This window comes from Polistes canadensis, unplaced genomic scaffold (genome assembly GCF_001313835.1).
Source record: "Polistes canadensis isolate GaletaPanama2010 unplaced genomic scaffold, ASM131383v1 scaffold_18, whole genome shotgun sequence".
Lineage (NCBI taxonomy): Eukaryota > Metazoa > Arthropoda > Insecta > Hymenoptera > Vespidae > Polistes > Polistes canadensis.
Window position 1 is genome coordinate 211,306 of NW_014569565.1, and position 72,089 is coordinate 283,394.

General features: G+C 36.5%; 1 protein-coding gene across 1 annotated transcript; it reads right to left on the reverse strand.

The window, feature by feature from the left end:
• Window positions 1-4,390: 4,390 nt before the first annotated feature.
• LOC106793742 lies at window positions 4,391-33,410 on the reverse strand. Its single transcript, XM_014760918.1, has 4 exons — window positions 31,628-33,410; window positions 31,022-31,561; window positions 30,173-30,919; window positions 4,391-4,650 (listed from the first exon to the last, which is right to left on the reverse strand). The coding sequence occupies exons 1-4, from the start codon at window positions 33,408-33,410 to the stop codon at window positions 4,391-4,393; spliced, it is 3,330 nt and encodes a 1,109-aa protein (XP_014616404.1).
• Between the last annotated feature and the right edge of the window lie 38,679 nt (window positions 33,411-72,089).

A 72,089-nucleotide genomic window follows, 5' to 3' on the forward strand; every position in this document is an offset into this window, starting at 1 on the left:
ATATATTGTAATTATCGATTGATAATTGAGTTTCGTTCAAGATGAAATAATTTGAGATGCAAAGTCTTTTTGATAAGAGAAAAAAAAGGAAGGAAAAAAAAAATGGCAGAGAGCAAACAATGACCGACAAGAATGGAAGTTTCAAAGGGTTGAACGACGTCAAAAGGAAAGAAAGGAAAGGAAGAGACAAGTGATCGTGACGATTAGAAAGCGATAAGCGTTACCCCATAAAAATTACTGCTCGCGTTATAAATGCGCAAGCTCGAAGAGACACGCAACAAAGCTGCAATCTCCAGTCTAGGCAAAGCCTATGTGTCTCGTGCAATCGAGGCCTTCGAGTTTCTTGCACGCCATCCGAGCGTTTTATAATCGCTTTTCCTTCTCCCTTTCAACCCTCTCTTTCTACTTCTTAACTTTTCTTTACCCTTTTTTTTTCTTCCTTTCTGTCTACCCTTTGCCCTTCAAAAAAATGTTTTCCTATTAATTCTTCAACTTCCTACCCGCTGTGAACACCCTTTGACAAAGCGTATTCACTTTCTAAAATAGCCTGCATAAATTAGATATTTGTTTTATACCGCTTCTTTTTCTTTTACTCGTAGCAAAAAAGGAAATGAAAATAATGCAGGTAATCCTGTAGAAAAAAAAAAAAAAAAAAGAAAAATAAATCTCAGCTATAAATTTTGTTTATGCATCAATTTATAATGTATCGAAGTGATGTTGGGAAAAAAGAGAAAAAAAAAGAAAAGAATGAAAAACGTAGCTTGAAATTTGGAACAACGACAAACGATGATGATAGTCGCATTTTACATCGGCTACGTTTTTGACACATCTTTGTGAAAACGAAAACGATCGGGGATCGCTTTTCCAATTTGATACAGAAAAGATTCCATTAATAATTTCTTTGGGAAGACGGGATAGATACATTTCATCGTTTCAAGAACGAAGGGGGAATAGGAAGTAGTAAAGCGAGCTATTTGAAAAAATGTACGAAACGGATGGTGTGAAAAGAGAGGATAGGGATAAAGGAAAAATAAAAAGAGAAAGTAGGAGAAGAAGAAGAAGAAGAAGAAGAAGAAGAAGTAGAAAAATAAGAAGAAGAAGAAGAAGTGGTGAAAAAAGAAGAAAAGAGGTTGAAGAGAAGCAGAAGGAAAAGGAACATACGGGATACGAGTAAGCGAAGCTACCAGCCGGCAGCTGACTCGTACCGATAAGAAGGCTCGATTTGTTCGTTTCTTCTCCTCTCTCTTCCCCTTTCTCTCTCTCTCTCCTCTCACTCTTTCTTTCACTCTCGTTTTCCTTTTTACAACAAGAATACGACATTAACCGGCGGACGTAGACGACGTCGAAGACGTAGACGGGGAAGAGGCGACAAACTCAGGCGAAGCATTGAGCGCCAAACGAAATAGGGAATTTAAGTGTCGCTGCTCTGATGAGATCTTCTCTCTCTCTTTCTCTTTCTCTTATATTTTCTCTCCTCACTTTCACCAACGACTACTACTCCCTTTTCTATCTTATTCTCACCCGTACTCGACTTTCTCATTTCATCTTCTCGTCTCTTTCTCTCACTTGAATCCTCCTGCTTTGCGCACGATACACCTCGATCCCTTAGGGGATTCGAAGTCTTCCTTTAAACCCTTCTGCTCCTTCCTTCATCCTTCTCGTTTCTTTTCTCACCCTCACTCTCTCTCTCTCTCTCTATCTCTCTATCTTTTATTTTTCTTCGTAGATATTCTTCTCTTACTGTCCCCTTCTTTCGTTTCGCTCGTGTCACCGATCGATTCGATAAGAGTGGATCTCTCAAGCTCTCGGTGTTATTCCAAGTTATCTTAGCGTAGCCAACATTGTTTCCAACAGACGTTCTCAAAACTCGTTACTCGTCGCGAGTTCGCGGCACGTATTGTAGAAAAATCCACGAGTAACGATAAGAAAGAAGGAAAATCGTACCAACCCATTTCGCACATCGTCCTCGAGCAACCTTCCCCCACGTCGTTCCACACCACGGTCTTCCGGTTTCCGCATTACGGAACGATGCCCGCTAGTGAAACTTTTATTTCTTCGTAATCCCTTTCCGCTCGCTTGCCTTTATTTTGCGAAAGGACGAGTTCGCTATTACGAAAACACCGAGGGTATCCGTGCTTCGGTTAACTTTTTCATAAATAACGGAGAAAGCCGGACCCGTAAGTAATATCGTTACTCTGATTTTATGTCCGATCCTTCTTCCTTCCTTCCAACTACGAGTAGGACCTAATCCTCGGCTATACGTTGTTTTTATTCGGAATAAAACAACTGCCGATCGCGACATCAGATTTATTCATTAATTTATCGACAAACTTACGTTTTTATAAATTTATCGCAACTAAATATATGTTATATTTATTATAAAACATATTACACGATGATATAAATTGATATCGTATGGAAATAAACTCGGGTAGAATTTTTGGGAGAAATATTTTCATGAATTTTCTACAAAATGTGTTTTTGGCATTAAGAAAATATTAAATAAAAGATCTAGGTGGGGTTACTCGATCGATATGTTTATCCCCTAGAATCCTTTCAATCTTTCGTATCGATATATGTAGGAGCGACACTGAATTTTTGACAGCGATCTTACGAAAATCTCGACCGAAAAGAGGACGAGTAAACGTGGTGTAACCGTTTGAAGTATCTCGTCGTGAACTCGGGTAGATTGCAGGTCACGGGCGCTTCGGTTGAGTACTATTTGGCCCACAAATGTAATGCACCGAGCTGCCACTTCACATGTGCGTGGTACACCAATTCAAACGTTATGAGACGTGGCCATGGGCTTTACGTCCCTCACAACAATACCTACGACCGTGTACATAACGCGTGCATTCACTCCCTCTTTCTCTCTCTCTTTAACTCACCGACTCACTCACTCACTCATTCTTACTATGGTCATCGTGCAACATAGATACGTACATGCATACAAACGTACAACGTTGGACGGGCTTTTAATCGGTTGAACGAGCATGTTTTCTCTCTCGTTCCCATTCTTGTATACGTGTGTACTTTACATTTACAAACGATAATGCGTGAGTATCGTTTCTAATATACGAAACTACCTAATAAATGAAAAGTTTTCAAGTAAAATGAATGGAAGTGTTCGAGATTAGTTATTTCCTCTTTTTTACTCAAGCTTTGTTCAGTTATGATTTTGTTGAAAATAATTAACTTGTGATTTTTGAAAAAGAAATTTATCATTGAAAGTACGATTAATTAAGTTGAATTTTTGTGTGTTTCGTAAAATGTTACCTGCATATGTCTATATACATACGTATAATATATACCTATACACACTTACATTTACTTATATAAATATACGTTGGGTAAAACTCAGTTAGATCGCGTGTAAAACGCACTGGTACGATACACTGTGTTGGTTCAACAATACAAACGGGCCATCGTTAAACTGTTGCCGTTAAATTGCCGCAGCGAAGTACTCCAGCAACGGAAGGAACTGGCCAGTAACAGTGGCAGCAGTAGCAGTAGCAGTACCAACTGCGACGACGTCAGCAACGAAAGGCTCTTCTCTCGGTGCAAGATATACCCCTTAACGTTCCAACAGCAGGAGCCCTACCCCTTGCGCCTTCAAGCAAGAGAGATGCTACGAAAGGGATGCTGCGAGAGATAGCTCTCCCTATTGCGGCACCGTAAAGACGAATTAACGTACACATATACCAGAGATGCACTCACCGTACGAACTAAAGGAGATACATTGCGAACGGAGCTTGCTCTGGAAGCTGCTACTCGGAGCACTTCGTCTCTCCTCACCTTTCCTTCTCGTTTATTGGACAGTCTTTTGAAGAGACTTCGTTTGAAAGCTAAGATCCTCGAATCTCCCAACTACGATCCTCACGAAAGGAATGCAATCTTACGAGAAATACAGAGAGAGAAAGAGAGACCGTCAAGGAAAGTCATGAAACTAGCAGGTAGAGTCGGTAAGAGCTCACTAAACGAAAAATACGTTCTAACAGCGACTCATTCATTTCCTTGTAACGACAAATTTACTCGATTCTATTAGATCTATGGTGAGATGAAATTACGTACAAAATATATGTATTGATGAATATAGGAGACGATTATATTCTTTTACTTTTCTTTTTGTATGCCTACTGATCTTTTTTTTAAAGGAAAAGTCTTGAATAAAAGGTTTTTTAAAGGAAAAGGTTGAATAAAAGACAAATGTAATATAATTCTTATCAATAACACAATTTTGTCTACTTTTTTTTTCTTTTTTATCAAGAGTTACAGTTATATAAATAAACAAAATGCGTTATCCGTCGAAAGAAGTATTGAAAATTGCGTAAGAACGACATATACTTAAATCGATCGCATTAATCGTATACGTGAGATCAATGCTAATTTTTTAAAAGGAAGGTGGAGGAAGAGGCTTGCATTTTGCTTTTCTTGGATAATCACAGGTCTTCAATTTATCATGAAAGTGTAAACCAGGTGGACACTTCATTAAAATCGGTTCGCCTTCAACGCAAACATAATATGAATCGCAGTGATATGGATCCTTAATCAGAGTGGCATTTGGACCGTCATCTTCTGGGCACTCGGGTTCGATCACTGGCTCGGTAAAAACGACAGCGATGTAAACCAAAAGTGTAATAGCGAAAATAACTAAAAATATTAAATACACGATTAGAACACACAAATGTATACATTTATTATCTCGAAACTCATAAACTTAAAAACTGTCTACTTTTGAATTATTCATGATTCACAACCCCGCATTGTATATTAAAGTAACGTGCTCACCTTTCATCTTTGATAAATAGAGACACTTTCAGAACAACACTAGTTAATTACAATTGTCTTCTCGGAACTTAGACAAACGTATCTGCCTCTACCTTATATACCTGACTGATAAATTCACTTTTATCAATAACATCAAAACTCAACAGTCCCTAATATACCCTCCCATCCTGCTTGTTCCATATTCCTTATCATATATATATATATATATCAGAAAAATGAGATATCGTCGCGATAATATTCGAACACAATTACACATAACCAATAAGAAAACTTCGAATTCTTCTGACGTTGTTAGACGAAAGATTCCTCGAATGGCTGGCTGCTCCTATTGTCTGAATGAAAAGAAAAAGAATATAGTAATTCGAGGAAAAAGTGGACTTGTGAGAGAGAGAGGGTTAAACGAGAGGCGGAAGAAAGAGGTGTCGACGTCGATGGGCGGGGGTGGAGAAGAGGGCAGCGTGGGAGAGGCTGCCTGACACTCGGACAATACTGGCGTGCTGCTGTCGCGTTTGGTTCCTGGTTATGGCGGGTGCACAATGCCTATTGTCGGGCAACCCACCGTACAAACGTGTGTGTCGACGCTTCCACAGAACGGGCCGCCGCTCTATTTCTCTCTCTCTCTCTCTCTCTCTCTCTCTCTCGTTCTCTATCTCTATCTATCTATCTATATCTATCTCTCTTCCTCTTACTCAGTCACTCTCTTTCCTTCCACGTCACTCTTTACTACTCTGTCTTTCGGTATTTTTCTTTTTCTCTCTCTCTCTCTCTCTCTCTTTCTTTCTCTCTCATTTCCGTTCTTCACCCTTTTTACTTCATCCGTTATCCCCTCGTTTCCTTCCATATCGTAGTTTTTCCAACGCACGCTTGGCCGTAGCTCGGCTCCTTAAGACATCGACCTGTTTTTGGCAAAGTACATACACATACCGTTGGCACGACGACGGGAACACGATATCGACTTTTCTTTTTGCCTTTTTACGAAGAAAAGAAAAGAAAAGAAAAGAAAAGAAAAGAAAAAAAAAAGAAAAAAAAAAAGAAAAGAAATTCGGGAGATACGAGACGATAGAAAAATGCACAACGAAAGATCGAAAGTTCACGATCGGATTTATATGATCAAATCAATCGCGAACAATATTTACGCCTCATTAACTGCGCATTTCGTTCTATGCGTGCATAAAGATCAAATTTAAATTCGACCAAATCGTGCGTTAATTCTCGCTCTCTCTCTCTCTCTATCTCTATCTCTCTATCTCTCTTTCTATCGCTAAGCGAAATTTGTTATCGATAGATTATTCATTTCGTTGACAATGGTCTCGCATTTGGATGCTCAAGTAATGCAGATCGATAGATTTCGTTTATCATCCTCTATATAACAAAATTAATTTGTCTATAGAGTAGAGAATATAATAATTTTTAAGATTATTTCGTTGTTAAAATTTCTGATAACGATATTCGTTATCAAGCCTTATGGCACGAGCGCTCTCGCGTTTCTGATAAATTAAAAAATATATTTATATCTAGGAAAAAAAAACTGTTGAAAGATCTTACGCGATAAGAAAGAGTAATTCATTTCTACTGTTTATTTTAATAAAAAAGAAAAAAAAAGAAGCACAATATTTCTTAACGATTTCCTCGAATTTTATTTCAAGACATTATCGGACGATTATCTGCTAATTCATATATCATTATCGAAAACGTAGATATCTATTAATAAAGAAAATATTACTCATTTATATATCAATAAATAACACTGCGTTAAAGAGAAATCGAGTGGAAATAAACGAAAAGGGGTGAGCTTGAAACGTTTACGCGCTATCCTAAAAGTTCTTGATAATATTTGAAATTCGAATTTAATCACGCTTCATTGTTCGAAAGCACGCAAGGAATTTCTGATCACAGGAGAATTTTATTGCATCCTGAACACGTCGAGGTAACGAGGTATCCGAAGTAACGAGGAAAAGAATTCGCTTCGTTACGTTGTGAGGGGATACAATGTACAAAGTAAGAAGGAGTGTGAGAGAAAAAAGAAAGAAAAAGAAGAAGAAGAAGCAGAAGAAAAAGAAAGACAAGAAACAGAAGAAGAAATAAAGGAAGATCGTAGAAAAATGGTGGAAAAAGAATGGCGAGGAAAAAGGCAGAGGGGAAGAACTGTCGACTTTTCTTCAAGTATAACACAATGTTCATAATTTGAATCGAATCGTTTGCAAATCTCGATCTCGTTTTCGTTAGATCTTATTCTCAAACGTTCGCGAGTCAGACACGGAAATTGGTTTCGATTCAGGAAATGAGACATTTCGATCGACGCAAAGCATCGAACGAGAATGATCGTCGAAAATCGTTCGACGGTTACGAGTGGAAATTCAACGCTTCACGGCTGCCCTCCCTGTCAGTGTGCTGTTAAACAAACGCCGAAACGGAAGACCGCTTTCGAGAGTTTCGACGATATCGATTTTACTGGATTCACTTTGAAAGAATCCTACGCTTTACCTACCAACAGATTTTAACATCTTCTTTTTTAATCCTTTTTCTTCGTGTCTTTTTTTTTTAGAATCCGTATGATAAGCTTTCTTTTTTTATATTTCTTTTTTTTTTATAGAGAAAGAAGAATACCAATGGGGAATAAATTATAATTATTAATCAAACGTCAAAATCATCGACGATAATTGCTTACAAAGTTTTAAGGGAAGATGGGATTAAACTTGAAATACATTTCCATCGGGGTAAGGTTTCTTCGAAACTCGCGAGCTTACACGGATTAGTTTATCTCGTCTGGAGTTTTCCGTTGAATCGACGTGCATCCTGAAAATCCGTGAAATGGATCAGTCTGGTCTTTTCTCTTCTCGTTCGTAGATAAGTTTAAGCGTTAAGTGAATGACGAAAAAAGAAATATACATAGTCTGACCCCTCCCATCCTCCTCCCACCCCCATCCCCCTCCTACCCATGCATGCATATGTATATATATAAAGAGAGAGAAATAGAGAAAAAGATAGACATACATATAAAACATTGGAGATTTCGCACTACTCGCCATATTGGCGTACACGCCGCCTGCATTTTACTGCCGTATTCAGCGATTTTGCATATCGAGCGGTGCACGAGTATGTGCAGGAAAAAGGTAGAGATAGGTAGGTAGAGATGGGTAGCATGCTTGCTATGGTAGGTGAAAGAGGGAAGAAAAGGGGTCGTTTTCGTTTTTCTCTCACCTCAGTGGAAGCACTGCAAACCCATTCACATATACGGCAATCGTAGAAGCGGTCTCCTTGAAAGCTCAATTTATCTCGAAACGGCCTCTGCGATGGTACAAAGAGCGCGTATCTATCTACCTATAGCATCGACTCGTTAAAATGAGAGAGAGAAAACGAGAAAGAGAGAGAGAGAGAGAGAGAGAGAGAGAGAAAGAGGGTAAAAGAGAACCGCAAAACAAATTGTCATAAGCAAATAAGCAAAGAGATAAGCGAGAGTACCCGTTTTCGACCGTCGAAGGGTACTTCGTAACTTCCCGGACTGGAGGCTCATACGAGTCGATCCACTTAATCCTCGAGTGTACCTCAAGTCCACTCGATACCGGATCCAAAGTTCCCTCGTGCATCCAAACTTTCCACCCACTTTCCTCGAGTCGCGTATACTTATCAAAATTTCACGTAACTCATCGAATCGTTCCTCGAAATTATCGCTTTCGCTTAGAAATTTTGCTAGATTTCGCACGGTGGTGGGGATGGGGGTGGAAGGGAAAGAAAAAATGCGAGAGAAGAAAAAAAAAGAATTAATCAAGTTGCACTCCGTGTCGTGATTTTTAATAGATACGTAGAGTTAAGGGTTTTAGTTGGTTGGGTATTAAGTAATAAACGAGTTGTTGTATCGATTCGTTTTTCGAAACTTTCTTCTTTCGAATTTATCTCAGCGAGAGATTCAAGACACGAATCGTTCACTCTTACGGGAGAAAAAAAAAGGTAAGCTCGTAAAGGATAGAAGAAGAAGAAGTAGAAAACGATGCGGAATAAACGAGTCCACTTGATTGCAAAGTTACGGATATCGGGATGAGGTGGCGGGTTAGGAGGGTTAGGGGGTTGCCTTTAACGGTCTTTTATTTGACCAGCCGCATTTTTTCTTTTTATTCCTTTTTGCACTGACGTTATCGACGGTCTCGTGGTAATTCGGCGAGTTTCGAGAAAGGAAAGGATAAGAGACCGGGAAATCGGAGAGGAAGGTTAATCGAACGACAAGCTGATCGCTAATTTTCCTCTTGAGACACGGCAGAACGCGTTTTGCGTGCCTGTTACTCTCTCTCGGAACACCCTTTGTGAGATAGATCGAAGTATATTCTTCTTTCTCTCTCTATATCTCCCTCTCTCTCCCTCTCCCTCTCATTTTTTTTCTTCTTTTTCTGTCGGGGAAAAATTTATCGTTCGTTAACTCGCTAATCCCTACTTTCATTTCTTCGTCACGCGAGATCCACGATGATCTTTTATCGTTTGATAGCATGGTAAATTAGATATTCTCATTGAGAAAGAAAGAACGTAAGGAAAGAAAAAAGAAAAAAAGCTAGAAAAATAAAAAATGATGCTATGCGATATCACCGATAGACCGTACTCATTTCGTTAGATAAAAATATGAAACGGATAAAGTAGGTACTCGAATTAAAGTGGTTAAATAGAGATACCGTATCAGGTATCCACCGTCGTCGATTCGATGAAATTGTGTTGCTTTCGCCAATAGAAAAGTACATTCGGGAATATTTGAAAACTTCGTGAGTTTTATAGAATAAGTTGAAGTTTGCAAATAGGAAGAACTTTTTTAAGAAAAATTTGTTTTCATAGGAAGAATGGAAAAATCGTAACACCGTAAAATTATTTATAATCGATTGAAAAATTGAAATAACAGAATATATATGTAAGATAGATAAATAATAAGAGTATTCTAACGCAGGATTTACACCTTTTGTATTAGCATTAGATGATCAATTAGAAACTTGTTGCGTTGACGTACATTCGGTACAAAGACAAATTGGAAACTAGTCAGAGATTTGTCATAGATTCGTGTCGGCAACATGTCGAGCTAGATACGATTACTCTCTGCTAGAAATAGAGGATGAGTAATACGAATATACAACGTGACATACGACATCAGCATGAAATTCAAGTCTCGAATATGCCTACTTATCGCGTATTCAAAGCTCGCATTTGATATCTACAATAATTCGATTTCAACTAACAAAAGATTAACACTCCCGAACATTATTATGTTCGTTCTAGTAGTTTTATAAAATCTAAAAAACATTTTTCTTCTAATAAAATTTATATCATCCATAGCTTTTCTGTCGGTTTTTCCATTTTCTATGTTCTCTTGTGTAGCTTGAATGTTTCACAAGAAATTTCTTTGGCTGATCTGATAAGAGCGGCTACCACTAAAATTTGAATCGAATCCCCTTGCACATCCCAAATAATTCTTGGTTTCATCTTGAATAAAAGCAACGGGACGACGAGGAACGAGGAATAAAAATATCTGACCACGGTACCGTAGAGTCTCTCGGTGGTCATTCGATATTTACGAAGACTCGTGAGTCACGAGGACTGCACATCCGGGAAGCAGCAGGGTGTGTATTCTACGAGCAGACCGTGAGTAAAGTCAGGAACCAGAGTTAAGTTAAAGTAGGAGAAAGAGGAAAGAGGATCGTCTTCGTTTTCCCGAATTCCCGCAAGAAATCGTCGATCTTCTCTTTCTTCTAACTTTTTCATCGATCTTCTCTTCTCTCTTTTTCTCTCTCTTTTTTCTTTTTCTCTCTCCTTTATCGATCCTAATAAATATCAGAATTTTCTTCAGAATTTCCCTTTTACCTTTATTTTATTTATATTTTATATATATATATATATTCTGCACGATACACATTTCACAAATAGTTGAGAAGTTTGTTGATACACTATCGACTATCCTTTCATTGTGATGTGAAGCAAACAAAAAAAGAAAAAGACAAAATGTCTATATTAGCTTTCCGTTCCTGATTCGATCGTAGAAAAATAAACATTTCTATAGACACTACTACTGTACGTACATATTTACCACCTATCATGCGACACTTTGCCGATGTACCAAACATAGAGAGACGAAATAATAAACGGATGGGTACTTTAAGCTATCTATGGCAACGATCAAGTTTTTATTGAATAATTAAAAACGTCAGTGGCAGAGCTCGGGCGTGGGCTCTCTTACGATGTTGAGTGCGAGAGGTTCCTCTTGAAATTTGCATAGCTACTTCAACGGTGGGAGCTAGTTTGAAATATGGGCTTTTATTATTTTCGAGGTGCTTCACCCCGTTAAACGTGGAAGAGTTGAACGAATAGAGTAAGTAATAATAAAAAGAAAAAAGGGACGATACAAATAAGATGATTTATTTCGATCTTTTATTATTTTCTATCTAACGTGAAGAATAAACGGAATCGTGATGAAGTCATCTTGAACGAATTTTTCTCACCGCAACAAGGGAAATGGAGTAGTTTCCCTAACTTGTTTCGCAAAGATGAAAGGAGAACGAGAAGTAGGAGGAAAGGGGAGAGAGCAATATGCAAGATATTGGCTGACCAATGCAGAGAGGATACTATTCCTGTTAGTATTGCCGATGCAGCCGGTATAAAGTAGGGTCTCCGATAAAGCGGCAGTCGGATGGCGGATGGCGTGACATTTATCGCACGTGTTCCACGTGTCGACATTACGATTTCGAAAAAGTCTTGTCTTGTCCATACTTTTCCTTGGACGCGTAAAATGTTACGGGGGTAAAGTTTGGCCGGTTTCCAACCGAAAGATCAAGCGATCTTTTACAAGTACGATATGCGAGCACGTTTGAAGTATCAGCTTAAAGTAAGCATCCCTTTTCTTTTCTTTTTTTTTTTTTTGTATATATTTTTATAAGAATTTTATAATGCTTGTATGGTCTCCTCTCTTTAAATTTTATCCTGAAATGATTCTTTAAAACAAATTTCAATCTTTCAAATTATAACACTACCATGGATCGGAGTTCGCTCGAAGCCATGCAAAGAATAACAGTAATCTGGATAAGTAGGTAAAGCAAGAGACCAAAAGGAAAAAGAGCTCGACAAAGAGACCAGAATTTCTCGTTTAACGGCACGGAGAAAGAAAGACGAAAATAGTCAGAGAGAAAGATAAAGAGAGATGAGAAACGAGAGTTTCGTCGTAGCGACTTTGTTCATCATCAGCCAAACGAATACAAATCTGTTGCAAGCTCATTGGGCACAAGGAAATATAAACGAATGAGGATCATAAGACCCGAGACGAGCAAACTAGATTCCAGTCTTTCTGTAGCTACCACCAAGTCGACTCAAATCAGTCTGACGTTGCTGCTTTCGTTAGAAAGAGCTTCGCGTTATGCTATGCAAATTACCATTTTACGACCTACCGGATTACAACAAAAAATAACGTACAACGCATGGCCCTGCACTTTTTCTTCCTTGAGATATAACCAATGTTCTTTATTCTTTGTTTTATCTCTCGTTTACTTTTCACCTTCCCATTATTATTCTTGATTTCGTTCTCTCTCTTTCTCTTCCTCTCTTTCTTTCAATAACCGAACGTTTCCAACGTCGTAGTCGTCGCATTTAAACATCTCACGCCGTTCTGTAAATACTAACTTTGTGTCGTCCAAGAGGTTTACCGAACTTTCAAGGTCAATTTACGAATTACTTACACAGCCTCGCCCTTCTCGGTCACTTGGTAAATTCCCCTGGCCCCGCTAATCATCGCCATGCTCTCCTGAGAAAGTTTCAAAGAGAAATGAACTATTCATTGCGGTCGACCCTTACAGTATTCGCCATCCTCTTCTCCGTATCTTCTTTCCTCGTTTACCTTTCCACCTGCCTCCTCCTGCTTGATGATCTCTCTCCATACCTTAGCCCCTTATATCTGCTCTTTCCTTTTCTTCATCTATATAGGAGGGAATTAGAAGAAGATGGAAGACTAAAAACCGAGCGAGTGAACGAGAAAGACCGAAATGATAGGGGAAGAGAAAAAGGTAACAGCCAGCCAGAATGTTGGTATCATGGCTGTCGGCACGGCCACCGCGTCCTTTCATAACACTAAATAATTCCATTTAATTACTCGCCCTTTACTTCCTACGTTGGTCGCCAAATGAGCCAGGGATATTATTTATTACGCTCTCTAAGTCGCTTTAAACAGTCTGCTGCGCCATCCATTGCAACGTCTACCGTTTTAACTACTTGACTTGGGCCTTTCAACAGACAGCCCTTTTAGTCTATCATATAACCGGAGAATATTAAAAAAAAACGTCACATTCGGTTAGAAAATTTTTTCACGCGAGGTTGGTTCTACTTGTCGTTTGTTTAAATGAATTATCGTATCTTTGGAAATGTAATCGCGTACCGTGCAATATCACAGATCGCGTTAGAGATCTCGTGTTCTTAGAGATCCTTAACGATGAGAATTAAACGTGTACATCTATCGAATTGCTTCGTGTCTAGGAATCCTCGTTGTTGTAGATAGTGCCTTGCCTACGTGTCTTGCGAGAACGTCTGGGTATGCGATGCACGATCGTTCGTAATGGCTGAACGTTACAGTGTAGAACCATTGAGAAAGCAAGAAAGAGAAAGAGAGAGATAGATAGACAGAGACAGGAGTCTGTTCTTGTTAGATGTAGAAAGATGAAGAAGGAACATGAGATAAAGAAAGGGAGAGAGAGAGAAAGAGAGAGAGACACCAAGGCTAGAAGTAGAGTTAAGTTAGTTCATCGAGTTACCACAAACGCATTTCGTCGAGCTTAGCGATATGCCGAGGTACCTATTTACATTAATTCCTAATAATCGCACAACAGCATCCGTCCGTAACTGAACATGGTCCTTATGAAACGAGTTCTTGAAATCGTTTAACCACCTTTACAAAATACACACAAGCAGCCTCTGTTCTCTTTTGCAAACTACGTAGCGAGGGGTTCATGGTACCTGGTAGTACCTACCACAGCACCGATTGTGGCCTCGTACACCTGAGGGAAGTTCATCGAGTTTCTGCATTTGCATCGTGGATGACCTATTTCCATAAAATTGTATTAATACGGGACTAAAGTATAGCAAGGGTCGTATTTAGCCACCTTGTTTTGCGACATTTGTTCCCTTTGGTGTTTCAAAACTGTTAGCTAACATAACTAAACATAAAGGTAAGAATTTTATCGACAAGCTAGTGAAAAAAAAAAAAAACCAAAAAGAAAATTTAATTTCTAACGAATACGTGAATGAAGGAGTAACTCTAACGAGTAGCTTGTAGTCGAGCTGCACACGCGATAGAGCGGACTGATGATGATCGACGTTTCACGTTTTCCCCTTGACTCGTCCTCGTGGACTCGTTTAATTTAACATCTTTCTCCTTTCGATTTGTGCTTGGCAACATTGGTGCAGTCAGCATCGGCCCTCCTTTAACGCATTTTCGTTCTCTTTTTCCTTTTCTCTCTCTACCTCTATCTCTCTTTCTCTCTTTCTCTCTCACTCTCGTAGCTATGGTCGGCGTATTTTCCAGCGGTGCCCGCGGAGGAACAATGAAATGAGCAAATAACTAGATTCTCACGCGCAACGGAACAATAATGGCACCGGGAGAAATTTTTCACGGGCCCATGGGCAAAATAATTTGGCAACAGATGCGTCGCGTCGCGTTTTCCGAGCCATCCGACCAAGGATAACCGGACAGAGGAGAGAAGGGATAGAGAAAGGGAGAGAGAGAGAGAAAGAGACAACGATAGAAGGTGAGGGTGGCGGCTATGGTGATGATGGTAGTGGTGCTGCTGATGGAGAAGAGGATGGGTTGGACTGTTCTTCGGTGCCGGTAGGGTCGTCACGAGACGCGGCTGTTGAGGATGGGGTGGTACTCGCAAAGACGTCTCATTCTCTTTCTCTCTCTTTTTCACTTGGGTTACTATCGGCTGGATGAAGAAGAACAAGAAGAAGAAGAAGAAGAAGAAGAAGAAGAAGAAGAAGAAGAAGAAGAAGAAGAAGATAAAGACAAAGAGAAAGCTCGCGTTCCGTAGAGAAGCGCGGACTTTAATTTCCTTGAAATACTACGAAGGGCTTTAATTTGAAGTTCTTTGTAGCATATCCGCCATTCCGCCTAGCCATATAGCGAATCCCTCATTTATTTATTTATTTATTTTTTTTTTCTCTCCCATTTTCTTAGGATAATTTAAGATCAACGCGTCTTTGTCTAATCGCAACTCTTCGGAAGCTGTTATCTCTAATCTCTGTCAAGCGGATTAGTCGATACAAGAGGTTCATTAAGCACTCGGTGAGAATTTGCGTTAGAGTTATCACTCTTTCATAGAGCGCATGAAACAAAGATTAACCACTTCGTCGGTCTTACATTATTGAACGATAGAAGGGAAAAGCTCTGGGGCGGTGGCTTTCCACGACGCTTGACTTCATGAAATTTTTAATCTTCGTTCGTGACCGCGTGTCGCGCGTTTCTCCGTCTTACCTTTTCTCTTTATTTCCTCTCTTTCTCTCTCTATTTCTTTATTTTTCTCTCATTCTCGTCTTTATAGTTCTCTCGTAGTCGTAGTCGTAGTCGTAGTCGTCGTTGCTCACCGCCAGTAAATTTTCCGTGCTCGAAGCGATAAGCAATTTAAAACTCGCTTTTCCGACGACGTAAGTCACGCCACATCCGACGAGGCTGTTTGACTTCTACAATGCGCCAATGTTCTCCCCGTCCCCATTTCTTTCCGTAGACACGCTTCCAATTGGTGGAACGAGTGAGAAGGTGAGGAGAGAGGAAGCCGGAGGTTAAATCGGAGGGTGAAAAGAAAGACGGGAAAATTGTTTCTAACATCGAGCTGCGCGAAAAAGGGGTGAACTCTTACCCCTCGAACGCGACTCGAACGCGACTACGAGGATAAGAATCGAGAAAGAGAAAGAGAGAGAGAGAAAGAAAGAGAAAAAGAAAAGGCAGTTCACCCTCTTTCGATATTTCTGACTCTGTTTCTCTCTTTTTTCTTTTTGCCATTTATCGAATGTAAATTTTAATCGTGTTTTACACGCACCACCTGTAATTCCCTTTCATTTGTTACCCTTAATTTTCTATTCTACATACATAATAGGTTACGTTTGATTGGATTTCTTTATTTAAAAAGAAGAAAAATAAATGACGGATATATCAAGAAAAAAGGAGAGCTCTCTTTCTTACTCTTTCTCTTTCTCTCTTAAAGTGCGAGGGAGTTTGAAAACAAAAGGAAGGCAAGCTTTAGGGATACTCGTGGATCTCGCTTAAGCACTCAAGTCGAAACGAATATCCGACATTCATTGCCTCTGGCCAGCGGTCTGTGTTCTTATACGGTGAGAAGAAAGTATTCGACCCTCGAAAGATCGAAGGGTCGTGCGAAACCAAAGGATGGGGATGTTGAGAGGGAACATAGAAACGAACAAGCTATAGGGAAAGGGAAGGGTATAGAGAAAGAAAGAAGAAGAAGAAGAAGAAGGGTGCAACTTAGAAATAACAAGGTCGAATGACAAGAAAACAGTGAAGAAGGGAAGACGGTTAGCTCGTTTCGGTATAAGAGGGAAAATGATGTTCAGGGAAAAGGCAACGTGTTCGTTGGTGAAAGAAAAGGATGAGTAGGAGGAGGAGGAGGAGGAGTAGAGTGGAGGAGGAGGAGAACAAGAGAGGGGGTAGTTTGAGTCAAGACGTAAAGATAAGAGCACTACGTGAGCGACTCATTAAGGGATGCAAATTAACCAGCGGCAACGGCACCGTCTAGCTTCTTCGAAAGTTCGGCTCAGTGAACACCCTAGACCAACCATCACTGCTATCTGCTACCTGCTAGTCGTAGTTTGGCAGAAGTACAACGTTCTTCGAAGTACCGTTCGAGTCTCTTCTATATATATGTCATGTACCTATCATCTAAGCTACATAAGGTAGTTCGCAACCTTTGCCAGTTTGAATGAGGTACGGCTTCCTAGGTAATTCAACAGTCTACTTTCTGAGATTAATTACTATAAATCGAGTCGCTAATAATCTTTCTTTCTCTTTATGTTATTTCAGTATTATTATCAATACGATAGATATAAAATATTAAAGTATATATATTAAGAATTTATAAAAACACACATACATTTTATTTTATTTATTAAAGTTACATGAATATAATCTCAACGTGAATATATCAGTCTTTCTCATGATGATTTATCGTTACGGAGAAGATTCTTTTGTCTTGCCGTATCTCTTCTTCCCTTGTCTAAATCGCGAAACATATTTTTTGCTATAAAGCCCAACGCGCGCGCGCGAATCAGAAATTTCACAAGAATCCTTTACGACCATTCAGTTAGCTTTTGATTTATAATAGCTTTTAGCTAACACTCTAGCAAAAAGTAATAGTTCCTATATACTCGCGTATGTAGGAAGCAAAGATCTTCGCGAAATATTTCGTTATAACTATTACGTATATCGATCATTCTTCTTCCTTTTTTCGTAAATGAAGAATAGTTAATAAATCAAGTGATAAATCGAACAGGATTACCAGCCAGGCTTCGATCTCGCTCGAAATGCAGAGGAGGATTTCATTTTTTGAAAAAAAAAGAAAAAGAAAAGAAAAAAAAATATACACTTTAACATCGTTCATTCGCATAAATAATTCGATTGGATAATTTCGACGTACGTCATTTTATTAAGAGTACTATATCGAAAAATCACGTATGCGACACATACGATGTCGTGCGGGTTAATTTTCCTTTCAGCGTAATTAGAACGCGATCGTTATCGAGGTTCATCGCTATTTCGAGTTCTCAAAATCTTATCTCGCAAGACCGTAACGAAGTCGTAGCTTAGTGAAGGGATTGAAAGAGAGGTGGAGGGTTAGGTGGTCGGGTTGATGAGGAGTGGGGGGGGCCGGGGGAGGGAAGGCATAGAATCTCTCTGCCGATTCGCAAGATAACCAGCGACTATTGGATGTCCTTGGGTCAAGTTCAATTGATACTGCTTCGTCGGAGCTGCAAATGCGAGCAAATCGACTCTTGGAAGGGAGCCCAATCAAGGAGGAATGCGTTCAGTGTTAGTGCTTCCTACGAATCGATGGGAAACGCCAACCGTTCTACAGCGTTCCATAGCTTCCACTGGCCGTTCTTAGAGAGTATTAGCGACCACTTCGGAGATCACCCGTGGGCTTATTATACAAATTTCCATGGATCGAACTAGTTCGGCTCGTTCACCCAATTTCCACATTTCGTATCGTTAATTCTCTCTCTCTCTCTCTCTCTCTCCCTCTTTCTCTATCCAATTCTCTTCGTTTGTGATTTGACAATTAAAATCATCACCATTCATCTAGCGTATATTCTACATACGTTAATTACGGTAATGCTAATTGATCAAACTCTACGATGCATTTTAACAAGGCTCATCCACAGTTCCCGAAACTTTCTAGTTAATCAGACAGAAGTCAGCTTTATTCGCGTTTAGTTTCACGGAGACTGGTTGTTGAAAAAGAAAAAAGGGTAAAGGAGACGCGGCAAGTGGCGAGCGGGTAGTCTGGTAAGAAAAGTTGATGGAAAATGGCATTATCTTTTGACATAAGTCGGCCGAAGTACTAGAGGAGACGATTCGTAATTGCTTTAGTTAAGGAATGCACGTTGTTCTTCGAGCTTGAACGCGAAAGAAAAGGAGAGTAATAGAAAGGAGACCTCAGGTTCGAGATGAGGTGAACTGGAAGAAAGAGAAAGAGAAAGAGTGAAAGACAGAGAGAGAGAGAGACAGAGAGAGTGGGAGAGAGAGAGAGAGAGAGAAGGATAGAGGAGGAGATGGAGAGAAAGAAGGACAGAGAAGGGGAGTAAAAAGGTGGTAGCAGTACTCGTACCATAGCAGGAGTAAGTTCAGCACCGTGGGGTGGCTATGAATTTAAATTTCTCTAATTAGGACTCGTGGGCGATGCGGTGACGCTGTTGGTAGCTCCGACCAACCGCTCCCTGTCCTTCTTCTCTCTTCTCTCATCAACTCTGGCGTTTTCTCTCTCTCTCTTTCTCCCTTTCTCTTCCTCTTTCTCTCTTTCCTCTCAAACCCATTTCTACCCTCTCTCTTCTCGGTAACAACCCTCCTCTCTATCCCCTTCATTCTCGCTATTTCCCTCTCTCGCGGCAAGCTCGCCGTCTCTGTACGCGTCGTCCCTCGCCATAATACCGTGCCAGCTACGAAAGCCTGAAACTGAAGTAACTCAAGTAAGAGGTGGCTCGCATTCGCCGTAGTTGACACCACCTGACTCAGATTTGTTGCTTCTCACGTTCTAACCGAAATTTATTTGATGCCGGTCTGCGTGGGTTAATTAACGCTTCCGCGAAGTAAGTGAGAAAGAGAGAGAGAGAGAAAGAGAGGGAGAGAGAGTGAGAGAGAAAATGAGAGAGATAGCACGTTCACGAGAGCAAAGTCGCCACCTTGCGAAAGGATGTCCAAAAGCAAAACAATGAAAATGTTCGCGCAGTCTGTCGTATGATTAACGTGCCGAATAAGTAGAATTTCTATGTGTGCGAGTGGACATCGACGAGTAAGTACAGACCATCTACGGAAAGATAGGTTGGGAAGGAACGAGCGTACGACGTTTTTCACCGACCCTGTGCAATTCTAATAATTCCTTCTCTTCCTCTTTCCCCTTCTCCTCCTCCTACTCCTTTGAGCATATCCGTTCTTTCGTAGCACGCTCAAAATTAATTCCGACGTGTTCGCTCGGCCGTGTGAATTGTTATTAATTCTCGCGACGTTCCTCGTCGCTTCGCCATCTTCCGATATCCGCTCGTTCATTCGTTCGTTCGTTCGTTCGGCCGATTATTTTCCTACTGCAAAATTGTGCTCCGGGCAAAGTTTCACGTCTCTTTTTCCCTACGTCGGCATAAAGCACGAGTATAAATTCGAAGAAGTAAGAAAAATAAAAGGGGGAAGACGCGGAGAGTAGTCGAGTAAGAGTGCAAAATATTCCGATAGATTAGGACGCTCCTCGTTTTCCGTTATCCGTCTGGATGAGAGTGACCCAGCCCCCTTTTCTGCCGGTTAAGGAAAGAATTTTCCAAGAGTTTCAGCAACCATTAGCGAAGAGAGGACTAAGCCGGCGATTTAAAAAAAAGTTTCCCAGTGCATACATTAGCGAACGAGCGGGAATACGCGTCGAGATTTCTCTTATTCTCTTTCCCTTCCTCTCGCCCTTCGGTGTTCTACGAATCTTAATTCTTTCTTTGTTATCTCTTTCCACTAATTCACGATGCCAGTTAAAAAAGGGAGACGGAGAATGCGCAAAGACAAAGAAGGTTGTAGAAGCGTGAGGGAAATAAAAAAAAAAAGAAATGATAAAGAGAGAAAGAGAAAGAGAAAGAGAGTACTGAGAAGGAGGAGAGTAAAAAAGAAGAAAGAAAGAAAGAAAGAAAGAAAGAAAAAGAGAGGGTAGGAAGGAAGTTAAAGCCGCAGCCACGGCCAACATTTTTCGTCGCCTTTGTCTCGAGAGATTAAAGGCTTAAAATGTTCACACCCATTCTGCGTATTTCACCCTCGGACCCACAGAGTTGTACATACTCCTACCCTTCCTTCTTCTTTCTTTCTTTCTTCCTTTCTTTCTCCTTCCCTCCCCCTTTCTTTACCTCCACCTCCATTCGCAAGCCAGATTCTACGAGTATTGCATGAAAACTTACAGAAAATGGTGCCAACCGAGTCATACACCGATTCCGCCGTTCCAGACTCATATCGATCTTACTAGACAAATGTTTTCGCAAGTTGTAGATAGGTATTCAGGTATTCGCGGGATGTCACGAATCGCATTACACTCTTATATTTCGTGCAAGTTAAACGAAGAGGAAAATCGGATTCGTTGTGTTTCTCCTCATGGAACATCGTGTGAACGACCGCTCGTAAACAATCGAAACATAAATACGATGATACTTTATAACATGGAATATAATTAAAGCCGCGATTATGCAATCGGCAAAGAATCAATAGATCGAATGTTTATTCGTACCGAATACGAGTACCGAGGCTGCATGGTTTACGAGCAGTAAATTAATAGTAGTGTACTAATTAGGATTGCCTAAATTGCTTCGAATGCCCAGCGAGGGCGAGGCGCATGGTCATCATCGATTTAATATCCAATTAAAACTAAACTACGGTCGAATTCATAAAAATGCGATAATTAAAAGTATTGATTATCGGCAGATGACCGGCCTGTTCGAAGGGGCCGCAGAGCTTACGGGGTGTTCGCGCGTACATCTGTTCATTAGGTAATGAACTTATTAAATCAGAGAGGTGTGGCAGGATGTTCCACAAGCTCCTTCATCCTCCTCTCCCCCCCCCAATTTCCTCCCCATCCTGCCATTCGTTTAATTACCTGTAGCAAAAAGTTGATTGTAATTGGAAATAATAACAGAATAATTGTCATTATTTTAAGTAGCTGCGATTGCACGAGTATCGCCGAATCGTCACGGTTATTTAAAACTTATATACGTCTATCTCTATATTTAATAATGTAAAAATAAATCATATAATAGAATATCTCGTGCATTCTTACATTATACGTTTAATCGCGCTGCTGAATAAATCCTATTTCTCTTGATTTTCTTCATTCATTTTTCTTGCTTAAGTATAGAAATTTCAAAAGGGAATTTACATTAGGCGAAAAAAAAAGAAAAAAGAAAAAAACAAGGAAATAAACTTGGTACCAAGAACGTAATCACTTCTCACCGAGTACCTTTGAATTTTTCTCTCTCGCGATGCTTGAAACCGAAATATTCCAGTCTAGATTATGTAAACGCGATTTTGTGTAAAGAAATGTTTATGTGGATGATATCTGTTTCTTTTTTCTTTTCAACGAATGTATCCGATCAGTTGAAATAGCACACTTTTAAAATAATCACGACAGTACGATATCAAACGTGTTACGAGAACGATCGAGAATGCGCCCACAAATCGTAACATCACATAAGTTGAGTATATAAGTGAGTTAACGTTGAAAAAGCTTGGCACAACAATTAAAACCTACGTTCCATGAGAATGAGGGTAGTGTTAGTGAGAGTAGTGTTGGTAATGGTAGTGGTATCGGTGTCTAAAGAGGAGGTAAGAGTAAGAGGGTCGCCGTCAAATTTAAGAAGCAGCAGCATTAAAATCACTGCTCCCGTTCAATGTTTCTTCGTCTCTCTTGCAGCATGCCGCGATTATTTCTTTCCTTCTCTAACTCGCTTACACGTTACATTCTCTCGAGTTTGCACGAAGGGTGAAAACGTGGAAGGGGTGTAGAGTGGGAGTGTATAAAGGGTTCACAAAGTGACTCGAATTGCCGCACAGTCAACTTTACGAGACGGGGTATTGCTAATATCAGAGCATAAGGGCTACACTTCCCTTCTTCGATCCACGACCTCTGTCGTCCTTTCCACCTCGCTCCTCTCTCTTTCTCACTCTCATTCTCTCTATATTTCCCTCCCACCCTTCTATACGACTTTGCAACGCTCACAAGCGAACAGTTTCCCTTGCTATTACTAAGACTCCTTAACCGTTCGACCCTCCGCGACATTTTTAGTGGCCATCAAAAACCAACGTCGGCTTAATTATGAGAACAGAAGTAGGAGGAACCATCTCTCTCTCTCTCTCTCTTTCTCTCTCTTTCTCCAGCGTCTTGCCAACGCTACCTCAGAAATTTCAACCATTACCGTCTCAGTGCCTTTAGATTCTCGACGCTTTTCTCTGAGAAACTACGACTAACCGCGAGAAACGAAAGGCGGTACGCGATGAAGACGGTTTCACGTCTAAATCACCAAATTTCAGGAATTTCTTCCCATTCTCTAGCACCTAATTCTCAATACGACTACCATGCAAATCTTTGAAATCAAGCAGGATTTCTACTAAAGTATGAATGGTTATGTAATAAGTTGGGCAGATTTTACATTTGCTACGCATACACCTACTATGAAAGATTTACAGGAGCAACAAAAAGGGAGTGAAAGAGAGAGAGAGAGAAATTCAACTTGATTAGTACATAACGAGTACGACTTCGCAATTACGCTAATCATTGAACATGCTTTTATCTCCAGGAAGCAATGCGAGCGAGCAGATGAATTTTAGCGAAATAATTCTCTTTAATTGTGCATTGCCGAGATCAGCCATTAGCGCGTGACGAGGACTAGAAACGAACTTGTCTGTCTCTTGGTTGATTCCCGTCGACGAATCGAGAGATCCACGTTCTATCGTGCCCTCGAACCGACGTATAAAAGGGAAAGGATGAAAATGTGCGAATATATTTATCTCCCTTTCTCTTATTCTCTATCTTTATCTCTTTCTATCCTTTAGAAAAGAAACTACGACGAGATGAGGAAACTCGAAGGCCGACATTTCGACGAACCACGGAGGACAAACGAGCTGAGTCCGTTAAGTGTTTCCCAGATGAACGATCGTCTTCCGGTTGTCCGAGCCAGCTAACGGCTTCTACGTTTCCAAGCCACATCCAAACCACCAATCTCCTCTTTCTCTTCAACTCATACCTCTGTACATTCGTATACTTCTCCGTATTGCTCGTGCTCGAGGAGTACCGCCTCAACGCCTCGTTTCACGAACTACGACGATTTTATCGAGCATTTCTAAACCGTGCGTAGGCGTGCACGTGCTCGTGAAAAAAAAAAGAGAAAAGAGAAAAAAGAAAAGAAAGAAAAAAAATAAGGAGCAGAAGGATAAGGTAGCAGGTACCCTTGGTTCTCTTCTCTCCAACCCTCCGAACGATCACTGCTTGACTGGAAACGCCTGGAAAACGCGAGTGGAACAGCCGAGCGCGTGCATATTGCGGAGAAAATAGCTTAGTTTCGTCCTGGGACTGAAATTAGATTTCGTTCGAAGAGACGTTTCGAATGTTCGCTCTCCGACCTTCTTTCCTTTATCTTTTTTCACTCTCTCTCACACTCGCTCTCTTTCATCCTCCGGCACCTTCTCCCGTCATACGCCGGCATTTTACTCTCCCTCCAATTTCTTCACCAGAATTCTTTCCACTCCCCACCTACAACGCACACTTATCTCCTTTATCTTCCCCTCTTTCTTTCTCTCTGTCTTTCTCGCCTTGATTTCCAGCGACTTTTCTTTTCCTCTTTTTTCGTTTTCTTTTTCCTTTCCTTTTCTTTCACAAAGATTCTCGTTTCCCTTGAGACATCGAACGCGGTGCGACGTTTCCTCGCTCACTACGCCACTATGCATATTTCACCGATTTTTATGGAATTCCTCCTGGACTACTTCTTCCTTCTTATTCTTCTTATTCTTATTCTTATTCTTATTCTTATATTTCACCTATCTTGTCATTCTCTTTCCCTATTTCTTTTTCACTTTCTTGCTTGGTCTTTCTTCTCCTCGCGGCATGACGTCTTACCATCTTACCTACCCCTTACTTCATCCCGCGAGACGAGATTTCGTACGAGGATTTTCCGATTAACCTCGCGGAGAAGCGTCAATCGATCAAGCGGAACAATGCACGCAGTGACGTCTATGAATTCGAAAAGATGCCGAGAGGGTCTTCCCACCTACACGAGGTATCAACGATGGATCGAGAGTAGTATAACGCGCTACGAAAGTTTGCATAGAAAGTGAAATAAAGCGCGCGTTGTCGTAATACCTTCGGTCAAATAGCAAGGACACTCTTATTCTTATTTTTATTCGACGTGCTAGAGATTATCCTATCGAGTTCATCGAACATATTCTATTCAAGGTTTATTTTTTGATTCAGACTTTATTTAATCTATCTAGGACTCGAGCTCTAACATTAATCATTCGAGATAAAATTAATGAAAATCGCTAACAACACGACGTATTGTAAATAAAAGCTTCTTTCGAATTAACGAATAATATTAACGTTGTTTCAATGGAAACGTTGCGTAGTTAACTGAACGTTCGATTGGAAAAGTAACGCAACGTAATATTATTCAAATCGAATATAGTCAAAAATATAAACGTATTAACATCGGATTGACGTGACAAAGTTTGGCGCTAAATTATCATCGAAAATGGAATATAACGAGATCACGGATATCTATGCAGTTAGGAGGTACCCATGTATTTACCTATGTAGGTATTTCTCTTACGAATAAACCCATTCAAATTTAATATCGGTCAATATCTCGTTTCGGTTTAAGCTTCAGCGAAAGCGCAATGATGCGCATTTCCTCTTCCCTTCCCTCTCATGTCGCACGAAAAGACTGATACGCCGATAAATTAATTAAACGAGCGAAACTGCGCGTCACTAATCTGGCTAACCCAATTAGATGACACACACATATATAATCGGACTCCGGTAAGGTACATCATTTGTCATATTCATCGACTCGTAATATTTCACAATTAACGGCAATTACTGTTCGACGCGGCAAGTGACATTTATTGCACGCTTGATAGTATTTCTCGTTCTAAGGCGAGAGCTTCGAGCTCTCGTCCGTTCGTTGAAGTAAATTCTACAACGTTATTCTCGACTCGTGAATCAGTATCGCGAAAACTAAGGTTAGAGAATGTTTCTTTTTTTCTATTATTTCTTCGTCCAACGATCTCGTTCCCACGAATAAATTTTATTGTTAGAAATAATATGGTACGTTTATATTTGCAAATTTAACGCATTTAAAAAGAAAAAAAGGAAATAAAATCTCGATTCCGATGAAATTTCACACTAAAAGGTCGTACCTCATACCGCGAGGTCATCGAAATCATCTTATTAAATATTTTCCTTTCACCTTTCTCCGTTCACCGCAAAATTGACGCTCTCTCGTCTCGGCGAGTGCGCTCGATAAGCTGCTCGGCGCTCTGGAAAGGAAACAAGATGCATATCTTCACCCTTGAAATTATTACAGGAAAGCGAATCTCAAGCGGATTGACCTTGATCTTTTTCTTTTAAGATCGTGAAAAATCTAATGGATGACAGGACATTTGTTCTGAAGCATAACGAAAGCTTTAGAAATGCGATCGAGAATTGATCGCAACTGATGCGAATCGATCTTTCGCGAGGAAAATTGCGACTCGTTATAATAATCATATCGAATCAAATCAACGCGCAAATGGAGAAATTGAAGCATTGTCATTGTTTATAATTTATTGCAAAAAATCATCGTTTTGTTCATAAACTAACATTTCATCTATTACTATTAATCTGAACAACATTTTATTTAATCGTAAAATCAATTACGATATAAAACGATAATTTCCGTTCATCGTTTCCTATATAACTATCTCCTTTCTAATTAATGTTGATGACAAGAGAAAAGTCGTCGTTAGTTGTTATAAAAAATATTTCATTACAATTATGTTCACACAAGACTGATTGCGAGAGAGGAGAAAAGGAGAAATAAAACACGAAGTTTCCTGCACTAACTCTTAATAACGGCGATTATTCTCGAGCAAGACAATAGACGAGGAATATCTTATCCGAGTACAACGCCAACTAACCTTAGCTTCTGTTTTCGTTTTCGATATCATTCGCTGCATCATATTTCCTCGTTAATGATCTTGACACGTTTCTCGCGTTTTGTGCTTAAAAGAGAACTCGTGTTTTCGAATTTTATCAAAGAAATTTCTAAATCGTATAGACGAGAAAGTATAGGAAGAAAGGAAGGTAGGAAGGAAGGAAGGAAGAAAAACCTTCAGGAGAATATTATTCCTAGAACGTTTTTCAAGAAACCTAAAGGGGAACGTTGTCTTGGCGGATACTTTACTGGTAACAACTATTCGCCGTTCGCAAAGAAGACAATCTTGCCTTTGGCGAAAGAGCCGAAATCGAGCCGACCTGCAACGATACGTCCGAGACTATCTCTTTCTTTCTCTTCCTCTCTCTTTCTCTCTCTCTCTCTCTCTCTCTCTTCTCCTCTTTTCCTTCCATCCGGTTCATACTACGTATATACCACCTTAGAGGCAACAACGTGCCTCTCGAGATCAGCACCGTACGTCTCTCAGTATATGTATGTATGTATGTGGACATATGTGTGTGCACCTACACGAAAGCAATATGGAAATAAAGCACTTCCAAGCTTCTCAAGAAATGCATACGTTCCTCTTGGCGTTTCGAAGCCATCCCAGCAAGAGGTACGCTTTCCTCTCGTCACCAAAAGCCTTTCATTCTCGGTCACCAGCCACATGAGGAAGACGAATACTTGTGGAAGTATTGCTTTTATTCCCCTTCCCTCTCTCTCACCCTCTTTCTCTTTCATTCTCGATTAAAGACTTCGTAAGAAAAGACGAAAGTTCTTCACTAAAACGAAGTTCGGGTTCGTCGCCAACAGCAACACCAAATCGGCCTTTGTCTTTCTTCATGTTCGACTTTAATCGTCGATCTTCAATGTAATCCCTTTTGCCATGGGGAAGCCCTCTGAAAGAGAAGGGCTTGTCGATGGAGACCTCTAGTGGCATACCCCAGCTACACAAGTCAGTAGAAAAACTACTAACCACCGTCTTCGTTTTATTTGACGATATTTCTATTCTTTTTTTTTACAAACCGCGTTATATTCGTCTTTCTATCCTCTCCTATACGACCAGGAACCCTTTTCAAAAGAAACTACCTGGCCCTCGTGACTCCTCCTCTTCCTTTTTCTCTTCTTTTTCTTATCTTATTTTTCTTTTTCTTCTTCTACTTTCTCTGACTCGGCGATATCGTAACGAGACAACGGGAAACAAAGTGAAGAAGTCAGCTTCCATTCGAGTGGCACACGTAACGTTTTACGTTTTCACCAGTAACAATCACGGTTTGTACGATTTTTCAGTAGAGAAATCGATTTTACCTTTCCAATGTAATAACGTCACCTCGTATTTTTGTGAAGAAAAAAGAAAAACATTCTTTCGGTATATACCATTGATCGTATTGGCCAATACGATCTCTTCGTAGCGATAGGATTATTCGATGGTTCACCGTGTTAAGAAATAAAAATAAATTTTCTTAAAAAAGAGAGAGAGAGAAAAGTATAACCTTGAAAGCGTTAACCATAGTCAGCGTTTGCTTACATGCTGTCGTAGCTACGCGCATAATCCAAAATGCAAATATTTTATAACTTTTTTTTTGTACTTCCTTTCAATATTCTCGACATCTTTTTTGTCGGAATAAAAATAAAACACTCCAACTCTAACATGTTTACTTATCTTGGTCAAGGAAATCCAGTAAGAAATATTTTGTTTTTTTGGCAAAAAATGAAAAGAAGACAAATTATATAAAGTATTTTTCAAAGTGAAAATTCATGACTATTTCAACTCTCGAATTGTTTGAAAACATTTCGAACGTGATGAGAAGTTAAAAGGAAGAAAATACCTATGTTTATAAAGCTTGTAGAAAGCCAGAGAGCAATTATTTTTGAACTGACAGTGCTAATTACTCAAACAGACCGAATGAAGTGATAGTCTCTATCATTTACATAACCATAATCCTACTTAGTGGTCGATGCCTAATTCCCTCATACGTATTCGTTTCTCTGTTGTACCAGAATTTCTGGTATTTAGGTATAGACATTACGTTCGATTGTTCAACGGAAGTACTTTTCTCTCAATGTGCTCAATTATGGCAGTTTCCTCGTATCAGAGAAACGATTTAAAGACCCCTATTATTTTCAACTTAATAATTTTATATAATCTCTCTTATATTTTTCAAAAAATACATGAAATGTTGAAATGATTTTATTAACAACAACAACAAAAATATGTGTGTGTGTTTAAATTTATAGGATATTTGGACGTGTATAGGATAATCAATAAAACAAGAGGAAGCTGTCTATTTACAAAGTATTCGTGTATTTACACGCGTGTTCGGTCGGTGTAGAAAAAAAAACATACACATGTACATCGGATTGAGTGATTTTTAAGGATCGCTCGTTGTGAACAAACATCAGGCTCCATTGTACTGGAGCTCTCTTCTCTCTTTATACAGAAAAAAAAAAAAATAATAAATTAATCGTTAAAAAATATGGTGCACGCGAGATAGGAGCAAAATGGACGTGCTTTATGGCTTGGCAGTAGCGTCACTGCATAGGTATTATACTTCGTAACAATGGGCGTCTTTCTTGAAAAGTACACGCTCTAATTATTTTACGCGTCTAAGATATATTACTGAATTATGTATTACCATTCGCTGAGCAGCACCGTTAAAATGTATCGAAGGATGTAGTAACAAATTATCCTACGATTATGATTATTTATAATGAACGTAATAAAATGTTCCATATAAAATTGTTAAACGCAAAAATAAGCAAAATATATATATATATATATACATCATTTGAAAAAGAATAAATTTGCAGAACGAAGAAACATGTTAAACGAGAGATACAATTTTCGCAGTCACCGGGGGACTGTTAACCGAGATTATGAACTTTCACCTTGAACGGAGGAGGTTCGAACGTGTACCGGCATGTACTCGGCGAACATTAGAGAACGACGGTAACACACATTTCACGACGGTGAGTCGACAAGGCCCGTAGCCCAATGACCTACATTCGTTGATCGAAAGTGCGACGTCGAGTTGATTTTCCTTAAGATCACGAGTTAGTTCGTCTCGTTTCTTTCGATTTCTTCTCTTCCTTTAAGTGGAATCAAAATTCGTCGGCATTTAAAACGAGAACAAAAAAATCGTCGAATATCTCTCTTGATGGTTAAATCTACTTTCTTTTTTTTTTTTTTTTTTGAATACATATACCCTCTCTATTATTCGACCTAGAATAGATGAATATATTGAAAAAGAAACGTTTGCTTAAAACCACACTTGGTTCATCTTTAATCTTTACTACTTCGCAATTACGTCAGGTTTCTCAAAATTTCTAGGCAAACAGAACAGTATTTGAATAATAATAATAATAATTATTATTATTATTATAATAATACATTAAAACTTTCCACAAGAACACATAACATCCTGATAACTCGAGGTGTGATGTTCTTAAGTAAGCAGACTCTTCTTCTAATAACTTGTTATCGATACATTAGCCAACGTATAATTATTACTTTCTCTCTTTTCAAAGGTAAACTAAAAAGAGTCTTGAGCAATCTCTTCGATTCTTTTCTCACTTCTATCGCGTTCTACTCGAATTACTTCGAGTGCAGGGGGTATTCCGATGACAGCATTTAATACGAATCGATCGGTAACTATCGCATTTCTCGTTCCCCGTTTTTCGTTACAGACGTGAAAGAGAGAGAAGCACGTCATTTTATTCCATTAGGAAATCTTTGATCTTTCGATACGATCGAAGACAATACGAACGAAGCACCATAAACCTATAATCTAGCACAGAGTTTTAATATTTCGATAGAAATTAATTTAATAAAATTTAAATAAAAAATATTCTTATGTCAAAATGTAACGACACAATTTTCTCTTAGCCACGCATTTAAATGATTTTCACATAAACACACTATTTCACGAAATAATTCATGAAAATTTCGTTTTACTGTCACTTTTTTGATTCTTGATAGACATCGAAGTATCCCCTTGTTTCTCCGCCTTGTTAACAGATCTCGTCTCTTTCCTCGTATTGTCAACGTATTGATTGTTAAAAAACAATGCAACCGCTTCGTTTTTAGATGAATTTTCTTCGTCGTTATTGGACGTTTGACCACTTCTTTTGCTGGCTTCTCGGATAAGTTGATTTATTTCTTCGTTATCCTTACTTTGAATTGTAATATAATGTCCGTTCTGATGAGAAAGGCTATTAGGTTCAGACAAGTGATCATTACGAAATTCTTCTAATGGTTGAGCCTGAGGTGGACCTTGAAGTTCTATTCGACTTTGATCCGGTTGCTCGATTGCTGCAATAATGTCTTGAAGAAGGCCATTGGAAAGAACCTGATCGTGTCTTATACTACCATCAGAATTTTCCGTTCCTAATCCACCGTCAGCAGGTTGAATTTGTAAAGTATAAGTGCCTTTTGATCCCTGAATTTGGAAACCACTTGGTCCATCAGCCGTCAGACCTTGTGCCAAAGCCAATGCTTGGCTTCCTTCGTCAGTCTTCAAGTATTGACTAGCATCCACATCGTTTGAGCTTAGACTTTTAGCCTCGCCATAACTTTGAGCCGTTAAACTAGCTGTTAATGCCTCGGCTGAAGCCCCATGGTGATGCAGTGGTAATCCTGAAGAGAAGGAACTTTGGGATGGACTAGAAGATGAGGAAGTAGATAATGATGATAATGATGATGACGACGAAGACGATGATGATGACGATGATGATGATGACGATGAGGAGGAAAGAGATACAATATTTTTCACTCCAGTAGTCGACGAGTGAACGTGATCATTACTTTGACCATGCGAATCAATCGCTTGATTCGTTGATTCATAAGAAACTCCTATCGGATTTCCATAACTATCTTTTAAGCCAACTTTCTGTTGCTCGTAATTTTCCAGATCTAACGTATTTACGGGTGGTGCTATATACGGACTTAAAGAATCAGAAAGTTGAGGTAAAGCTGGTGGCGATTTGAGCAAAGAATTATCTTCCACTCCTGTTGAACTTGGTAATGCTGGAGGAGCAGAAGGTGGTAACAAATGATCGGTACCCTTGTCAAATTCAAAGTTCGCGACACTGTTGAATTGCCGATAATTACAATCACCAGTTGTAACGGCTAAAGGTGGATTTGCTATGACGGGTGTTCCATAAATGCTGCTCAGGTCATTTCCTATCCCGTCGTAAAGATTGGTCCCAAAGCCGTTCGACGTAAAACCGAATGTTGATGCTGGTCCAAAATTAGGTGCACCATAAGTTGGAACCGGAGCTGGCGTGTTGAAATCCGTGAAAGACAATGGAGTTCCATATTGTGCGTTGGGTGCAGCCATTGGAGAATTCAAACTGTGTGAATTGAACTTGCCAAAGGATCCACTGTTAGAGAAGACGTTCGATAAGGAATGATCGGATTGTGATGATTGATGAAATGATAGAGGAGCATTTAAACTAGGTAATTGAGGGCCGAACGATAAATGAGGGCCGTGTAATTTAAGTGGCTTTGTCAGATCGATAGGAGGTAATGACGGAAGGTAACGATGAAGATTGGATATCAGTCCTATGGGAATTGGCTCTCGAAATTTGATCGGTTCTCGATTTCTTGGTGGTATTAAAGATCCTGGCGGTGACGAAGGCGGACCGTGTAATCTAAAATGTCCGTGAAATCTGTGATGATGCAATCCATGTTTCTGAAATGAACCACCGAAAGGTCCAAACGGTGGGAAAGTTGGTCCAGTACGACCAGATTGAGCTGCTGGATACGGGCCGTCTGGTGAGTACGAAGAGATTGGTGGTGCTGCGTAAGAATCAGTAGGTGGCGAAAGTATAGAACCACCGTTGATCCCATTTGCCTTTCCGAAATTAACTGATGGCAGTTCCGGTAGTTGTTGCAAAGTGATATCATTGACATTATGAACTCCGTGAGATTCTTCGTTTCCTAATGAAACGTCATGAGATGATTGGTCCAATTCTTGCAATGGTAACACTGAAAGTCCCGAGTTCAAGCCAGAATCAACATTTAAAGACCCTGACGAGTGTTCGTACGAAGAAACGCCAGAATTACTTTCGTGAGACAAATTTTGAAGATCCGAAGTCTGAGATTCGGTATTAGGTAATAACTCAAAACCCACAGTTTTTACGATCGAAAGAGAGTTTGAATTTCCAATGTTATATTTTAAGTTAGATTGATGGTGACCGCGTTGATGATGATCAGAATGGAAAGAGGACGACGACGACGACGACGAGGATGATCCGTGTGTATTCGTACTGTGATCACCATCATATATTGGCAATGCCGGTGGAGGCAATCCATTTTTATCACCAGAAGATTCACGAACAGAAGTTTTTAGATGTTGAGCTTCTGGATTAGTAATAGGTATACCGTAAGAATCACTGGGCACGTTCGGATTCGTCGTATCTTCGACGTATTTCAAACGTTGGCTATCAGAGGATGAATAATGTTTCAATGTTGATCCTTGTTGTTTTTGATTAGCAACTCCAGCTATTGGTTGCCATCCGTCGTACATTATATCAGGTGGAGTGGGAGGTGCGGGAACTCCTGCAGGAGGTGGAGGTGGTGGTCCGTGAATATTAACACTACTCAGCTCATACTGAATAGGTAATTGAGGAGGTGGAAGGGGAGGAGGTGGTCCATACTCAGGATTTACTGGAAGAGGAAGTGGCTCTGGTCGTGGTCGATAAGACTCGATGGAAACAGGAATGGGTGATCCATGTCCAGGCTTAACGGGTCCCAAATGATTTGGCAAAGACGATGCCTGTGGGAAACCGGCGAGTGGAGGCGTGTTCAACTTCAACGGCGGTCCATACTGTGGTTTTGGTGGTCTAAACGAAGGGAAGGAAAGCAGCGGCGGTCCGAAGTGCTGTTTTAGCGAAGCAAAGTGAAGCTTTGGTGGGCCAAAAGTTTGTTTCGGTGGCCCGTAATGAGGTTTAATGTTTAACGGTGGTCCGTAGACGGGTGCTGGCCCATTGAAACCACCATTCACCGATACAATCGGTGGTCCGTAGTCGTCGGCGGGTGGTCCATAAGAGTTGCTTATCCTTTCGCTGGCTTTAATCTCATTTTTTTTTTCCTCAACATTTTCATTGGACGATGCTTGCGGCAATGCCTTGTTCACCACCGCTCCTACGTGCTGACTGATCAGCAACGCGCAAACCAACACGATTGTCATCTATAATCAAAATAGGTCACCTAGAATTGGACGAAGGAATAATAGAGTGTAATAGCGATGAGAAATGAAATAACAAAAAGGTCTATCTTGTTCGAAAAATTTCGTAATGACTATGCTTCCTTTCTTATGTAACGTATCGTATTAAATTTAGATCTTGTTAAGTTATTTAATATTTAAAAAATAATGTATATATATATATATTGTATTAGAAACGAAATTTCTTTCTTAAATTGAACATGATGTATATCATGATATGTTTCTCCTAGACATACAGTAAGAGGTCTAATCATCCCGACGCTTCATAAGCCGTGAGATACTTTACATTTGTAACTCGCATAAAGTGAGCTCATAGTCTCGTAGGTACGAACGGATGTATATACGTAGATACGTACGTACGTGAAAATTATGTAAACTTCCATTTACTCACAACACGTTCTAGATGCGTACGCGTGTGAATTATTTTATTACACGGAAGGATATCACGCGATCTTTAACGAAACACGCGACGTTCGTGCTATAGTTCCAAAGAGATGGGATTTCCTTCAACGCGTCTCGTAGTAAAAGCGAGAAATGAATGATCGCCTCGGGAGTATCTAATGTAGCTAATTATATTCACTAGGATAAAATGAAAATGTAAGTTACTACACACTACTGTTTTTTTCTGATTATTAATACTTTATATTACAATAGTAAAACGTGTACATGTCATTTTAAATGATATTTTAAAGTGCAACTCATCCTTGATCGTGTTGCATTTTAAGTTCAAAGTTAATACTATTAAAACACAATTGCGATGAATAATATCTAAAACGTATCATTTTTGTCGTGTCTTTACCGCGATGAAGCCGTTAGAAAGTATTATCGTTACAAGCGTTATACGGGCAACCAGCGATATAATCGTAAAATAACTACGATGCTTTCTTTAATAATGTTCGTGGTTTATGTTCAAACGACTAAAGACAATAAGTAAAGAAATTTTTCGACGGAAAGAATAACGATCGATCAACAGCTATTTTCCTTGGTAGTAAAGAAAATTATTTCCGTATTAAATTTGACATGAGAGCCTTTCTTCGGGCCTCTCGACGACTCATCAAAAAATTTTCTTCTTTCATTTATGAACGTAAAAATAATATCGGTGACATTTTAGCCGGCGGTGAAATTAATCTTGAGAACAATAGAAACTTTCTTTATTTTTTTTTTTTTTTAACAATGTTAAATTCGCCAACGTCACTTTCGACCATCGGTGGTAAAGTCTAATACCATTTCTATGATTATACATTATTTACGAGACACTACCATTATCGAGTCTATCTAATACCTCGATCGGACATTTACGTAAGGAAAACGGAAGTAACGATCGGCTTGTAAGACTGGTACGGTAGAGTTTATCGAGCGAAATACTATCCTACACTATTTATATCAATTTTACGAGATCGTTCGTAACAAATGGAGACATTTGGTATAGTTGTTGATACAAGTTGTACATTCACTGTTAGAAGTAAGTCGAAACTTGTCTCTCATAAGCTTGGTTGACTCGTCAACGACACTGGGAATCCAACATGAGTGCGCTTAAGTGGCACATTGGCCGAGATGCAAAGCTAACGCGATAAACCGTACTTTCTCCTAAGAGCATCCGCGAGAAATATTCGCGTGGTCGGTTGTATCTTTGACTTGACGTTTTAGTAAAATTCATTACCCCAATTATATTATCTTATTCTTTCCGGCGAAAAACGATAATAAAAATAAAAGGAAAAGTCGTATCTCTCTCAGGAAGAATTCGAAGAATAATTTTCTAATTAAATATTACGATTTTTCAATTAAGATAAAACGTGTGCTACTTTTCTTTCACGTGAAACTTTCGATTGAGATTATTAAGCAATGTAAAATTATACATACTAATGTTTTCCTTTTCCTGAAATCGTATACGTGTATTGCTCCGTTAAGAATTTTGCAAAAACGAAGATAAGAAACTTAACGTTGATTGAAAGTAAAATTCCGTATTTATTGAAAATAATAAAAATTGGATGACACGATAATCGTAAGTATATGAGAAAGATCATTTTGTTCTTTCACAATAAATCATTGTCTCTCACCTTGTAAGAATAAGAAAAAGAGAACGCGTTCCTTTTATGTTTCCAACGCGCATAATAAAAAAAGATAGGAAAAAACATATTTGTTTCGAATCGAACATAGGAATCGAGATAATTGATTGAAAGATTCGATTTGATACAATTCAATTTCTCACGAATTCACTTTCGAAATGTCATTCACATTAATAAAGAGAACTAAGGTGAAGGTCTTTTCACATCCTACTTTTTTCTGTGTTCACACACGCGCGCGCGCGCATCACAAATGCCATACAAACACACACCCACATACGAAAGCAATGATAAGCTCGCAATCAGAACAGTTTGGTTCGCATGTCCCACGAACATAAACTGTCTGCATGTGCGAATCGTACTTTAGGCGTAGGTCGTGCATAAGGTTGGTAGGTAGGTTGGTAGGTAGGTAGGTAAGCGAACGTGTTCGTGTTGCCGTTGTGACTGGGTCAAACGCCTCCTTCATGCATAGTCATATACTCTAATCACGTACGACGTGTGCGTAACATCATGGCAAACCTAAACCGCTTCTTATCGGACAATTCGATGCACAAAATTGCCATTAATTTCCTTTCCTTCCGGCTGAACACATTCACTTTTCAACGTTCCATCGTTTAATTTTTGAAATATTTCATGCTTCATCCTTTTATGTATTATTATCGTTTTATCTCGGGAACAATTTGTTAAAAATTTACAAATCTCAAATTCTTCTTTTTTTACGGATGTAATTAAATTTGACGAGATAGTATTTTCAGAAATATAGATTAATCACGGATCAAATTATAGATTGGATGGTTTATTTTAATAAAAAAATGAATCAATCAATAACGATGGCAGAGATAAGAAACTAAAGGAAGCTTTATTTTGAAGTCTCTTGTCATAAACAAACAAATTCTGACAATAAATCTTAAATATGAAAATAACATCGAAATTCTGGAACGTTCAAAAATTACTTACGATTTATTGTTTTTATAAAACCCTCACTATATTACACTCTTATCGTTAATCGTACACTTTCTCTCTAATTGAAATATTACACCGATAAACAAATCATATTTCTTCCTGAAGAAAGTAATAAAGGAAATGAATTTTAATAATTGAAAAACGAGAACACTGTTCGTTGAGATCTTATAACACCAATGAAGGAAGCACAGTCAAGACAAAAAAATTCAAAAATCAATGATAGTAAATCGAAAAGGCGTGGGGGAATCGAGACTTTCTTCGTGATTCGATTTACATTGAACGAATGAGAAGGTGAAGGCCGCGACGCGGAAATGGAAGAGAAAGAGAAAGAGAAAGAGAAAAGTATAAAAAGAGAGAAATAAAAGTAAAGAAGGCGGAACGTCGGTCACCTACCTTTGCCTCGAGCATAGCACCGTAACAACCGTAAAAACTAGTATTCGCACTGCACATAAACCAAAAAGACTATATATATATTATATATATACAAATAATATTATATATTTAACATAATATAAATGTATATATAAATAAATAACATTTAATTGAAGATACAATGCTCCTCTTCTTCTTTCTTCGTTTTCCGTAGTAACTCGATAAAAAAATAAAAAAAAAGGACCAACAAGAAAGAAAAAAGAAAAAAAGAGAAAATAGAAATAAATTAAAAGAAAAGAAAAGAAAAGAAAGATTCTCGATCCTTCCAATTTTTTTCCGCGCTGTTATCGAACGTAGCGCGTGTTATGCTCGATGGTTCACGTCACAAGCACCATCTTCTTCTCTCCCTCGATGAAATAATAATAATAATAATAATAATAAAAAAAAAAAATACGAAGAAGAAAATAATACAAGGAGACACCACGACGCGATTGTAGGAGGAACGAAAAAATGTTCAGACCCGTAGGAGACCTCTGCTTATATAGACTCCCGTAGAGGGGTACCACAACTCGTGAAGAGCAATTGCCGCAGTTGGTGAAGTCGTCGACGAGGAGCGTGCACGAGGAGCGACGGGTCGGTTGAATCGAAGAAAGGAGTCGAGTAGTGGTAAGCAGGACCAACGAGAGAAGCCCAACAAGAACGAGCGAGAGAAGGAAAGAGAAACAAGGAACCAAAGGGGGAAAGAAAGAGAGAAAGAGAGAGAAGTAAAACCCAAGCTGGAGAGGGAAACCCTCCTCGTCGTACATCGCTTAAAAATTCTCTTTGTAGAGAGAAAGTAGGCTATAAGCCCTGTCTTCTCTTCGAACACACCAAAGACGTCGAAGATGCGCCCGCCGGTTATCGGCATCGCATCACTATACTACTCTTCGTTTCATGATTGCTATGTGTTCGAATATAAGAAAGAACGAAACCAGAAATCAAACGATATACGTGAGTTATTTTTTGTTTCTCTTGTATGACATTTAAAAGATTGTCTAAGAAATATTTTCTTATACTATTTTTTTTTCTTTCTCCTCTAATAGTAGTAACTGTAAATAAGATGATAATGGTGTGGGAGGGAGGAGAGGAAAGGATAAGAGAAAAGTGATATATAGAAGTAGCGGTGGTTTTCATTTTTCTTCCTTCGAAGGACACGAAATTTTCTTGGAGATTATGTAACAACATATGAAACTGTTTATTAGATGGAATATTACTTATTACTACGACTAATTTTGTTGAGAATCTTTATGATGCATACCAGAGAAGATAGGAGAAAAATAAACAGAAATAGAGAGAGAGTGAGAGAGAGAAATGGATATGGAAAGGGAGAAAGGGCGAGTAAATAATTCGTAATTGCTCCTATCACATAAAATACTACTAGCTGGGCAATCGTTTGATATTTTCATAAACACTCTGTCAAGTATCCCATCCAATTTGCATCCAATTAATCGCTCGAGACCAAATTGTCGCGACTAATTGCCTCAGCGGGCGACGTACTGCTCCTCCTACGCGGTAAAAAGATTAATTATTATGGATCGTAGCGTCATTGTGTGAGCGAACGCAATGCCGACGATGCGGGGCGCGCGCCAAACAAATCGACGTTTAATTGATATTATAATAAAACAAAACGAGCTGCCCTCGTAGCGTCATCGATCCTGCTGGCCAATTATTTCCAACCGACGTTGCTCGATAATATCCTTTATATTGTATTCGTAATTTTGATAAGATAACAATGATAAAAAGCAATAACAGAGATAAAATTCTATGAGAAATCCGTTTTGTCTAGAATGATAAACAAAATAACGAACAAAAATATATATATATAATACATAAAAATACAATCAAAGTATATTCGCACGAAAACGTTAACAAAACTTTAAATCCTAAATAAAAGTAAATGTATTTTAATAAGTGATCATGAAGTTTCGAGGAGATACCTTACAAAACGAACGCGACTTGTCTACAAAAGAAAAAATCTTCCTAAGCACGGTTTGCAATTAATTCTCCATCTATCATAGCACGAGAAATAGAACATATACGATTCCACGCACGAGATTCACAATAGAAAGGGGGAAAAAATAATGCGTCCTGTTTCCCAACTCTACGTGCCTTATATGAAAACGTCAAAGCTGTATAAGTAAAAGAACGAATAAACGAACGAGTAAACGAACGAGTAAACGAACGAGCTCTCTGGGATGGTTTACTAGATATAGCGAAACTGAGTGATGTCGTAACGGGGTGAGGGGGGCCTGGAATGACACTTCTCCGTAAACGGCCTTCGATCTCGTCTTCCCTTTTTAACTCGTTTTTCCTTTTCCTCTCTCCCTCTTCTTCTTCATCATCTTCTTCTTTTTCTCCTTCTCTTTCTCCTTCTCCTTCTTCCATTTTTTTATTTTCGTTCTTTTTCTTCATGAATCCCGGTCAGTGTCAAGAGTAAGTGAAATTCAACAAGGTAGGTAGCTTGCTACAATTTTGTTTGCTTTTGTGCACTCGTACGTGTTGCGAAGTTAAACAGCTACGCGCACGCGCGAGTGAATGTTTGTATATATATATATATATGTGCGTATGTGTGTGAGACTCCGTTGAGATCCATTACAGTGGCATCAATAATTTAAAACAAGAGCAACATTCCCGTCGGCCTGAGTTTTCTTTACTCGTTCTCGTATTTTTTCTTTTTTCTTTTTTATCTTTTTCTCTCTCATTCTTTATCTCTCTCCCTCTCATGTATATTTTATATTTTCTTCAGCAAGTATATTAAATTTTTCAATTATTCCGTCTATTTTAGTTTAACTCAACATGATTAATTATATGGATCGTTTATTTTGAAAGTGGTTTAAGTCCATTTTCTGTTGTTTCGAGAAAATTAAAGGTTTGCATATTGGTTAATTTAAAAATATTCATTAATTATATCAAGTTCAACAATGTTTCTATTAATTTATCGATATGTAATTTGATTATATATATTACTTTTAGGCGTATTTTACTAAACTGATGTATACTTACGAGCTGCAAATGGACGTACACCACTTTCATAATCCATGATTATGCAATTTCATTTACCGACCAATTCTAAATTGTACAAATCATAAAAATTTTTTAACAAATTAAACACGGACTAATTATACATAAAAAAATTTAGATTAAATTAAACACGAACTACGAGATATCTCATTTTTTTCAAAAATGAACTTACATCACTTGCAAAATAAACAATCCATATATACAGAGTGTCCTAAATAACTCTAGTCCCAATTTTTCAAATACTTGCGATAATTTGACAAAAAAAGAATTTAAACCAAAGTTGATCCGTTTTTAATTGAATATACATGGCAATAAAAAAACGATAGAAAAAAATTTCTTTTTTATTGTTTTTTAAGGCTAAATTTATTATTTTAAATAGCACCTAGTATTTTTGACTTAACAATACATTTTCTACAAGTTCACATTAAACAGCGATTTGCTCCCGTGTGAATATAATTTTAATATTTTTTATACTTATAGCAACGGGATCTTAATAATTTTTATATTAAATTAAAGTACACTCTTTTATCTACGCGTAGAATACCCCATTAAGTTATAAATTTAGCAAGTAGACTTCAAAAAATGTCATAGAATACAATGCTGTAAATTGTGCGTCTTTGCAATTTTTTTGAAAAATTCAGGTAAATATTTTTTATACTTATAGTTAGCGGATTTTAATGATTTTTATATTAAATTAAAGTACACTCTTTTTTCTAYGCGTAAAATACTTTGTAGAGTTATGAAAATCAAATGTAAAGTGCAGAAAATGTCTGTGAATCCAATGCTGAAAAGTGTGCATCTTTGCCATTTTTTTGAAAAGTTTCGGTAAATATTTTTTATATTTTTAGCAAATAGATTTCAATGATTTTTATATTAAATTAAAGTACACTCTTTTGTCTACGCGCAGAATACCTTTTTGAGTTATAAATCGATTTGCAAAGGTTTCGTAAATGTCAAAGAATGCAATGCTGTAAATTTTTCCTACTTTGCCATTTCTTTGAAAAGTTTCGGTAAATATTTTTTATATAAAAAGTGAATAGATTTTAATGAGACTTATATTAAATTAAAGTTCACACTTTTATCTATACGTAGAATACAAATTTGAGTTATAAATAAATCTGCATAGGTTAAAAAAATGGCAAAGAAAAGTTCGCGGATCAGGCATTGTTCACAATGCCTAAGGCCAGGCATTGTTAGCATTGCCGGGGGTGGTTTGGAACCTAGGCCGGTAATGTTAACAATGCCTGGTTTTAGGCATTATTCACATTGCCTAATCCGCCAACTTTTCTTTGCCATTTTTTGAACCTTTGCAGATTGATTTTTATAGCGAAAATGTACTCTACGTATAGTTAAAAGAGTGCACTTTAATTTAATATAAGTTTCATTAAAATCTTTTCTGTCTTAGTATAAAAAATATTAAGCGAAACTTTTCAAAGAAATGGCAAAGTAGGAAAAATTTTGCAGCATTGCATTCTCTGACATTTTTTAAACCTTTGCAAATCAATTTAAAACTCAAAAAGGTATTCTACGCGTAGACAAAAGAATGTACTTTAATTTAATATAAAGATCATTAAAATCTATTTGCTAAAACTATAAAAAATATTTACCGAAACTTTTAAAAAAAATTGCATAGATACACAATTTACAGCATTGCATTCTCTGACATTTTCTGAACTTTACATGCTAAATTTATTACTCGACAAAATATTCTACGCGTAGACAAAAGAGTGTACTTTAATTAAATATAAGTTTCATTAAAATCTATTCACTTTTAGTATACAAAATATTTACTGAAACTTTTCAAAAAAATTGCAAGGATGCACAATTTACAGCATTGCATTCTCTGACATTTTTTGAAGTTTACATGCTAAATTTATAACTCGATATGGTATTCTACGCGTAGGAAAAAGAGTGTTCTTTAATTTAATATAAAAATCATTGAAATCTATTTGCTAAAAATATAAAAAATATTTACCGAAACTTTTCAAAAAAATGGCAAAGATGCACACTTTTTAGCATTGGATTCACAGACATTTTCTGCACTTTACATTTGATTTTCATAACTCTACAAAGTATTTTACGCGTAGAAAAAAGAGTGAACTTTAATTTGAAAATTTATAAAAGTAAAAAGACCCACGCAGCACAAAAATTTCATTTCTTTATGAATTATTAATTCGTTCATTTGTTTTCTTTTTTTTCTATATATTCGAAAAACACCGATACCTTTCGAAATTTCAGTCTATTACAAATACTACTTTTTATATGCGCATGGTATATCGTTTCTAGCCGCGGGTTTTTTAGAAAATAAAAATATCCACGTTGCACAAAAATTGTGTATCTTTTTTAAATTACTTAAAGTTATATAATATGACTTCTTCTTTCACTTTTTTTAATAATTTCAATATGTGTTTTATATTTCTCTAAAAAAAAAAAAGGAATACGTTCATTGTGTAACTAACTATTGCACGTTTGAGAAAGCTTGAAGTAACGAGCAAGCCGCAAACAAAATTGTTTTCACCAGAAATCTCGTAACTATGCAAAAGTCCCCCCATGGCAAGGATGGCGCGCGCTTAAGGACACCGGGAATTAATCGTCCAACGACGAATCTACGAGTCGTGAGAGAAGGAAGAACTTTTTCTTTCTACTTCAAACCCTCTTTTTTTCTTTCCTCTTTGGCTGTTACTCAAGGAAGACTTTCTTCCTCTCGTAGCAAGCCTCCCCCTCCTACCCACATTATTTAAACGGACGTCGACGGAAGGACCGGTATTGCGAGCTTAGATAGAAACATTTGCAGTTGGGAGTCCTGTGATAAAGTCGTCGCGATCTTACCCAAACGACTTTTTTTTTTTTCTTTATTTTCCCTTTATTTCTCTTAATTTTCTAGATATTTTCTTTCTTTCTCTCCCTCTTTTTTACTTTAATGAATAAGAAAAAAAACAAAATAATAATAATAATAGAAGAGTATGGATAATTCCGTTAATAATTTTTATAAGACAATTAATCATTAATAAAAACAATCCAAAATCTGGTACAAGATGGAAAGCAAATTAAACGATTTTTCTTAAAAGTAGATGAAACTCGGAGAAGAAACAAGAGAGAGGAATCAAGTTAAACTCCATTACAGACCATGTTGGAGTAAGGAAAATACTTTTTCTTGGGAAAGAAGAAAGAAGAATAAGAAATGACTCGCAACATCGAATTACTTTTCAAGCGTTTATAATTTTAACCTTTTCGAATAGTGTCGTGTTTGTATGCGCAGCCTGTAAAAGAATATATTTTCTCTTTCTTTTTCTATCTTCTTTATAACTTCTTCAACACATAACCGTGTTAAACGTTAATTAAAGTGAATAAAGTTAAAGGTGAAGTAACTCGTGATTTCATTTTTGGAAATGGACAATCGTATTATTAAAATAATGAACAAGTTGATACGATCAATTGTTAGTGATTATCATCTCATAAGAGAAAGTTGTATCGCTTCAAAATAATCCAGTCAAGCTGGATCTATCTATACAACCATTTCCGAGCTGCTACATGTAGGGTCATTGACCGAGTTTCACGTGGTGCATTCAATCCCCTAACCTATGTAATACCTGATCTAGGAGTCATTTGGTAACTACGGATCGGTTCATCAAAGAGATACGTGTTACGTGATTTATTTCGTTTTCGTATCTACCGTTAGATTCGCTTTAAAATTATGGTGACGTTGATCGTCGATGTTAGGAGAGAATCATCCGTAATAAAAAAACGAATTATTATACCATATAAGTACTTTAAACTTGTTCATTCCTCAAGTAAGGTATAATTTATAGAAAAAAATACATATTATGTTTATGTATATATATACTGTTTTGTTTTAAAATATGTGGATATATTCAGTACGCAGAAATAAAAAAATGACAATTCCTATAATCATATTCTTGCTATGACTTTATTTTTGAATTATAGTTGTTTTTATCTTCAAATAATTCATATAACTTTACTGACTGCTTGCTGTAACTATTTATAAGTAAACTTCTTATCTCATGTACGATTGCTTGTAATGTAAATACTATGTTTGTTAAGATAAAACGTTTGGATATTTGCATCAAAGCCGAAAGTGGTCACTTCTGGTAGTTACTAAGAATGTTTATATGTTAAATATCATCATTTACATAGTGAAATCTTGGAAGACTTGTCTTTAATATGTAAAAACGGATAAAAGTGTTACCAAGAACGTATATTTTAATTTATCAGAATTTTTCGGAAATTGAACAAGCTAAACCAATAAATATTTAGATTGAACGACAATTTTTATATGTTTAAATATCTGCTGTAAAAAAAAAGGAGTTATTTTATTAATTGAAGATACTTATACATTTATAAATGCATTTTTTAATAGTTACAAGGAAAGGCGTTAATATGACCAGCTTTGAAAGGGAAGATAATGTAGAAAACTCATGGTCAAGGTGAATACTCTGAAGACATTACAGCTTTAGGATCACGTAGATCGGAATGTGTGCAGGTGCGGCAGCATCTTTTATATTGCCAGGTGAAACTTTCTTTCTTTTCTCTGAGTGAGATCAACCAGCTGCATGACATGCGTTTGAAGAAATTATTGACAACATTTTTTATCAAACTATTCGCATAATTATTCGAACTATAAATTTGGATAACTTAGAACTCATTAATCAAGAATCGAGATTAATATCTCGATAAAGTATATCGAAGCAACAATAGAAGAAAAAATTTCTTTCCTTATCGTTGTAACGCGAAAACTACTATTGTTATACCAATAAATACACATGCATAAATTAAGTGCCATTAATATCACATTAGTCGGTTATATATATCCTGATGCAATTATCGATAAGCACTCCTAGTCGAGTATGCATAGATATGCATATATATATATATATATATTATATTATATATATGATTAAACAAGGTAGACATGTTATTTAAAATATCTTTAGCAAATATGTTTATAGTTTGTTTACTTGTTTTTCAATTTTCGTCAATAATTTTGGCGATCGATCATACGTGAATGATGTAATAATAGCACAACGAATGTACGTAATTAATACTTCACAGATAAAAGGGATATAATTATCGATTTATAAATTTCGTTCACGCAAAATATTTCATGCGATTGAATAAGTAAATAGAATTAAACGATATTGCGTAATTTATAACGAGTTTGAACAAAACACAAAAAAATCAGTAAATTAATTTTCTTATATTATAGTTATATTATATTATCGAGATAAAAAAAAAATAGATGAATTAATCTGATTTTTGAACTACTGCGTTTAATGGAACAACGTCTGTATAGTATATCTATTTATCCGTTGATAAATCGATTCAAGCAAATTTGTTAACTCCTCGAAAGCAACGATTCTCGCCGTTTATCAGGCCCAGTTCGTTTGTCGCACCTGATCTCCTTGATTAAATGGTTGAGCCATCCGAGCACTGGCATACGCTTACAACTGTTCCAATAAGGAACGATCTATCTACAAGTGACTCTTCCTAATCGTGCTAATGTTTCAACTTGACGTCGGTACCAATTTACTCGATGTTTGTGACTTAACGTCTGTTAAATTTATAATACAAAATCTTCGGAGATTTTAAATTTTTAAAAATAATACTTTTTTATATAAATGTCAAAGAAATAATAATTACAATCATGACTATTCAAATAAAAAGTTGTAAATTATTCTTCATAGTTTGATTTACATAAACATTGATATTTGTTTTTCTTCCTTATTATAGCAATACAAATTGTTTCCTAAAAGATGCTTTTTAAATGTTTATTGTACAAATAAAATGTCGTTTTATTAGATTTATACAATCTCAAGATTAAAATTACGATCTCGGAACATTTTATAAAACAGTATCTTAGGAAATTGAACGGAGTTATTCATGTGGAAAAATAATGAACGCTTTGTCTACATATTACGTCGCGTCCGATTACAATGATCCAAGTTTTACATCAATTTCCTTTCTTTCTTCTCTCTCTCTCTCTCTCTCTCTTTTTCTTTCTCTTTTAGTTACTTGCCATCTGTACTAATGGTACAGATTTAGTTGTTCCGGCGTCTATCAGCGAAAGAACATAAATTTAAACAATTTATCACTCGAGTATAGTTCTTGATTGCGAGAGCCTTTCGTGCAAACACGAATACGCGAATTTACGATAGAAACATTAGGAAATAGAAACGAGATAACACACACATACTTATACTAAAACGCAAAATAAACTCTAAAAAAACAAAATTTTCTTTTCAAATGTTTGATATCTATTAAATATTTGTCTTACATATTTCCAACATCGAAATCTTATTATACTGTAATATTTCAAGTGAAAGAAACTGACAGATTATTATCCTCGTCAATTGGGATATCTGACGTGTGTCTGTTTTAAATTCTCAAAAAAACAAAGGACAATTTAAATGAAACGAGTTAATCGCTGATCAAGCCTCACGTACAATACACATACTTAAATAAATACATAAATGCATATACATATATAATATATACGATCTACCCAATGTAATACTAGCAAACTCGTAGATGGAAACGAGTAACGAAGAAACGGTAAAAATTGACGAACGCTCGTGACTGTAGGACAAAATAAAAGCAAGCGTGTAACGAAAGAATGAAATGGTCAAAAACTCGGAAAGCGGGTGGACTGGTGTTGTGACAGGGTGGACTGGTGTTGTGACAGGGTGGTACGTCAGAGAGGGTGAGGAAGAGGAGAAAGAAGAAGAGAAATAGGAGGAGGAGGAGGAGGAAGAAGAGGAGGAGGTACTAGTCGTGCACGGAAGAGTGCACGCCCGTTGCGTTGTTTTATGAACGAACAACGAACGACAGGCAGGAAAAGCCTGGGCTCTCGCGGCGCTCTCGGGAAAAAGGATACACCCGTCGGTGCTATTTTCCTCCCATAAATCCGTCGTCGTAAAAAGGAACGGGCAAATTTTCGTAATACGGCCCCGCTTCCGTAACCTAGCCACCGGTGAAACGAGACACGCGGGAGCGCATCACAATGCAACGATGAGAATTCGGTGTTTCGAGTGCTCGGCTTGCACGCTTGTTCACCCTGGCCTCTCTTCCTTTCTCTTTTTCTCTTTATTTCTAGTTTCCTAGTTTGCCTATCTCTTTCTTTTCCTATCTCTCTCTCTCTCTCTCTCTCTCGGTTCTTATTCCCATCTCTTTTTTTCTTCTATTCTCTTTCTCTTTCATTCACTTTTCGTCACACAAAAAAGATAGTACGTTAACAACTTACGTCTCACGCCCTGTCTTCATAATTTCGTATTTTTCTTTTCCGTTCTCACTTTTTCTTCTTACTTTGTCCAACTTTTTGATAGACGTTAATAGAACGAGTATTTGTTAAACACCGATCATTTTTTTATGTATCACGATAAATGAGAATGAAGAGTAAAAGAGGTAAAACAAAAAATTCTATACGCAATCTAGACAACACGAGGATCGGTTTTTTTTCGTAAGATTTTCTGCCTTGAAATGAAGAAGGAGAAGAATAGAAGTAAAAGTGAATCTAGAAATCTTTGCCTTGCAGAATGAGCAATGATGGATCGTGCTTGTGACTAAGGCGAAAGGATATAAATACTACGTGTCTGTTTTATAATCTCCACTCTTATCGAAGTAACAACTGTGGATAGAAATGAAACACCGCCCTTGATATTATTGTTAATTTCTGTTATTTATCGAACAACGATTATTGTAGCGTGGCATTAATTCAGTTTCATAAATACTGACGGCTTACATCGATCCATGTTTATAATCATGTTGGATATTTTTTTTTTTTTTTATTTTTTTTTTTATTCGATACAAAAATTCAACTTTTTTAGAGCGAAAATATAATACTAGATTATTTTCCGAGTGAGAGCTCGTATATCGTGTTTCTTTGATAGGATAAAACAATTAGAAGAATCTACTCTCTGTTCTGATCTATTTTTTATCCTTTTTCATCCTTCCGTAATAATATTATCTTCTTTTTATCCTTATTATCCTTTTTCACGCGATTTATTTTATTTATAATATTTTATCTTTTTGTTTTTTATTGTCTTCGTCTTCGATGTTACACCGGGTAACAACGTGGGCGCGAAATTGGCTTGATGTCAGCCATTAACAGAGAAAGTTTACAACGTTCGTGTTTTACTAGAATTAATCATCTACCTTTTCCTACCAATAACGTTCCGTAGTCAAATGTATACTTTTGTCTTTAGATTGGAAGGCTCGAGAATTAGGATACTATTTTTATTTCTTTATTTTTTTCTTTTCTTTTCAGAAACTTCCAAAATCTTTCTTCCACAATTATAACACCGTCTTTTATGAAACTTCATTGCTAATTTCATTTTTTTTTTCAATTTAGATTAGCTAGTTTAGTTAACTAGTTCGATATGGATAAAAAAGGATAAGAGAATTTTTTGTAACCGAACGTTGAATATTCTATTGTGTAAAAGAAGATGAGACATTTAAAAAGAAGTTTAAGTTCCACGAGTTATGCCCGCATTTCGAGCTTTGTCGTTGATCTCCGCGTTCAGCGTTATTTCTCTTTCAGGGTAGTTTCAGGTCTCGAGGAGAAGAAGCCGTTCTTAGAAGTTATTCGCATAAATATAACAGAGTATATATCTTGCGAATAAATCCTTCGTTTATGGAGTCACTGAATGCAAAGGCATAAGATAATAATTGACTTTCATGCAGAGTAGCATTACAATGAGGCTAAAAATGTAATACTCTAAGATCTTTCAAGCAGCATCAAAAAGTTCCCTTTTTACTGAAAACTTTTTCAAGATCAGGAAGCACTTAATCGCGTCATTGAAGTCCCCTTCTGGACTTTGAACTGGACTTTGACGTAATATCATCTTTTTTATTTCCTTTATCCTTGATGTTATTCTTATAGTTACATCATAAGAGTAGTTTTATTTAAATAATCGTACTTTAACCAAACGTGTTTTGAATTTTTTTTCATTTCAATCAGTGATCCATCCAAATGACGAAATATTATATTTTTAAAAATAAACCAATCAATCGTTAAGATTTTTCAAATATGTTCGACAAAATATATTTCTTATATTCTTATTATACATCCACCTGTTTTTCATTAAAAAAAAATGAAACTGTCGAGGAACCGGAACGATAAGGCGAAAACACCGTTTTAAATGCATCGATTCACATGTTTCGGGCACAGTAGTCGCTCGGAAGAACTCGTTATAGCGGTCGGCTCGTCGAAAGCTACTCTGTAATCGAGTTTTCTCTGCCATTTCCTTTTTCCTCCTTTTCTTTTCCCCCTTTGTTAACTTTACCTCCTTCTCTTTATTTACTTTTGTTTTTTTTTCTTCTCTTTCTTTTTTTTCTTTCTTGTTTTTTTTTTGTTTTTCTTTTTTTATTATTACAGAAATCACAAAGAGAGATGCATTTATATCATAAGGATTGGATTCTACATTAAGCTTATTATCCTCTCAACCTGCTTCTCATAATTATATTATAGATTGCAAGAAAAAAACTTAATGAGTCCAAGTTTATTTACTTTCTTATTAGAAGATATAATTTACTCTAAAATACTTATTTACAAAATAATTTCCTCCAATCTGTCGATCCTCGAGTATTTTCAATTATCTATGTAATAATAATTATATGACGACAATGGATGAGTCAGTAAACTTGGGCTGAGTTAGAAAATTGGAAAAATTAATATTTTGTGAAGTTTTCTATATATATAATATAAACAATTTTATTATCAAATAGATCATTTATTTAATATTCTTAATTTTTCGACTTATTATTAATTCACGGTCATTATTATCGAGACAATTATTGATACCGGGGGATTCGAATTGATCGATAAATTATTCGCTGTAAGAGCGAAATCTAAACATAATGAGAGCAGCATCACGTAATAGCGAAACGATCGTAACGATAACGCTCAACACGGTGAATCGTCGCTTGCTCCATTTACATTGAGAGAAAGAGATACTTGCTGGTGTTACTACTGTCACTATACAACACCATAGCTACTACTACTACTACTACTACTATTACTATTACTACTATTACCTACTACGTATTAACGTAACTTTCTATGTCTTAAGAGAACTCGCAAAAGATTATCCATTATCATTTTACAATCTCGTATATCTTATAACGACATCTGTTCTAACGTGTTTCGAAATCGAAAGCAACCACAAACTGACCATCATACATAGTAGGAAGTAAATATATTGGAAAAAAAAAAAATTAATCAAGAAGTTAATGTATACCATACAGAAGAATTCTTTGCTGATTTCTTTTTCGAAACCTTAAACAGCAGCATCTATTTCCTGTGATAACCAGAATCAATGTATCAATCTGCAATTTAAAACGGAAGACGTCAAACAAAGTTTTCACCCGATGATCCAACATTCGTAGGATGAATCACCGAGTGAAATCTTATTCATTTTGCAACACAGTTAACTCGGATCATTGTTCGATTAACCTCATTCTTATAAAAATTAAGTTTATAATCAGTTCTGGAAATAATCGGAAATAATCTGGAAATAATCAGAAATTAGGTTTACTGATTTATATCAGCAGGTTCATAAAACAAACAAAAAAGAAAGAAGAAAAAAAGATTAAGGAAATAAAAGTAGGATATAAGTAAGTCCATATAAGAAAACGAGTTTCCATCTTGGACAAGTTCCAATAATTTCGTGACGTATTTTTCAAGAATCACCTGAAATTCCGAACATCGTTCGTTCTCGGAAGTCACCAAAAGTGTCAGAAAAAAGAGAAAGAGAATGGATGAAAAAGGATATTGAAGATTCACATTTCAATGTAAAAGAACATCCGCTGTGTTCCTAATAAGTCTTCCTATGGCAAACGAACATACGTACCAGGTCATTAACATACATTCTTGCGGACAGGCTTAGTCTTCAGAGCCAACCGATCGAGAGTATACTTTCTCCACAGGTTGAATTCCGAGCGTGGGATCCGTAGCTTAAAAAAAAAAAATTCACTTCCACGTTCAAACATATCTATCCTGATATATATGTTCATATACGTATGCAATAATCCGTTAATGATAAAACTTTCTATATTTTTTTGCTTACGAAAAAAATTTTTTTAAAATGTAATATCTTTACGATATTCTCTTTTTGATAAATTTCAATAGCTCGTTATAGTATAATAGCAGACGAATAAAGCAAATCTTCATCATAAATTTAGAGAAAGAAAAAAAGAAAGAAAGAGAAAAAGAGAGAGAAAAAAAGAGAAAATATCGAAAAGTAAAAGCTACTGCGACTACCTTACATCAATCGATAGCTGTATACATTTATTAGACATTTGTGATAGATTCAAAGAATAAAGAGAAACAGTAAAGAAATAAGATTGAACAAAGATATTTCAATTTGAGAGGAAAAATAGAATTTTCTTTCCTCTTTACATTCTTAACTTTATAACTATGTATTGTTCGGTCTTGTGTTTTTATTATTTGAAAGATTATAATTTAGACAATGAGTAATCATTTATAAGAATTTAATCTCACAATATTGTTTTTGTAGAGTAAATAATAATAAAATATAATATAATCCAAAAAGTGAAGTTTTCGTTGGATTCATTAAACGAGGTACTTGATAAATACACACTTTCAAGAGGGTAAATGAACGTTAGATGACCGGCGTAAAATTATAACTTCTTATAGGACCTCTTAATTGCCATATCGTATCCGAGCCAAGAATGTTATATTAATTAGCATGCTCGCATGCATCCTAATTGAAATAAATGTTGGTCATTAAGGTTTAATCGGCCTTAGGAAATACCTGAAGGATCTTACAATCTGTCCGTTATGCAGAACAAAGGCAAGATCTTGATGATACGGCGGTTAACCTTAAGCGACGGTCGAAGTCTTCTTGTGAAAGCGTCCTTGTCGCTTGAACTTGTATACAGTCCTGGTTATGCATCATGACCGGCCATTATTCCGCTTGCCTTTCAAGATCACCATTTATCCGGTAACCCCTATTCTACTCTTCAAAGTTTTAAAGTATTATTAACCTGTCATATAGATATGCATATACGTATATAATACAATATGTACAATCTTTCCTCGAAGATTTACATCCAAAATACGATTGGATAAGATTTCTACGTTTCTCTTTTTAATATTCTAAGAATAAATCATATTTTATATTTTCTTCCAACCATTCTCTTACAAATGGAAAAAATATACAAAACAATAACGATATATTTAACAATTTATTTTCAACTAACAATGTGGAATGAATTTATTTAACGAGAATATAAAAATAATATTTAATCAACGGTAAAATGTTACGTGCAAACAAAGAAAAAAAGAGAGAGAGAGAGACGAGTTTTCTTTTAACTATTCGAAGAAATCTTTTCCATTTATCTTTCTAAATAGAATAAAGAAAGATAAAATAAGATAATAAGGAACGCACGTCGCATTGCGAGACAGTCTGGAAAAGTCGCGAGAGCAATTGCACTTTCTAAACGATTCGCGATATAAATCTCACGATCGGCAACTTGTCGAACGATTACGAGGCATGAAGGAAGAATCGGAAGAAGAGATAAAACGAAGAGAGGAAATATCTAGGGATGGGAATATACTGCGTGCAAAAGACGATTCGTTTCGGTCTGTGAACGAAGGCGCCGGTAGTAATAGTAGTCCCTTTCTCCGGAAAATCCGGTCGGTCGCCAATTGCGATCACTCGTTGTAAAATGGAGACACGATAGAAAGATATAGACTGATGGAGGAAGAAGAATAGATGGACGAAGGGATAATATAAAAAAAAAAAAAGAAAAAATTTTCTCTAGTCCCGTCAAAATAGACACGAATGACGAGCTTAACGAAACGAAATGAAAAAGAAAGAAAAAGAGAGAGAGATATATATAGAGAGAGAGAGGATAGGAAAGCTCACATTTGCCCTTAGGGAATTCACATTCGACCAATCCTAATCTCTTCCGACATGTTCGAGGTGCATTGGTTTTCAATGCAAATTGCTATTTGCTGTCAACGATACGAAATAGTCTCTGATGAGTGTTACTCAGTGTCATAAGTATCGTTTAGAAGATGCTGGTGTTAACGTGCATGTAAGTTGCCCTTGTACTCCATAGAATTTTCTTTCAAAGATCATCATATATTACCATACAAAGTATTTGCCTCTTAGAATTCGCTTGATATTCGCTAAAAAAAATACAATAAGAAAATAAAAAATACATTGCTCATTAGAGTCATACAGTCGAGGCAAATGTCTTAGGCATTTTTCTAATTAAATTTCCATTTAAGTACGTATAATAAAAGCAAGAAGGAAATTTGTAGATCAAACGTACCATTTGTTTGTCTCTCTCTCTCCGATAATTTATTTTTATTCAATCACAAACAGTTCGATAAAACAATTGAGTCTTATTACGATACTAATGATCCCTAACTTATTGTTAGACGTAACAGTAAATAGAGATACGATAACAAATAACAATACATAAATATCATGTAACAATTATATAACCCAATTAGTCAAATACATTGTTACAAGTTCCAAAAATAAAGAAGTGCATTATATCGCGCATGAACTCTCTCAAACCTTTCCAAATCCAAAACATAGAAATTACATTCTCCCGTTTGGTGAAAAGCAATATACATATATCTCTAAGCTTCTGGCGTTGCCCTTTCCATTACGATCAATGATTCTAGGATTCTACAACGTTGGAAGAGATACAAGCAACTTCCGTAGAAATCGACATACTACCGGTCACGATATGAGCAACTCAACGTAACACGCGCTAATAATTGTAATTGCACAACAGCTAAATAGAAATTATCTGTTCTCAAATCCGGCTTCTTTAAATCCTCGACCTTTATAAATCTCATTATACGTTTAATTTAATCTTACGAAAAATCTTCCGCTTTATTATATACAATATTGCTATAACATATGCAATACTCAATATGAGAAGAATGAAAATTGATTCATAATTGTCGTTTCTACTCTCCCTTTCACGAGTTCAAGTCACTTCTCTACTAACACATTATCCAATTATTCAATACTACCAAAGAAGTCATCTCTTTTTATCACCTCTTTTTGACTTTTGTTTCTCGAACGGGTCACCCATCCGTGTTATTAACTTGATTTCAATTGATCAACCGAAAACTAATAATTCAACATGACTAAGCTATTGACTAAAAATTAATTTAATTTTGTAATTGATGAATTTATGGTAGTTACGATATTGCGTAATAAGTAAAATTGTTTTTAAAAATTATTTTCTAAAATTTTAATAAGAAAAAACAACATAAAAAGAAGTGTAAACGAGGGTCAAACTTTCTTTTCTCCTTCTCTCTCTCTCTCTCTCTCTCTCTCTCTCTCTCTCTCTCTCACTCTCTTTCTATCTCATCTTTTTCTCAAGTGCTGAGTCTCCCTTGACACTGATCATAAAATAAAGCCGGCTTGTTCTTTTAAACGCAAATTTGAATGCCACCCTCTTAAGACAAAAGTTTGCGTCTTCCAGGCGACTATAAAAGTAGATTTCGATGATAGTCGAGGTAGTGGTAAAGGATCGGTGAAAGGAACTCATGCAAAGACGAAGACGAAGAAGGTATAACTAAAGGGAGTATTCCATGCAAGAGAATTCCTCATCTTTGCCTTTAGGAAATTCTACCTTCGCTCTTCTTGCTACTCACGTGTGTTCGAATGCATTACCTTGGAATGCAAATAGCGATTTGTTACCGAGACATGCTGAGAAAAGTACTTTGTCGGTGCAAAGGAACGTTCTTGTTTCTTTAAAAATCAATCAAATATTGTTTATAACAACCTTTTTATAACAAATCGTTGGTAAACATTGTTCGTAAGTCGTAATTTTTTCAAAGAAATATGTTGCAAAAAATTGTTTCGAAATAATAACAATTTAGTTCAAATAATATCTCGTTATAATCTGAAGATATTAGAGAAAAATTTAATATTTAAAATAATTTTTATTTTTGAAGTTTTTTATTACTTTTTTTTCTAGAAATATTCTGATGTATGTAACAGATATATTTACGTTGGCATTAACCTATTTTTATTTCTATAGAGCTTATCTACTGATCTATATATTATAAATACCTGTAATTTACCTTTTCGTTCTGCTGTGTGCCGCTTAAATACTGTTTCCGCTATTACTTCTGTTATCGAATTATGAATGGTCATAATTCTAAGATTATAACTTCGGAACTAACTATAATAGTCGTAAAGAATTTAATCAAAAACTATTTTAATCGGAAAAATATTCTATTTTTATTTAAATATATATACATACTATCGATAAAATGAAATCGATATCTCAACATTTTATAGACAAATACTTATCTTGTAAAGGTACTTAAATCTCCATTTTATTATTTAATGTATTTTAGAAATAATTAACCGCAACGCCTTCTACATAATTGTTCAATATTTTACTAAGGGTGTTTTTTAAATAAATAACGTTTCGATATAAAAAAAAAGAACATTTATTTGTAATACCTTTATTTTTATATGAAAACCAGGATCTTAATTTTTTTTTCAACATAATTTTTAACTGCATTAAGTCACTTATCGTATCATAAAACCAGATTCCAAATTCCATTCTCCTAGGAATTTGCCGCCCGATTTCCTAATTCGTTTCCTAAATGCAAGAGACGTGAAAGCAGCTGAAATTCATCAATAGATTAGTCAAGTGTACGGAGAAAACGCTATATATGGTAAGAAAATAGGTTAGAGAATTTAAAGGTGACCATACAAACGTGCACGATGAAGAATAAAGTACGGCCAAACGGCCGTACTGGAGTGATTAACAAATTTAATATATACTTAATACCTAAAATATAGTTTGAAATTACATTGAAAAAAAGATCAAGGTTCCAGCCTTTAGTGTAAAAATAAAGATGTTAAAAAAATAAGTCTTGTTATCTTTTCTTATTGTTTATATCAGAAAGGTACTTATTTAAAAAAACACGCTTCGTTATACAATTATAATAATATAATTATTATTATAATATAATACGATATAATCTATACAAAAAATAATGATAGAAAAATAAACATTTCTCACTATTTTACAACATATTTCTCTGTCATTTTCTTTTCTATATAAATTATACTCTATATTAATAGATACAAAATTATATTTAAATATAATTTTATAATTATTATTAAATATTGAATAATATAATATAGAAGATTCAATCTCTCAAAATATATAGTATTCAAAAAAATGTAATAAAATTTCAAATATACTTTAGACGATCTATTGAATGTATTATAGTAAACTATTAATTAATACAATGTCTAAATTCAATGACTTTACCTCTAACCATCTCAGGAAAAGCAGATTATGAAGCGGGCGTTGATTCTACTGGTAAAGGCATTTCGAGAGTTCGCGAACATATTACGCGCACGTGCGTTCTCTGTTTTACGTGCATTATATGTGTATTATAAATACGAGGAAACAGAGATAGAGAACACCGAGCAATATTTACGAGTCGACCTCAACAGACGCGCTCTTCTACGAGAACGCAAAAAGCGAATGCGCATTAGAACCGGCATTGGGGGGATCGTGCAACACAGGATTCAGGGAGCAAGAGAACCACAGAGAAAGAAAGAGAGAGAGAGAGAGAGAGAGAGAGCTAGAGAAAGACAGTTAGGAAGCATTAAAGCTAGCTAGCTAGCTAGTGCTGATATCACAGTGCTGGATTGTGCATCCACGGAATTTCATATCAGAGAAATTTTCTTTCTCTATCTTTCTCTCTCTCCCTCTCTCTCTCTTTCTTCTTTCTCCAATGACAACGCAAGTTGATCTATGTGTACGTGAACTTTCGTTTCAAACAATCCTCTCCTCGTTGAATCGACAATGTCTTTCCTAGATGGTATCGACTAGAAGAACACGCGTGCAATTGCTATGCATTCTGCATCCTGGTTGATGCAATGCCAACGCGAAAACGAAACGAAGTCACCGGATTCCAAGGACATGCGTCTTCGAAGCAAGCTAGAGAATCGTCTCGCCGACGAATAACAGTATTCTTGATATATTCCAAGGAAATGAAATCTGTATTGCATTTTGGGAATAAAACAAACGTCTATAATAATTCTATCGAATTCTATATCGTTCGTTGTTATACTTTTCATTGAAATGATAATATGATAATCGTTGTTAGAATTTGTTAATAAAATTATGTGTATCAATAGCTTAGAATGTAGTACATGATTTGCGAAGAAATGATATAATATAATGAAAATGGGAAAGTAAAGATTATGAAATTAGATCATTTCACAAGTCGCTGAGCATGAAGACGCGTTATTACGATACACAAGCACGGAAAGAGATTTTTCTTCTTATCTATTTTTTTCTTTTTCTCTTCTTCTTTCTCTTCTTCTCTTGTAATTGAATGTCGAGCTTGGCTGGGTTAATAAAAATTCATTACAACTCGTCTTAATAAACGAATTTTGCTTGTCCCGCGCTTTAAGTAAGATATGTGAATCATCGGAAATAAAAACGTTGAATCAAATCTTATCTCGGTGATATTCTTTGACGAAAAATTCATCACGTTCGTCGCATTGAACCAACTCGATTTCGAATACCTCACGCGTTTGGACCGCTTTCTTATTGGCGAGTCAAAGTGCCATTCACTTGCGGAGTGGCTCTTGACACACTCCCCGAGGCCCTTTTATGACCCACATACGCATCGGCTATAATATTATTTCAAACATCCTTTTTTTTTTTTTTTTTTTTTTTCCCCCTTTCTTTCTTTCTTAGGGACGTGTAATATTTTATTCTAGTTCGATCGAAGCACCTTCTACTTTGGTTTCATTTTTATGGGAAGAAGGGGTTTCCTCTTTTTCTTAACTCCAAATAAGTAGGTCGTACGATTTCGTGGTTAGAAAAAAGAAAAGAAAGAAATCAATACATACATACAGTAATATAATATACATTGTGGTATATGGTTATGTAAGATTTAAGATTCGATTGAACGTGTTTAGAATATAGAAAAAAAAAATAATTCCATCTCACCGAATACACATAATATCGTCTGCTACGAGAAACATCCAAATTTAATTTCACCTTAAATTCAACTTACTCGCAAAAATACGTAGAAAAAGAAGTTTTCGCGAATCGAATCGAATCGAGTCGAGTCGAGTCGAGTATACAACTTTTGAATAAAGACTCCATAAAATAGGAACGATCGAAGTAAGAAAATAGCCTCGCTAATGTCTGCTTTGCCTTCGATCGTTTGTCTCGAAAACTTCTATACTACCAGAATACTAACGTTTTCGATTTAAAGACCAGCCCATAAATTCGTACTCGCGTATACCTACGACGCTTAACCGCAACGTTTTCCCTCGTGTCTCTTATTATTATTATTATTATTATTTTGTTACACGTTTTGGATGTTCGGCTGATCGAATCTTCGTTTGGGTTTGGGGAAAGGAAAGTTTCACGATTCGATTTCTCAAACGCATCCCAACTAATTCAACGATCTAACAAGATGAACCCACGAAGGAAGGACCGTCCAAGGGATACCCTGAGAAGCCTATCTCATCTTAACCGTAACCAGACTGTCCAGATTTCTCGACCCTTCCGTTAGTCGACGATACGGAGCGTGAAATCGGGTTTGAGTCGGTGCATTGACGAGATCGATGCGCGAACAAAGTCTCCTGCCGCTCAATGATCCGTTCCCTAGTAACGAGCTCTTACTTATGCTCGCTTAGTATGGATGTACACGTTCTAAAGTGAATGGAGGACCCGATCTCTACATTTTTAAAATCACATTTCCGTTTTTTCCCTCCTCCCCCTTCTTTCTTTCTTTCTTTCTTTCTTTTGCTATTTTGGAGATTTCTAATTTCAAAATTTCCAATCCAACGAAAGTAGCAATTTAAAATATCTCCAGAGTTTAAAGAGAGAGATAAAACGTTGAACGAATGATTTTCTATTTTATTATTTTTATGATTTATAGAGAAGAAATGGTTGTACTTAATAAAAAAAAATAAAAAGATGACATCCTCGTGACTCCTTTTATTCGTTCACTTTTATTTTATTCTTTTTTTATTTTCTTATTTTTTCTTTTGTACGTTTCAAATAGAAATACCTCAACGATCGGAGAAAGTGAAATACCAGAGGCGTGTTATTTGCTTACGCACGATGTCTGAACGTCTCTTATCTTCTTGGAAGAAGACGCGTAATACCTACGCATCTTCTCCTCTTTCCGGATCTCGAATGAAACATACGGTGAGAGAAAGGAGGACAGAAAATGAGGAGAAGGTAAGAGAAAGAGAAAGATAAGACAAGATACTACTCCGGTCACGCGCAAAACGTTCAAACGACATGGCACGCACCGAAAATACTTTCTTCGAATCTTCGAGTCCGAGTGTTTCGGCATGGTTTCTTTCTAGCAAGCATTTGATGCAGGCAAAGCAATTGTTCGAAACGGAAGATACGTGCATGCAATATTTAAAGTACCTTAATATAACTTTTTATCTTTTTTTTCTGAATAAGGAACAGAAAATATATATTCCGAACATGCTAACGCGCAGCCTAGGAAGGGGGTGGGAAGGGAGGAGGCGTCGAAATTCGATAGGATTTAAAGAGCGATGAGAAAATAGATCGCGTTTCGAGTTCAACAACCCTCCTTAAGTCGGTAGAAAAAGGGACAAAATTATTAATCATTATTCCTGCTAAGTGAGCTAATGTTATGAAATATTAACCAGAAAAGAGATAAGGTTTCCTCTTGAGAGTAACGTATCCACGTTGGCATAATAAAGTCATAAAAATTAGAATCTCATTGCAAAGTTAAATCGTGAAAACTCGATCGCTTTATGCTTAGTTAAATCCCTAAAGTGTGATTTTAATGTGGCCAACGAATGTAGGTTAAAATGTACATTGGAAATGTACGTTAATCTTCGGATGCTCGATTTAACGTAGAACGATTTTTCTTTTTTTAATTCTGTATGATGGTATACTAGAATTCTAGTCAAGAACTAAACGATTTTTATAGACGGTGATTCCAATATCTAATTAACCGTCCAAGAAATCGTATCCGTAGGTATACGTAGGGATAAACTTGGAAAGCAGTATCTCGTTACACAACCGACTCATGTACGACCTTGTTTCGAATCGGAGAGTATGCAAATCTCAAGAATTTATGATCGAGCAAAAACCAAATCCGGCGCATCGATTTCCTTAAAAAAAGAAACAGGAAGAGAAAGAGAGAAATTCAGTTCTCTTATTACTTTTCCCAGAAAAGTAATTATCACGACGTTAATATCGTAAGTATTAAGAACTCGTGAGAACAATGGCGCCATTAATAGTGACTAATCGGGCTAGAACATTTCTTGTAAAAATCTTAACTTAAGTAACGAGGAAGAAAAAACCGTGATGTAATGTTACGCGATGATAATCGACAAAAAAAAATTACCAAAGATCGTAGCGAGTCTTTAATCGTCTCATTAAAGTATACATTTACACGACTTTTAATGCGAGTTAACTGAAAATTCATAAAAAATATTATACAATTTTTGTTTTGATACCTAACGGAAATGAGATGAGGAGCCCTCATTTAATGTCCGTATTGCGCGTTTTATGTTATAAAAATAAGAGATGTTAAAAGTAAGCTAGGAGCTCCAAGATGTTTGAAATAATGAAAGAGAAAAGGGGAATCGCGAATAGTCGATTGTTCTGCTCGAGAAATAGTAAAAGGTTTCGCGTTCTAGCTAGCTAGCTAGCTACATTCTCTCCTCGTAAAATGAAACTATTACTTTATCTGATCTTCCTCGTCTCACCCACTGTGAAAATTTTCTATCCCTCTTTCTCTCTCTCTTTCTCACGTTCTTATTTCTTCATTCTCGTCTTCAGTAACGTTCACCCTCCAGCAGCTGACCCATCCTTGCGCGCCTTTCCTGGAGTACGCGAGCAACGTTGAGGGTTGAAACGAGGCCGTAGGAGTACAGGGTTGTTGCCTGAGCACCCGGTGGCTACCCGGATAGCAAAGATTCCTTCGGAGATTGCGGACGGAATTTCGTTGCAGTGACGGACGAACTCCTATCCGCGTCTTGCCTTATCTTAGAGAACCGGTCTTATAGCCTCCACCTCCTTATTCTTCTTATTCTTCTTCTTCTCCTACCCCTCGCCTCGCGTACCCTTTAAGACGGTGGTATCCTTCCTCAGACAGATAAAATTCCAGGAAAAGCGAAAAGGGCCTCCTCTGCCTGCCAGTCTGCTTGCTTGCTTCCTTGCTTCCTTGTCTCCCCTCTTCCTTTTCTTCTTCTCCATCTTCTTCGTTTTCTCGAATTTATCTCTCTCTCTCTCTCTCTCTCTCTCTCTCTCTCTCTCTTCTTGTTTCTCTCTGTTTCTTTCTTATCCAAAAGCAACTTCGAAAGCAAACGAAACTACGTCTCCTATCCTTTTCGTATCCACCATCGCGAGTTACGGTTCTACCTACCACTGTAACTTCCATCCGCGTAGCTACTCTCATCATGACGTTTGGGGAGACTTTAAATCGAAAGATCCCCCGTTTTAGATGGATCTCCGTGCAAGCAAGGGAAGCGGATCCAAAGGAACGCTGTCTCTTACGAAACGATTTAGTGAAGGCTTGTCTATCGAGACTACGTACGTCTTCTATTAGAAATGCTACAAGTTTTCTTCTATTCTATTTTGTTTGAACCCGTAAATACTGACTTGGGAGCATACGTTTCCCTTTTTTCTTTTTTTTTTTTTCATTTCTTCCTTCACACCCACTCTCTCTTTCTTTCTTTGTTACTTTTTGGTGAAGTAATATGAGCTTTGGAAAAGTACCCAAGTGCCGAGACCTTTTGACGTTCATCGTCTTCCCATGAATACTTCAATACTCTCTCATTATCCGATCCTTATGTTTCTTGAAACGAGAGTACTCCCATTCCCCGCTTTTTCAACGTTACGCTTCTTTCTTTTTGTTTGTTTTTCTTTTTGTTTATTTTTTTTTCTTTTTTCTTTTTTTATATCATTTTGATACGCGAGACGCTTTACTCGATTTTATTCCCCTTTTTTTTGTCTCCTTTATTTTAACGCGCGAAAGCTACTATTCAATTTCGCCTTTTACGTAAAATCAACATTATTCCGCTTAAGTTTGTCGTCTAGAACGTAATCCTTTCTCATTAAAATATTTGCTCATAATATTTTCATTTCGTCATTTTACGAATTTATTTCAATAATATTTCACAATCGACCGATGATGAATAATTTACGAAGTATAATTTCGAAGTAATTTCGAAGACATTTCGATCATATTTCCTTCACATTTAATAATTGTCTTTCTTTTTTCTTTCAATTGGTTAGATCTTGCAAGGCCGACTAACGCTGGTAAATAATTTGAGAAATTAAGCACGACTAATTGGAGAACCAACGACGCGCGAGTTTACGCGTAGAAAGTTTGCCATAGTGAGAATACGCAAACTTGAAAATTCGTGTGGACTGGAATGTCAGAAGTTAGTGGAACGAGCAACAGTGAAAGTTTGCTTTTGTGTCCCTAACATTTTGTACGAAGTAATCATGTAACGAACATATAAGCGCGAATTTCAGAACAAATATATGAACGTTCGAAAGAATAACACAATTTATATATATTCTACAGCCAGACTGTATGGCTTTTAGTTAAATACGAATGTTTCGTCACGTTCTTAAAAAATAAAAAAAAAAAAAAAGAAAAAAAGAAAAAAATTCATTTAAGAAAGATTTATATGATAAACATAGTTTGTATTATTTAACGGTGTATAGAATTAAATATTTTACTATTAAAAAAAAAAAACAAGCAAACACACACACATATATAAAAATCGTATAGTAAAAATAGAAATTCAGTGAAGATTCTTCTTGAAGGAACTGAGTCGATTTTCGGATCGAGTCTTCAAGGTCGAACATATTTGGAAGGTAAAACCTGTTTGTTGAAAAGAAAGTCGATGGTCCGTACACGAAACTCTCAATCGTCGATTACTTCCCTCCTACTCTCGGCCTCCTTTTCCGGTTTCTTCGGACTCTCTGAGTTTTTCGTATCCGTCCTCTTCACCTGTCCTCATCTCAAACGCTTCTTCGTGCCACACCCGATGATCGCTCTCACTTCGACTACATCGATATTTAAGCAACGCATCTCCGGGTTACGTTCTTCTAACCACATTACCAAAGTTTCTTCGGATTAATCAAAAGTAGGATGTAAACTTTCTCTAATGTTAAACGAACATTTCTTTTAATTTCTACATCTCAAAATAATCATCATCATTAATATTTTTAAACGAAATTAACAAGTTTTTAATCTTAGTACATTGAACGCTGGTCCCCTTGGGTTTATTTTTATTAAGCATTTTTCTAAACGTAGTTATTGTTCTGTGTAAAAGATCGGATCAACGATCACTCTGTACAAATTAATTTAAAAGTCAGTATATGTTTCTTCATAAGACAAGTATTTTAAGTGCCGATGTTCAATGTATTAATGATATATCATTTGGGTTCATTCAATTATCCTTTAAGATATATCTATATGAATTTACGTGAAACATTCTCAAATCGCGAATAATACGATCCCTTATAATTGCATGTTAATCAAATTGCATGTTAATCAAATTGCATGTATGAAATTATTGGATTGCCTAAATTTTTATGAAACCATTCATTTTTGGTCATATACTAGCGCAGGCCATGCAAGTTATAAAAGCGTTCATTTCGAAATACTTGCGGTGGTACGTGCGTTGAATAGAGTCATGTGAAATTTGACATGGTTCCTCTTAATGACTGCAGATATGCAAGGATCACGCGGAATTTCGAAGTGGCTTTGTATCGGCACGCGACGAATTCTCTCTCTCTCTCTCTCTCTCTCTCTCTCTCTCTCTCTCTCTCTCTCTCTCTTTATCTTCCTCTATTTCTGAATATATCTATGATCTATGGAATACACGATCATTGTGCTTCTGGAATAATATATTTATTGCACTAATCGTCATTCAAAATCAAACAATTTAATATAATTCCTATAAGAAAATATCTTTCTTAAGAATTTGGCTAATTTTTTTGTATATATTGTAACTCTTATTTAAACAAATTTTATTCAAAATATCACGTTTTCTGGAATAATATAAGCATTTGCAACGTTTTATTTTGAACATCCAATAGGTTTACTGATAACTGGTATATGATGTACGATTTAACAGCTAGACAGTGTGTAAGTATTTGGATTGGATATGCAACGATACTAAAAAGCAAATAATTCGATATGTATACAGATAGGATTATATACATATATAGGATAAAATATAACAGCAATGCAAGTAATAATATGCTAATGTGTATATAGTGGGTTTTTTTTTTATAATTACATGATATAATATTACCTAATATGATTTGTACGAAAATATGGTAAATATGTTCCTATCATAATGGTATTTGTTTGTATTCGGCATGAATTATATGCGACATCCGACATATAGTAAAATATTAATGTATGACAAACATACATAATATTTTGTTTCGTTTATAAAAATCCACGCATTTCTACATACAGACAAATACACATTTAAGCGTGCACTGGCACATTCACAGCAGATAGGATTTAGGGTCAAAAAATGCTACAAGAGTGATAAATCGTGTAATACTTATCTCTGGTGTGACACATATGCCGACACACGTACGCACGCATGCACGTGTAGTGAATGGTCACATATATTTAATTGAAAATTTTGTACTTTTAAATATTAAAATTTAACCTTCCAAAATTTGTGTAAAACTATGCTTGTAATAGTCACTTATTTAAAATGACGAAAACTACAACATATTAAAAAATTATCTAAATTCGCAGGTAGACACTTTTTTTTATAAAGAATAATGTAGAGTCATTTAATATAACAAACACAAAAATATTAGCTTTTTAATAAAATAGTTTCTATCGAACTTCGTGTCATCGAGAATGTCACATGTAAATAGTTATATTTTTATCTGTAAAACAGAAACGGAACTTATTTCTTTTTTTGTTCAAAGTTCTTCTTACGCGAAAGATTATCCTCTTTAATGTTATAATAGAAAGAACATAGTGGTAAGATACGCAGATTTTTAGAAACATTTTTTCTTCTTTTAACAAGATATCGGACTATGAAGATCGGAATATGAAATTACTCACGTAGATAAATTCTTAAGTCAAATGACCTTCTAACGTGGGATTTGTCGAGAAATGGACATGGGAAATTCGTTAAAAAATCGACTGGAGATGTAATTAATTAATTCTAATCGCGTCAGCGTGAACAGCTTGCGAACGGAAACGGACAAGCCAAGTTATTGCATCGGAATACGTGCTTGTAGTAGCATGGCTATAAAATTTGCATTAATTGTCGGTCGCCGACTGAAAATCCGCTGGACAAAAAAACAAAAAAAAAGGAGAAAAAAGAAAAGCGAGGAAATCCGAATGTGTATCGGGTGGTATTACGAGCTAAAGCTCGAGTTAAAGTGGGAAAGGCCGATATGGAAAAGGGCACGAAACAGTTTCGGTGGGTTGTGGTCGAGTAGGAAAAAATATTAGGGAAAAAGAAAAGTTTATTGTAGACCGCGAGAAAAATTCTTTACCGGCAAACGACACGTATAAAACAGAACGAGCCACAGACGCAAACGTAATCACGCGAGATGAGAGTCGCGTGACGTGCGACAGCAATAACATTTTTCATTTCGTAAAACCGACGACGACGACGACGACGACGACGACGACGACGAGGACGACAACGACGACGGTGGCAAAGTTGAGCTCCGTTTGTCAAGGAAGAAAACTAATTTTTAAAAATTCCCCACTGCTTTCAGATATCCCACGTTATAACACGTTTATACTTATATCTTGTTCAGTGTCCGACAAAAAAGAATATAGCTTCTCTTATTTTAAGAACCCGTAAGAATCTCTAAATAAATACCACGGTACTCTCTTTAATTAACGTTTCAAAGTAAAAAAAAATAAATAAATGAGAGAAAGAGAAAGGGAGACAGAAATTATTCCGGCAGAGTTGACGGCTAATAAACTTTTATAATTATCGTGCAGACAACGCAAGAGTACTATAAGAGAAAGAGAGAGAGAGAAAGATAGAGAGATGTAGAGATAGAGAAAGAAATAAAATAATCCCCCTCGGGAGAAATGAAGTTTTGAATGTGCGCACTATAAACATATGATTCGAACGATTCCACCGGCACGCAAAGTTCTCTTCGTAAAATTAATAAAGCGAACGTCGAAACGCAATCTCTAAAATGCTGGAAATCTCAGTATATATTGCAGATATGTTTTAAAAATTGCATTTACTCTAAACGTAAGTATTTAAGGCCCGAACCTTCTTATCTCGAGAAGCATCCAAATCAAATTCAAGGAGAAAAGACAAGAAGCGAGATGAAGATTAGAGGGAACCTCGAGATCGATCCTGAAGAAATAAGTAAAATGAAGCTCAAAGGAGAAAAACGAAATAAGAAGAAGAAATCAAGGAGAGATACAAAGGGAAAGGCTAAGGCGGAAAAGTTTGAGACAAAAGGAAGAAACAGAGAGAGAGAGGGATAAAGAGAGAAAGAAAAGGAAAAAGTACAAGGGACTTATTTCTGAGCCAGCGAGCTCAAGTTAAAACGCCACGGGAACGTCGGCTTTTATTTATGAACTATTTGCCGCTGCTACGATTTACGAGGTGAATCGTGGAAGGGTAACGGGGGAGGGCTAGTGTATGGATCCCGGCTTCCTCTGTAAAAGGGGCTCGGTAGAGTAAGGTAGATATACGGAGAATAGGGAAGCGTCGAAAAAGGAAAAGGCGAGAAAAGCCGAATCTACCGCGTAACAGAGAGAGAGTCTCATTCGTGTTGGAGAGTCGTGAACGGATTCGAAGAGGTAAAGGAGAACGCGAAAACCGCGTGCTGAAAGAGAGTACCGAAGAAAATAGAGGTGGATGAACGGGATAGAAAGAACCGGTAGGCAGGGAGAAAGAGAAAGAGAGAGAGAGAGAGAGAGAGAGAGAGAGAAAAAGCAAGGGTGAACACGCGAACGAGTCGGCCTTTGACTGGCCCGGCTCCAAATCTACTCTACAAGCTTTTTCTATTTTACCCCCTTATTTTTCCGTTCGCCTGATTTATCGTTTTATTGCAAAGCCTCGCCTTATCTCCCTTTCTCTTTCTTTCTCGTAGAAAGATCTTAGCATCCCTTACCAACCGAGCGAGCTTTTCTCCGATCGACTATCGTAACGACGTTCGACTTGTGCCTAAGCTATGGGCCAAAAGCAACTCCACAAGTCTCTGGCACGAAAACGTAAGAATAACCGATACGAGGCTACCACCGTGGTGGCGTGGCGTTTTCCAAACTTGGATCAGGGCCACATTTGAGACACCAAATCGGCACGAATCGAATAAAACGCATTTGACTTTCGTCTCTTTACTTATTTACCGTATGTCTCGTTATTCATTTTTAAGATATAATACATCTAAATGTTATCGCGAATATTGTTGACGTATAATAGAAATGTTTCGTATTGTAGATAAATTTGAACTGTCGTCATCATTGTTTTCGTCTTTGTCGTTGTCGTCGTAGTTATCATCGTCGTATAGTTAAAGGGAACGATTTATAACAAAGAAGACTTTGGTGCTTTAGCACCGCCTTAAGGTCGCCCCAGGTTAATTTTCCCATCATAGTATGAAATAATTCATTAAAACTATTTCGTACGGCAACAGGGGGGCAACTAGTTACCTACCATGCCGGGCGTGCGTTGCGGCTTATCGGAAGAAATATGGATATTTTCCGTGACCAGGCTGTAAAACTTTCCGAATCGCGCCAAGCTTCGGGCTCATAAAACACGACGTCGATCCGTCTTCCGGCTTGCCCCGTCGTTTAAAACACGATTTTTACGTATATATATGTATATATACATATATACCGACTTAATTACGATCGAATAATAATTTTTAAGATCGGTGAGAAATCTTTTTTTTTTTTTTTTTTTTCTTTTGATTCATATCAGTTGTTATAAATATTCTTTCTTTTCCATTTTTATCTTTATAATATTTTCACGAACACCAATCGAGATAGAAGAGAGAGAGAGAAGACGAACTTACAAGTTCTTGTCCCATCGCATCGCGTAGCCATAACCCCGTTTATCGTGTCCGCTACGCGATAACGTATCGCGTTGTACAAACGATCGGTATAGTTTTCAAGGCATGCATCATCCGTGGAAATAACTCGAATGCTCCAGGCGGGCCGGGTCGGGCCACCAGCTTCGTCGTCGTCGTCGTCGTCGTCGTCGTAGACGTAAACGTGTGCCCGCACGAGTACGAACATGAACACGAACACGAGCACGAGCACGAGCGTGTCGGACAGTAGAGCTCGTATATCTTTGTAATAAACTCCGCTGGCTCGGCCCTTCAGGGTCGCTCGGTGTACTTATGGCCCGCCAACGTTAATTACCGGAATAATTGTCCGGAGTGAAAATCCAGCCCTTTCAATGGATGGACTTCCTGCGGTTTCCTGAATGCCCTCTGATGTAGTGCTACGCGAAAGGAATATGAACTATATGAAAGAGAATCAGGGGTAGAGGGGAACTTAGGTTTTTCATTCGACCTTCAAGTAAATTCTCTAAACATCGCATATTTTCTTATCTTTTTTTTTTATTTCTAATTTACGTTTAGAGCCTATACCGTGAATTTTCTTTTCACATTCGCGTAATTATTTAGATATATGAAAGGTAAAATAAAAATGAAGAAAAATGCACCGTTTGTTCTATTACCATCATCATCATCATCATCATCATTTACATTATTATTTTTTAAATATTATCATTATTTTCATTTAGCTTAGCAAGAGTCCAATCTTTTGTATAAAACATTTTACTCGTTTTTGTTCGTACATTAATTTTAGATAGAATTTAATTCCATAATTTCATGTATAATTGAAACGAACATAAACGCTTTCCTGTAATTCAAACACAACACAATTTACTTTGTACATTACATACTCGACTCTATTTTAATGGAATAATCAAGATTAAGATCATTTTCATAATGTTCGTAAGCATCGAGGTAAAACGTTAGTGGTCGGCATCCTAAACGACAACAGGAGCATCGTTTCTCGGTCGTTCTTTTCGCGAACTTCCTTCCAAGTCGGCTTCGTGAATACATAACATCGTTGGCATGAGCAAGAAATGCTTGGCGTTCTACTGAGGGTACCGGAAGTCGGAGATCAACGGCTAAAATGAAGCTATCCTTCCGTGATACTGGTTGTTACGGAAATTAAGCGCGAGCGAGAAACCTCCATGCTCGGGCGTTAAATTCCCGTTGTAATAACGCGCAAATAATAGAGATTACAGACAAAAGTAATGGTAGATAGTTGTTATATAAAGAGAGAAATATATAAATAACATAGTAAGAGAGAATAAAAACAACTAAAACAAAAAAAAAAACAACGAATCCTAAACGACAACTTACACATTAGTAGAATAAAATAATCCTCTTATAACTGTTAATTAGTAAATTTTTTAGATTAAATTTGTTATATCAAAGATGATAACAAAATAAAATGAACAAAAAGAATGAAAGAAAGAAAGAAAAAAAAAAGGACAAGTTAAATCTTAAGACAACGTAATCTTATCAATTGAAGAATAGACTTTTAGCCACGTAATTCGATGTCTCATATTAAAATTTGTTCTTTTTTCGGCTGACGAGGAAGCCACGAAGACGACGGCAACGTCGTTCGAGTTGAGCGACGCCGACAAGCCAAGAGACATGAGAATTCTCTTTCCCTCAATCCTCCTACTCTTTGGAAATTCGCCAAAGTCACGATGCGCTGGCTCTCAACTTTAACTTCCTCTATATGGGAGACACGTTTCGGTACGGTAGCCGAGGATACCACCGAGATGAAATAAGGATGAATATGGGACGAATGATAGAGACGTCTTTGCGAACCTTTCTTTAAGAAAAGAGAATATCGGTTTCATAAGAGAAAGAAAGAGAGAAAGAGAAAGAGGGAGAGAGAAAGGGGAAGAAAAGTATATAAATATATATATGTGACTTTTGTATGGATTTCACGTATGACAGATATTCCCCCCAATATATTTCTTTTAATCGTTAAACCAAATTGTCAATTATATTTTTTGTTTTATTTTTTAAAATAAAAAATATTGTATTTAAATGTAAAATATATACAATATATTTATTTAATTAAACGTTCGATTTTCAAATAAATATTATATTGTACGATAGACACGATGGAAATATGGAGAATTGAATTTTATTTCGATTGATCGATTAATCGATCGATTTAATCTTGTTTGTTTTATTTTTCATTTGATAAAAATAAATTAGTCTATAAAGTATCTTTAACGAATATCGATTTCCACTACTCTTATCAATATTTGAATAAAAACACGCCAGATTCTCTGGCAAACAGTTATCACCCTTGATCTATTAATCCCAACGCCGAAACAAATCACGAACTTATCTATTCGTAGGCACGGCCGAGGGAACGTCACATATCGCGAAAACGTACCTCGCGTAGATCTTCGCGGGCATACAATATAAATCTCGTGCAGAGTGTGCGAATAATGCGAGAGAGAGAGAGAGAGAGAACACAGAGAGAAGTTGCTCAGAAAATTGGAGTCTGTCAGTTACCTGATAGGAGTTGAAATCGTAAAGAGAAGATGATGAAAAAGTAATAACGTTTATTAAACTTTAAAACGATTTTTCAGTTTAGCAACAGCGAAATTTAAGATACACACCCATCATTTTTGACCACTATAATTTTTATTAATTTTAATAATATAGACCGTCTATTTTGAAAGTGGTGTAAGTCCATTTTCTGTTGTTTCGAGAAAATTAAAGGTTTGCATATTGGTTAATTTAAAAAAATTCATTAATTATACAAGTCCAATAATGTTTCTATTAATTTATCGATATGTAATTTGATTATATACATTACTTTTAAGCGTATTTTACTAAACTGATGTATACTTACGGGCTGCAAATAGACTTACACCACTTTCATAATCAATGATTATGCATTTTCATTTACCGACCAATTTTAAATTGTACAAATAATAAAAATTTTTTAACAAATTAAACACGGACTAATTATACATAAAAAAATTTACAGTAAATTGAACACGAACTACGAGATATCTCATGTTTTTTTCAAAAATGGACTTACACCACTTTCAAAATAAACGGTCTATATAATAAATAATAAATAATTTATTTTTATCTAATTAACACTTCCAAATCTTTTTTTTTCTTTTTTAAATATTACTACTAGAAAGAACAATCTAGTGACAAATTTATTAAACAAAAAAGAAAAGAAAAAAAAGTCTTCTTATAAATTTCATTGATAAATATACAATGTATGTAAATATAATGCATTGCTCAGTTTTTCGTAGACTCATGATATATGATATGACGAATCAGTCGAGAGAATGAAAGCTGAATAGTATACATACACGGATACTAACCCCCCGTTGACAGGGTGGTCCGTTTTTTATTGTCAGATGTTGAAAAGCTTAGCGTGTAAATCAACAATAACCGAGCAGGCTCGTTTTGTACGAATTTCGATTTATCGTGCGTCCATGTCTCTTCCTCACGCTGCGTCACTTTGATCGAGGTGGTCGTGCTTAAAATATTCCCCAGCACAATGACGCTTTTCAGAGAACAAAACTCTCGCATATCCCTGAGCTATCGTATCACGTTGTCTACCTTTCATCCTTTTTTATATTCGATACTCGAAAATATTTGTTGTGATTTTGTTTCTACGCTTTATTGTTAGATTTTTCTATTTTATAATGTCAACGGGTGAGTCGCGTCTCTCTATTGAGATTTACGAATTATTTACAAGTTGTAGGATAAAAAAGTTAGTCGAGCAAAGTCGAAGAAAAGCTATCATAAGTCTCGGACTCTCTAACGAAGTTCGTAATTTTCGCTCGTTAAGAAGAAAATACACAGTAATGTAAATAATTGTGAGAATTACGATCAAAACTGAAAACCGATATCCAACATTTAATTTAATGTAAATAAATGTACATTTAAGTATAAATAAAACTTGACAAATATGATTTTCTTTCAATCTTACTAGAATTATAGAATCGTTCTATCTTTTCCTTTTTTTCTTTTTATATATTATCACGAATGACAATTGATTAATAAATTAAATTAATTAATAAATAAATAAATGCATCAAAAAAGTAGTTATTTCTTCCTT

Excerpts from the sequence above, each read along its gene's own strand:
- LOC106793742 (XM_014760918.1), bottom strand. The coding sequence starts at position 33,410 with ATGACAATCGTGTTGGTTTGCGCGTTGCTGATCAGTCAGCACGTAGGA. Across the intron at positions 30,920-31,021 it reads GATTGATTCGCATGGTCAAA|CATCATCATTATCATCATTA; the intron begins GTAATGATCACG and ends CGTCTTCGTCGT. Across the intron at positions 4,651-30,172 it reads CAAGAATCAAAAAAGTGACA|TTATTTTCGCTATTACACTT; the intron begins GTAAAACGAAAT and ends TAATATTTTTAG.